The following is a 72,089-nucleotide window of genomic DNA, read 5'->3' on the forward strand; positions in this document are numbered from 1 at the left end:
ATCTTTTTGTGTCAATTGATCACTTACAATTTTCCAAAAAAAAGGGTCATATAATGGTCCCCTCGCTTCGCTCGGTCGGCCCAAAAATGATATATTGGTTTTTTTTTTTTTGATAAGTCAAAAATTGAATTAAAGGGAAAAATATTTACAAGATAGAATTGTGAGAAAATAGGTCACAGCAACCCCAAAAACTCATAAGACTATTTAAATCTGAAATAAGATACATTGGGATATTCAATCGAACTAAGAAAAAAAGGACGACCTAAAAAGTTCACCCTCTCTCCGTTTTCCAGCAAACAACCACGTTTTGCCATTCCATCCGCAGCAAAATTATCTTCACGATAAGTGTGAACAAATCTAATAGAATCATATAAATTGTTCACATCCGACCATCTCTGAATAGCACACCAAGGAACTGAATCTTGCTCCAAATATTTAATCACACTAGACGAATCAGAAAAAATCACAATTTTTCTATAACCCCATTGAGTCTCCCATTCAAGTCCAACCAAAATACCATACAGCTTCGTCATATAATTTGTAGTTATGCCAAGACCAAAGCACATAACACCCACTACATCACAGCTTGCATTCCTTGTCACAACTCCATCCCCTGCCACTCCCGGGTTTCCACTAGAGGCACCATCTAAACAAAACATCAGCTCATTCTGATTTGGAGGAGTCCAAAAACATTCCTTAGGATCCATAAACTTCACCCTTCTATACTTTCACACGAAAGAAATCAAGTAACCTCAAATCTTTCATAGAGTTTTGGATATAGTTCTTCAATCTCACTGAATATTCATGAATTAAATGAAACACACGCTTCTGAAAAAGGACCAGCAGGGAACCTTCTTTTCATAAACCTTCTTATTTCTGGTGAACCAAAGCTCAGAACGCAGCACCAAATTTGATAACAGCCACAAATCTTTCACAATGCCACTGCGCCGAGAAGCATTATTGTTAGAAACAAGCAGATTATAATGAGGTTTTATACTGAAAATACCTTCCATCCAATTCCAAGCTGTTTTCGCAAATCTACAGCTCCAAAGAACATGCTCTAATGATTCTTCCGCGTTTTGGCATACACAACACTTCGACGCCAACTCTATCTTTACCTGCTACGGACTTTGTCTAAGGTTTCACAAGCTCCCCTGACAAATTTCCAATTCTGCGCTGCTAAAGAAGGATGAATAACACTCCTCCATAACAACTTCGCCTCTTCCATAATAGGATACTTAGTCATAATTGTCTCCCTTGTTGATCTGACTGAAAACTCACCCTTCAAGTCCGACATCCAAATCCTCCTATCCTGACCATTATGCAATCTTGGCAGCCCTTCCAGCTCCACTCCTGCACCTATAAGGTTATGAAAATGATCCCCTTGAAGCTGCCAAATACCCTGCACAATAATATCACAAACACGAGCGCTCCTATCCAAGGATGTGCTATTTAAAACCACATCCAAGGCTTCATTACCGAACCATATATCCTAATAAAGAGATGTTGCTCTCCCGTCACCTATTAAAGATTTTGTATTGCGCTCCATATCCTGCTGAACCCAACGAATTCCAGGCAAGATAGTTGATTTAACACCAGCCAACTTAATACGCCCATCTCTACAGGTGAACTTTGATTCCAAGAACCTATCCCACTTCTTATTAGAAGATTTTATACTCCTCCACAACTTCATGAGGAGAGCCTTGTTCATAGTCCTCAAACTAGTGAGACCAAGACCCCCTTCCTTAACCGGACTGCAAATCTTATCATAACTCACCACAAAAGCTCTCGAAAGATTAGAATCTCCCGACCAAAGGAAATTACGAGTCACACGATCACATTGTTGAATAAACTTAACCGACTACTTATAAACAGCCATATTGTGAATTGAATAGCTAGAAAGAACAGTTTTAATAAGAACCAATCTATCTTGAAAGGAAAACATCTTACCTTTCAAAACTGATAACTGATCTTTAAGTTTATCAACAACATTGCTGATATGCCCATACTTCACCACCTCCTGCATCACCTTAACACCCAAGTAACGATCTGGAAATGAGGAAATCCTCATTCCCAAGAAATTCACAATGGTTTGATGCCTATTTAAAGACCCTCCACCATAATAAATCTTGCTCTTCTCTCTACAAACACATTGACCAGAAGCACTTTGATAATCTTCAAGGAGTTTCACCAGATTAATCAAACTCTTCATATTTCCTTTACAAAATATCATAATACCATCAACAAAGAATAAATGAGTTGGATCAATACCATTACGCCTTACCATATGGGTCATGTTCTTAGTTTGAAAGAGCTTAGTGATGTTTCTACTAAGAACATCTTCAATCAAAACAAAAATAAGAGGCGAAAGAGGATCACCTTGCCGCAGACCCCTATTAATCTTGAAAAAACCTTCCGGACTGCCATTAAAAAGAACGAAAATCCTAGATGATTTTAGAATATTGTGTATCCAAATACACCAATCCTCCGAAAACCATATCTTCGAAACACCTCCAAAATAAAAGGCCAACTCACAGTATCAAAGGCTTGAGAAATATCAAGCTTCAAACCCAAATTACCATAAAGAATGATATATTGGACCTAAATATAAGACCATGATGACATTAAAAAGAACTGTTTTTTGGGGACTTCTCAAAAAATGGGGGGACTACTCTCAATTTTTTGGGGTGGATATTAGAAGTAGTTTTCAGTCACCCCTTAACTGATTTTTTTAATACCTACTTTACCCTTGATGATTAACTTAGTTAATATGATGATTAATTAGTGTTAGTGTAATGATTAATAACTGATTAGTTAGTGATTAGTGAGTTATTAATAGGATTGTTTTGTTATAAACATTATTTTGAGAGAGAAGAAGATGAAGAAGAAGAAGGGAAGAGGAAGAAGAAGATGGGTGAACCCAAAAAATATTTTTTTGAGTTTAGTAATTGTGATATGAGTGATTCATGTGATGATACCTCACAATCAGAATCAGAACCCCCTTCACCTCCTAGTATATTTGTCAATACTTCTAATGATCCAAATATGAGTTATTTGTTAGATGATGAAAACTTTTTACCCCAAACTCAAGCAAACGTACCAAATGATGGATTTTATCAGCCACAACTTGAATATGAAGCTATAGGTACTCAGGTATGTCTCATATTTAGTTAATGTAGCTTGAATTGTGCAAATATTTGGCGAAACTGGAAATTCAGGGAAAAAATTCGGTTAGGTAAACATAGTTCGGTTAACTAGTCTGCAGATTAGGTAAACCGAACTTTATGAATGTGTGGTTCGGTTACTAAATCTAGCAGACGCAGGTAACCAAACTACACGTTAATGGAGGTTTTTGAAAGTTCGATTATGCAGCGTCAAGAAGTTGTAACTGAACTTTAAGTTCGGTAACGTCGTAAAATAATGGTATAAAGTGTATCAAACCGAACTCCTCAGTTCGGTTAAATCGATTTTTTCAACTTCATTGCCGAACTTTACCATATAAAATATTAAGATTTAGTTCGGTAAGGCCCTAAAATCAATTCTTGACTCTACATAACCGAACACATTGTTCGGTAGGGTCGATAAAATTTTCACATTACCGAACTTTGCGTCCCCAAAAGCATTTCTTTCTTGTGTTATTGACGTTGTGCTATTACTTGTAGGTTCAACGTGATTCAATAGAACCAATGGGAAATAAACCTTCCCCAGTTGAAATTTTTACGATGACACATCCCATCACTATATGAATGACTTGGAATTTAAAGATCCGGAAGAGGCAAAGTGTTGGGCTAGACGACATGCGCAAAAAGACATGTGCGTATTAGTATTGAATGTGAGAGAAATAAAAACTCGCTTTGAAATGGTTTGTGAGAGAAGCAGTGATCCCGATAAAAGCCACAAGAGGAAGGGTTATGTTTATAAAGGAAAGACAAAAAAGAAGAACAAAACTTTCTCAAAGAAGATTAAATGCCCATTCAAGATTGCATTTAATTACAACGAAGATTTGGGTGGATGGGTTCTTTATAGGGTTATGCAAGGTTGTCATAATCATCCTCGTCCGGAGCATCTTGAAGGACATTTCATGGCGACAAAGCTAACTTCTAAAGAGATGGACAAGGTAGCTAAAATGAGGACAATGGGTATTTCACCGGTTCAAATGCTCCAAATACTAAAGGAGGATAACAAGGATAACCACTCATCTTTGTCCACAATTTACAATGCAATTGAGACAATTAGAAGGAAGGAATGGATGGATAGACAAGTAATGCAACAATTATTTTTTTGGCCCAAAAGAAAAACTACGCGGTTCAAAAGGATGTGGATTTGGAAGAAGAGATAAGACAACTATTTATTGCGCATCAGACGACTGTTCAATTGGCTCAATGCTTTCATGAAGTTCTAATAATGGATTGCACTTATAAGACGAACAAGTACGAGATGCCATTATTTAATATTCTTGGGCGTACTTCGAAGAAGTCACCCTTTACCGTGGCGTTTTGTTTCTTAAGAGATGAACAAGAACCTAGTTATATTTGGGCACTACAACAAGTTAAGGCAATCTTCCGAGGTGATGAAATTCCCGGGGTTATAGTGACCGATAATGAAGTTGCATTGATGAATGCAACAGAGGTAGTGTTCCCATTAGCACATAAAATGATTTGCACGTTCCATATATGGTGTAATTTGATTCATAGGTGCAAGCCAATAATTTGTCCACCTAAGAAAAAAGGATATCGAGAGATTAAGAATCTACCGCAATATGTAAGAGCGGATGCAAAAGAGAAAGTTGATAAACAATACAAACTCAATTTCGCTAAATGGGTTGCTTTCAACGGTGAATGAGAGGCATTGTGTTGGTCTCTTACGAGGAAGAGTATTATTTAAATCTTGCACAGTTTATCTCCCATTGGGATACTCCTGATTACCCCGATGTTGTGTCGTATGTTCTTCGCCAATGGTTAGTACCGCACAAAGAGAGGTTTGTTTATGCCTATACCAACCAATATACACACTTGGGAAATCAAGCTACAAGTTTGGTAGAGTCGACTCATCACCGGTTGAAGAAGAATCTCTTTGGATGTGTTGATAATTTCGTAACCGTGTAGAATGCTATGGAAATTAATTCAAGCGAGACATTGATAGAATTAAGGAGAAGTTCCAAAAAATCAGTATATTCAGAATGAGCGGAAAATATGCTAATCACCCATTGTTCAAGGGAATTCATTACAACGTGTCTCGGAATGTATGAAGTTTTTGATTATAGAAGTGAGTTAATTGATAAGTGGGAAACCAAGCGGGATGAGGTATATATTTGTAAAATGAAGAAGGCTATGGGACTCCCTTATCGCCATATGATCATCAACTACGAGCATGGCGTAATCCCTTAAAGCGAGATTGGTCCATTTTGGAAGCATCTAAGTTTCATCCCTCTTCCAAAAGGAGAAGAAGCCGGAGAAGAATTTGGTGACAATGTAGAGATGTATCCAGGCATGAACAAACTCCAGAAAAAAATATTTTGGGATGACATGAGGAAGATAATATATCCACAAACTTCGGAGAATGTTTATGAACCGTCAAAAGGCAAAAGCAAAGGTACGCCAAGCAAAAAAGAAACTAAAAAACAACTAAGAGAATATGCAAAGGTGTTAGGTAAGAAGAAAAGTGAGAAAAACGCAAATGTTAGATATCCTTGTTCCCATGAGTACACCGCGGAAAGTTACTTGGAGAACGAAAAGAAACGGGGTAGGAGTATTGAGAGGAAAGGCGAAACAAATGAGCGAGATTTGAAGAAAAAAGGTCTGATGTGTCCATCACAACCAAGCCAACCATCTTCCGGCAACGTGAAGCTTAAGTCTCCAATTTTCCCAACCCAACCATCTTCCGGCGACGTCAAGTTTAAGGCTCCAAATCTAGACTATTTGAATGAGCTACCTATATACATTAGAGAATACGTTATATCCACCGGCGACGTTCCTCCGGATGGTAATTGTGGTTTTCATGTTGTCAATCAACAACTCGGGCCTTTCATCGAAGGTGCGAAACAACATAATGGGTGTGCAATCACTCATATAAGGCAAAAGTTGTTGTCCAAACTAAAGGAGAATCCGTCCTTTTACAAGACAATGTTGTGCGATGGGGAGGGTAGTCTCAATGAGCAATATGTTAGGTATCAACTTCGTCTTCATGGGGGCCATCCGATGACATCGGATTATTGGATGAGCATGCCTATATGTGGACACTTAATCGCCGAGGCATTTAATTGTGTGGTTCATTATTTCTCAAAATATGTTAGTTTCACCTACACCCCGAAAACAACCGTATGTGTTGAGAAACTCAAACGAAGGAGATGTGTGATGGCTAATTAACAACAACCACTTTATAGGCCTCCGGTTAAAACCCGATTGTCCATTGACTCCAATATGTGTAACCTCTTATTGGCATGCATTTAATCCGGATAGAATGTTGGGTTGGTGTATCATGTATGAGCCTAACATGGAGATGTGGAATGCTTTGAAGAAGTCGGAAGAAATTGTACATGAAGGTCTAATTTCACTTGGGGATGATTAAATGACACATGTAATGGAACTAATTCGTCTTATCAATGGAATACTATGTTTTTTGAAGAGTGGTATTAATTATGAAGTAAATATTAGTATTTTATATAGTTGCCAGATAATATTTCGGTTAGGACATATTAGTATCGAGTTTGCCGAAGCCTTGTTCGGTTACCAGCTCAACTATTTCAGGTAGCCGAACAACGGTTCGGTATCAAGAAAAATATTTTCCAGGTAACCGAACAAAATGTTTGGTGTTGTTGGTGTACAATACCAGGTTACCGAACATTACTAACATATGAAATTCTGAGTTTGACATTGAAGTTCGGTTAGGATATGAAATTACAGGACATTGCCGAACTTTTACAGGACTTTCCAAAATAAAATTACATAAAATCTAATATACGAAACGCGTTATGAAGAAGTCTTTAAGGATGCAGAAATGATATTCATATTTGAAATCCTTTGTCTTCCATCTTCTCCATTCGTTTTTTGATGTTAAAATGATTTCGTCGAATCCTTCACCCCTAAGTCGATACCGCCTTACAATACGAAATAAATCCATAAATTCCACAACCATCTCTTTAATCTTTCCAAACCGAATGAACAAAGCTACATGATCACGATTATGAGGGTTTGTTGTGTCGGAGCAGAATTTCTCATGAATTTCCCCCCAATAACTTTGACTCATAATACCATTCATTATTCGTTCTTCACCCCTCCTTGGATAGTATAATGTGTAGTTTCTGCAAAGAGAAAGATCTTCATATAAAGTTAATTTAGGACTAGTAGCTGCCATTTTTATAAGATTTTGAAACAAAATGTTAAGTATGACACATATATATACACCACTTGGGTGTATAACGGCCATAAAATTAGCCATTACTTCATATTACATTCTAATTTCAAAATTATGTACTATAATTGTGTCAGATAAAGAACATTTTAATTTCAAAATTAGAGGTTCGGTTAGGACATGAAAACTTGCGAGCACATCGAACCCTGAGTTTGGTTTTTCAAAAACTACACCTTCCAACCGAACTTTTTTGTGAAGGCTCACAAGCAAATTGAACATATATATGATTTCAAAAACACTTCAAAACAAATCTAAGAGTTGGTTCATGTGATTTCTGCATCAACAGAATTACTTTCCCAACATGTTTAATTGCAAAATTTTGAGTATCCAGAGAAGATTTCGGTTACCTCAGAAAATTTGATCTGCTAACCGAACAAAAAGTTCGGTTAGTCAGTTAAAACTTGCGAGCACACCGAACTTGGAGTTCGGTTTTTTGAAAAATACACCTTCTAACCGAACTTTTTTGTGAAGGCTCACAGGCCAACTAAACATATATATCATTCCAAAAACACTTTAAAACAAACCTAAGAGTTGGTTCAAGTGGTTTCCGCATCAAGAGAATGAATTTTCCAACATGTTCAACAACATAATTTTGAGTATGCAGAGAAGATTTCGGTTATCTCAATATTTTTGACCTGCTAACCGAACCCATAGTTCGGTGGCACTAAAGTTGCAGTATGGAACCGAACTTTTTTGTGAATATTTTGCTTCATCCTACAGATAAGTTCGGTGGCCCGTGAAAATACTGCGAGATGACCGAACCACAACTTCGGCAACCTGGTACGATTTTGCAGGTTACCGAACACTTTGTTCGGTGACCCTGATTTTCTGACAGATTACCGAACACCTTGTTCGGTGACAGTGGTTTTATGACAGATTACCGAACTTTCAGTTCGGTGACCCTGGATTTGTAACAGGTTACCGAACAACCTACTAAAACATCGTACTTGTAGGCTTATTAGATTGAAAGACACACCCAATTAAAATTGAAAACACAAACAAGGTTCTAAAACAAATATAAAAGTGTTATACATACCAAACTACGAAATCCTTAAGTAATTGTTTAAAACACACAAACACACGAAATTAAACCATCACTTGAATCCATAACTAATATGTTTTTTGAAACTAAAAGCATAAGAAGTCACTGACGACCACTTTTACGACCCCTCTTACCACCTTCTTGTTTACCACGAGTTTTAGGTCGAACTTCCTCATTACTTGGGGTTTCATCTCCTCCACATCGCGACTTGAACATTCTCCTTGTTATCGACCCTTCTTCAATTGCTTAGACTTACTTGGATCCACCATTCTTTTAGTTATAAGACCCTCCCACTGCTTATAATAATCGGTTTGTTCATTGGTCAACATCGTGTCTCCACTTTTGATTTTATCCATCCATTTCTTCAACAATTTCGAACCCTTCGACACCTAATTCCAATTATAAGCACAAGTAAATACATTTTCAATACTTTGAAACAACCGAAAAGTATAAGATAAAGAAATTTTCTTACCACATTATCCCATAACTTTTTATCTTCTTCTCCACAAATAGGAATCTCCTTCTTAGCTCTCTTAGCCTCCCTCTCCTTTGCCTTAGCCTTCGCCGCATCAGTCTTAACTTGTTGTTCTTTATTTATCACAATACGATGACTAATTTCTTCATAAAACGACATATAAGCATCATCACATGCATTCACATCTCCATGACAAGGTACACAATCACCTAAAGGTATGTGGTAGTTCTGAAGTGCATTCCAATGTGCTACCGCAGGAGTAGGTTCATGTTTGGACTCAAAGTATTTCTCAGTGTTCTTTGTTCCTTCAACCAACAAAGTGAAATTTTCATTCTCCACGTCGGGATCCATTTGGACGCAAAAAAGTTGTCTTAGTATTCTCCTTGGATTATATATTGCGTAGCCGTTAGGATTCCAAATTGGTCCATAGTAAGGAGAGACGATAGAAAAACCATTCAAGTCGTCTTCATCTACATAGACATCATCGGGTACAACGTATGGATGAAATACCACATCGTTCACCGTAACTTTATCCAATTCCTCCCTCGGAGAAGCCAACTTCTCTTCTTTAGACTTCTTTTGTGCGTCCAAAAACAACCATTTCATGTTGTAGGTTGGTCATGGGGATAAGGTGTCTTTTCCTTAGCCAAGACCCATGAAGGAAAGTGGTCGTAAATCCAAACCTATGCGAAAATACAAAAATATTAACCACGTATATGAAAATTGAATTGGAAGCGGAACAATTTAGCGAAAAATTTGCTAATTAAAAATGTAGAAGGTCACATGAACAAGAGTTAATTAACCTCCAATTTGATTACACTTAATCCTCGAACCTTTGCTCGTCTCTTGTAGAACAAAAGCAAGCACCCCAGTGGCCCAAGAGTATTTGTTCATCTCATCAAGATGCTCCAAAAGTTGTAGATAATGTACATCCACCCTATTTCCAAAAGTGTCGGGGAAAATGACAGTTCCTAGCATATATAACCAATAAGCGGTGACATGATGCCTAAGGGTCTCTGGTTCCATCAACAACAATCCTTTTCTCACCTTCTTTTTGGTCCCAGAAAATGCTGCCTTCAACATTACCAACTTGAACTTCTTGAGCTTCTTCTTCATTGTTCCCTTAGCATCTGTTGGATTATACTCATCGCCACGAACAAGGGACTTCACATAACGTCTAAACTCACATTGACACTTTCTTGCATCCCATCCTAGACATTTTAGAGCCAATTCTTCAAGAGCTTCATAACTCATGGAGGAGTTGTAGCCTTCTCGAAGACATTTACCTTCCACTGGTAAGCCGGTGATTTTATGACAATCATCGGGAGTAATTCCCATCTCGCCAAATGGAAGATGCATAGTATATGTCTCGGGATAATGCCTCTCGAGAAATGCGGATACGGCAACAGAGTCAAATTCCACATGTGCGTACTCAATAACTCTCCATAACACACATTCTTTAACCTTGGATACAAACTCGTCACACTCCAAAGAAATATCCCTTGTGGACGCCTTTTGACGTTTAATGACACGAAATGCATCATTATGATCCTACGAAAAGAACATAACACTATTAATACTTGACGAAACATGTCCCAAAAAAAAACGTTTTCTTAGTTAATAATGAACTTAAAATAATACCTTTGTCGCATAGATCTTCGCAGCCCATGATTTTTGTATCCAAACAATGTTGTCCCTTCATCAATTGTAGTACCATAAGTTGGGTTCACTGGTGACAAACACAAATCATTAGCGGGAATGTGTGAGTATCTAGGATAAGGCAGCTTCAGCTTCCTTTTCTATTTAGCATGGACAATTTATTGCTCTTCCTCCTCTCCCTCCTCTTCCTCCTCTTGTCCTTCTCCTTCGTTGACGGGTCCTATTTCTTCCTCCTATACATTTTGTTCTCTTTCTTGTTCATTTCATTCCTATTTATTTCCTTGGTCTCCATTTCCTTCCTCTTCATTTTCTTGGTCTTCATTTCCTTCCTCTTCTTCATCATCATTCTCTCCATCATTGTCAATTATATTCTCCATCACCTCTTCATTCACATCTTGTCTTGCATCACGAACATTCTCTTGGTTCACTTCCGGTAACGAGCCCCCTCCATGTTTAGCATTTGTGGCACCACGGTTTCGGAAATCTAAATGTTTTGCCACACGAGGGGTGGGAGTTTTCAAATCCTCATCTACTTGTAGTTTCAACATTTTTCCTTTGTTTCTAATGAACAAAAACCAAAGAATTAGCTAAATAATAATGTAAACAAATAGAACTAAATAATAAAGTAAACACAACAGTTGGAGCTAACATGATCAGTAGTTCGGTTAGAAAAATTTTTTATCGACCAAATCGAACTCATATTTTCAAAGGACAAACCTAGTTCGGTGATGGCATATTTTTTTTCGAGCATACCGAACTGTGCAGTTCAGTTACCCATATAAATTGATCGACAAAACCGAACTCTAATTTCCCATAAAAAGAAGGAGTTAGGTTAAGCAAGTTTTTTTGCGAGCACACCGAACTATATAATTCAGTCACCAGACTATATCACACAAGAGTTCGGTTACCCATATAAATTTATCGACTACACTGAACTCTAATTTCGCATATAAAGAAGGAGTTCGGTTACGCAAGTTTTTGAATCGAGATTACCGAACAACAGAGTTCGGTTAACTAAAAAATTTAAAAAAAACGCGACATTGTCGAACTATTCTTCATGTTAAAGTTCGGTTACAGAAAATCTAGGGTTTTCAAAATTTCTCCTAACCGAAATATACACTGTAACTACCATTTTCAATGAGTTTTCATGATTTCTAATCGATTTCTTCAACAAATAACGAATTAAAAAGAATGGGTATAAAGGAAATTACCCGCGGATTTGCATTTCACTTGAATCAGAGGTGTTGGTTGCTGTTAGATGATTTAATTTGCCTCTGAAGGGTGCTTCAACTGGTTTTTGAAGCATCAATTCTTTTGGGAGATTCACTATATATGGGAGTCCTTGACTCAATCCTGAAAGTCTGGGTGTTTTCTTTGAACACATTGTTTATGATGATTGATTAATCGACGATGAAATTTTTTAGAATCGACGATTAACGTCGATGTTATGAAGAAGAGGAAAAGAGGAGGAGAAAAAGAAGAAGAAGGAGATGAAAAATTTGAAACTGATTTTTGGGTTTTGTTTAAGTTTAGGTTTTAATTAGTGGGTAACGTGTTAGATTAGTAGGGTATTAAGATTACTTATACCCTAAATTAGGATAAGAGCAGATTAGTCTTTCCTAATCTTTTAGGACACCCCTTATAATGAAGAGTGGACATTTTTATCACAAAATAGTCCCCCATTTTTCCGAGTAGTCCCCAATAAACGGTTCATTAAAAAGGCCCATGACATTAAATACCAAATTCACTGGTATGTATTTAGGGTCAGGCGTGAAGGTAGAGCCGTAAAGGTGTCGAAGTCCCGTGAGAGAGAGAGAGAGAGAGAGGGTAAAACAATGACGGATCTGCGTAGTTCGAAGAGGTTGATGTGAATGATGGCTATTTCTTCATCTGTGAAAGAGAGAGAGGGAGGGGATAAAACGACGTCGGGTATGCGAAGTTCGAAGAAATTGAGCGCTAGTTCTTCATCTTTGAAAGAGGGAAAGGGTAAAACGATGGGGGACCTGCGGAGTTCGAAGGGATTGAGGATTAGTTCTTCATCCAACTCTGAAAAATCGTAATTTCACTATCTATTTATTTTTTTCAACGACTGTTTAATTGATCTGGGATGGGGTTTTGAAATCCCTAATTGATTTATAAATTGCGGATTTTTTTGGGGGATTTTGGAGCCCCTGTTTTCTATTTATTTGTTGATTCATCCTTTTAGTAGATATTGCCCCTTTAACTGTTATAATCATCTCTCTTTTGTTTGATTATTGGGTCTGTGACAAATATTGAAATTGATGTTTACCAAATGCTCGATTTAACTTCTATTATTACTGTACAATGTTTGTTGTTGTTGCCATGTTTGCTGCTTATCTTGTGGTACCCCACGTGCTATCCATTTTAAACACTTCCAATCACATCGCTATTTTGGCTGCGAGCCTAATTGACACATAACATGACAGTTTCATCCTGGCCAGGATTGCTATCCTGGATTCCTATATATTTGTTCTTGGTGCTCCTATGATGTCCTTGTAATTCTTACAATAATAACTCCTCCTAATCCTAGAAGGAAGACTTAGGAATTCTATGTTTAGAAGATTACAGACATAGGGCAGGTTCCATTCCTTGGACGACTAGAATAATGGAAGTAGTGCTACATATAAATAGGGTGCAAGAGAGTATCTGTAGGAAGGCAGAAAAAATTAGCAAGAGAATAGAAGAAGAAGAAGGGGAAACTTTGTAGAACTCTTTCAAACAAAGCAATAAAGTCATTCTTTTTCTGTAACTATTCTCTATCTAACAAATTGGGGTCTGAAATTGATCATGATTTTATTAAACATAGACATGGTTAACTGGTTATTGACACATCTTGTTATCGCAAACTCAATTGAACACTTTTGATTTGCTCAAACTTTTGAATGATTTTGGTTTTTATCCTTGCTGTTTCAGGCGTATGGATAAACCCAATGAGTTACGTCTGTACACACTTAAAGAATGTCAGGATATCGTAAGGCCATATGCAACTGAGGCCATTAGTTTTTATAACGATAGAAACGCAGTGAGTTTTCTTCTGAATCTTTATTATCGCTTTTCTTGAAATCAAATCACCCCTTTTGTTTGATTCCCTTAATCTTTGTTTTTCGTTTTGTTGCCTTGGCCTCAAATTCCTAGGGTGCAAAATATGAGCTGGTGGAGCCTGGTAACCATACACCTGTGCTTCTTGCGACATGCTTTCTTCACCATGTCGACTTCACGGCTAAGAAGACTGATGTTCCTGATGCTCCAGAGGAGATGTTTTTTGCTGAACTGACGACTACCGACAATGTTCGTCATGTCACGTTTTGCAAATGTATGGGGCCAAAGAACTTAATTACAGGTGTGTATCTGACAAGTAGATGTGGTTTTGTTCGTCTCTTACTGCTACAGTTAGGTGCATTGTTTTGCCTGCTAAATGATTTGTTTGTCAACCGGGGAACATTATATTATGATTCATGACTCTTGTATTGGCTAATCTACAAATTCTTCTTGCAGGAGATAAAAACAATGGCTGTTGTTTTTGCAAGTCTTACAATGTCCAGCATCCTACGGGTGGAGGATTCAAGGCTGGCCGTCACGGATTATTCCCGGATGAGAAAAACTACAGTCTTATTGATCGTGTGTATTGAAATTTAATTTAGAGTGGGTATTATGTTTGACGTGGTTGCCTTTTGACATTTGTGCCTCCAAATGAAAATCTTGCTTCTGTGTTAGTACTTGTTGTGTAGTGGGACATATGTAAAAGTTTCTGAGCAACTTAAGGATGGCATAATATTATGGTTCAATATGGAGGTTTCGACTTTGTAGTTTGTCAAAACCCTTGTGTTCTTACATCTGCAAGATCAAATGCTGCATTGTTTTGCAAAGACTAAGGGGATTTGCAGGAAGTGCTGGATGACAAATGTGTCTCTTCTCTATAAGAGACACGACCACGCAGTTTTGTTGTTGCAGAAACAACAAGTAAAAAAGCAACTAGCTAGTGTTGTGGGAAAACCGAGAAACTCCGGCTTTTCCATCATTCATTGTTAATACTGTATCTTAAAATTTGTTACAATTTTAGAATCCGAGGATTCCTCCTTGGGTAATAGAACTCTAAAAACAGCATAGTGATGATTCAAGCTTTTCTCTCCTAGTAGTCTGTAACTGCCTAGTGCACCGCAATTAGGATTGGGAAAAGCATAAAATATGCGCCGAATTCTCTGATGAACAAGTGCCATTGCACACATTGTACAAGGCTCCCAAGCGACAAAAATGTCATAACCAGTGCACAAATAAGGCCGTTCACCCCTTTCAGAAGAACCACCATTAGAGCAAGCTGCTTTCAAAACCTTCTCATCTTTCACAGAATCAACTTTCTGTCTTTTCGGCATTGTACCATCCACTTGATCAATAGACTGATCTTCAAAACCCTCCAATCCAGCAGGATATAGCTTCTTATCCCTGGAGGATGCCTGTTCAATGGCAACAAGAGCTGCGTGTCGCAACGGATGCCAAGAGCAATCTATGTTTCCTGCAGCAGCAGTGTCTTGCTCAGTCCAATTCCATGGATACAAACAAGAAACTCCAGCATCCACTGTGGATGCACTAATTGCCCGACATGTTTGATCATTTGCAGTAGCAATCACCTGCTTAATTGAAGGATCTACTATAACCGCTGCATTGACAACTCCCGCACCACCCACTTCCGTCATCTCCAGAGCCATCTTCATAAACTGGAATACTGATTTTGAATCCTTTTCACTGAACCCTGTAATGCCCTCAATATTGTAAGTTGGTGGATGATAAGATGTTGGCCAAAGTTTGCACTGTTCAATCCATTCTTCTCTTGATATTGCGGCGTACTTGTGAACTTTTGCAATAAAAGGACTCAACTGGTGTGCATTTACCAACTCGGCAACATCATCTGGCAGCAACTCATTCCCACCATTCTCAGCAGCAATGCATAAAATCAGTATCAACGGAAAATTATCCCCTCCTCCTCCTCCTTCTCCCACATATTTCTTCTTCCAAACTCTCTTAATGTGTCTGTAATTCTCCATGGGTGCAATTTTACTCAACTTCTTTACAAGGGTATTGGTAAGTTTTGGCTCTATAACTGAAGCAAATACATCAATGGTTGGTTGCTCATTGGGTTTCAATGGAATTTTGTCTGGGATGTGAAGAATTTCTCCCTTCTTCTTCAAACCCATTCGGAATTTCAGATTCTGTAGTGAAACTCACAAAAAGGTTGAAGCTTTATGTAGGACTAAGTTAAAGGTTTTGGATTGGAATGTGTTTTGCAAAACCTAGATCTAACGGTTGAAAATAAGTGAGCCCAAGCCCTTAAATTTGTGTACATTCAAAAAAAAAAATCTTTATTTGCAGACTGGGAGAACATGGAAGGGTTTAGTGATTTTTCATTAGTGCTAACACTAACCAATGATGATGCCTTTTTTGAGAAGAAAAAGGTGAGAATTTTATGGTTTTGATCGATTTTTTGTGAATATGATTGGGTGGATTGCTTCTAGTACTTCTTAGTACCTAGAATGAATTGGCAAAGCTTGATTATCTCTGCTTTGACAGAAATTGTTGCAGCTCAAGGGCTATGGACCTGAGATACAAATTCTTTTTTCATCATCAGAAGACCCACTGGTCGCATTGCAAGTAATGGTGGAAGTTGCAAGAATTATACACCTGGATGAGGTAATTTCAATTGCTAATTTATTTGTAATTGGGGTTGAAGCAATTTGTACTCGATGTGACACTATTGTGTTTTTCAGCCGGAACTGTATTTTGGTGGGGTTGAAGCAATTCTGCCATACTATAGTACGAATAGTCGCACGTTTAACAACCGGACTAAACGTCTCAAAGCAATCGACTCCAACCTGTTGAGATCTGCCATTAGCCACTAGTCGTGCCTTGTAACGCTGTAGAGTGCCATCGGAATTAAATTTGTGACAAAATAACCACATCGATCGAATAATATGAGCGTCACGAGGACGAGGGACGAGATCCCAGGTATGTATGTCAATTATAGCAGTGTGTTCGTCTTTCATGGAAGGATTCCAGTTTGGATCGCGAAGGGCATGAAGGTAAGATTGTGGAAGGGGAGAAATGGAAGAGGTATGTTGGACATTGAGGTTGAGTCGCTGGATGGGACGGAAAATACCATGAGAAGCACGAGTAGATAGTCATGTGGACGGGAGAACAGTCGGAGGAGTGGCAGCAGCTATCGTTGGTGAAGACTGGATGGACACATGAGACGATGAAACTGGAGACAGAGTCGAGGAAGACGGAGTGGGCGCTGAAGAGCCTGAGGAAGAGCTGACACGCCGATGAGGAGGTGTGTACAGTGTAGGAGGAGAAAGGGAGTTGTTGGCTGGTGAACTAGTATTAGAGGGGTAGGTGGAAATGTTTGTCAGTGAGCGCAAAACGGGATGGATGGGAGATGATAGGTGGTCGGAAGAGGCGGACAGTTCTGGGGATGATGATTCGGAAAAAGGGAAGACATTTTCATCAAAAGTGACATGTCTGGAAATAATAAATTTTTGTGTGGCAATATCAAGACAACGGTAACCACGACGATTAGGTGGAAAACCAAGAAATACACATCTAGTTGAGCGAGGAGCTAGCTTGTGCGGTGTTGTGGAAGAGAGATTGGGATAACAAAGACAACCAAAAGTGCGAAGATGATGATATGTAGGTTGACGTTTGTAGAGAATTGATGCGGGTGAGCGAAATTGGAGAATTTTAGTTGGGAGAATGTTGTGAAGATAGACTGCCATAAGTAGTGAATGAGCCCAATATTTTGGGGGAACGGAAGCATGATACATCAGAGTACGAGTAATGTCATTGATACGACGAATCATAGGTTCGGCCTTACCATTTTGAGAAGAGGTGCGAGGACAAGAGAAACGGAAAACCAAACCATTTTGGTTGGCAAAGGTGTGAAAAGATGAATTATCAAATTCGCGACCCATGTCGCATTGGAAGGATTTAATGGGACGTACAAATTGTGTTTGAACAAAGGATCGAAATTCTAGAAATTTGATGTAAACCTGGGATTTTAGTTTTAAAGGAAATACCCATAAATAATTTGTGAAATCATCCAAGAAAAGAAGATAATAACGAAATCCTGTATTAATGTTCAACGGTGACGTCCATAAATCACTATGAATAATATCAAAAGGGGCAACACTATTTGACTGAGAGTCATAAAAAGGGAGACGAACATGTTTGCTAACTTGACAAGAATGACATAGATCAGGAGAATGATCTTTATTACATTGAATGAAAGACTGAGATCGTAAGTTATCTAAAACAGCCTTGCCAGGATGACCAATGAGACGATGCCAAATGTCAGGTGAACAGGCGGCAAGAGAGAGGTGGTGCTGAGATGGCGAAGATGAGGCAGACACGGCAGAAGTGGTTATAGGATAGAGCTCCCCAGAACTATCACATCGAAGGATAGTTTTCCTCGAACTCAAATCCTTCACAGAAAAACCATAAGGGTCAAACTCAACAGACACATGATTATCATTAGTAAACTTACGAACAGAGACTAAGTTTTTGATGATGGAAGGAACAACAAGAGTATCTTTGAGGACAAGAGGATGGGATGGAAGATTTAGAAACTTAGAACCGCTAGCGGAGACTGGAATGCTATTGTCGTTTCCTACCACGATAGAACGAATACTGCTAGAGTGAAAGACATTTTGTAAAGTACCTGGATCGGACGTTAGATGTGATGTCGCACCCGTGTCCATGTAAAAAGCATTATCCGGAGTGTGTAGGTTCATGGAACTATAGGCCTCAGCAATGTCAGTTGGTTGGAGGTATTCAGTTGTGGGAAGCTTGTGGTGAACGGGCTGGCAGGGTACCGCGGCCACGACCACGGCCACGTCCACGTCCACGCTGCTGGCGACCACGGCCACGTCCAGAAAATGTATGTTGTGAGGCCCAATAAGGTGCAGTGGCTATTGGGCTTGGTGCAGTGGGTATGGGCTCGGTGGAGAGGCCCAGTTTACAGGCCAGTTGCTGTGACCAGACGTGTAATTGAAACTTGGGCCTGCTGGGTAGTGAAACTTGGGCCTGCTGGAGTGGGGAGAAGAGGTGCCTGACGACCCATAGGCAAGCTGGGCTGGGCATCAGGAGAGAACGGACGCTGCTGTGTGATGAAGCTGGGCTGTGCAGCAGGCGTACCTCGTTGCCGACTATGATCAGGAGAGGAAGTGTTGGTGGCAGCAAGGGCTGTATGTGAGCTGGAGTGAGATTGTTGCTGACGTCGAATTTCTTCAGTGCGTAATTGAGACCGAGCGGCGTCAAACAATGGCATGGATTGTTGAATAAACGAAGCAACGGTATTATACTCCTCCGGAAGGCCGTTGACAAGTTCTATTACCAATCGTTGATCATTCATGGGAAAATCAAGGTCACTTAATCTATTTGCAAGTGCCTTTAGCTTATCATAGTAGTCATCAATATCATTGCAATCAATAAATTTGAGATTTACAAACTTACTTTCGAGGGTTGCGGCACGACTACCTTTGTTGTCTTGAAAAAGACGTTGAAGATGATCCCAAATCTCTTTTGCTGTGGTTCCGGTTTTGAGAACAGTGAGCATCAAATCTTTGGCCATGGTGGAAAACATCCATTGGCGGCAGAGAGCATCCAGTTGAAGAATAGTAGAGGCGTCTATATCCGACGGCGGGGTTGATGCATCAATAAGAAACATTAGGTTGTGTGCTTGAAGATGGAGTTTAAACAAGAAAACCCATGACGAATATTCATCTTGTTTGATGTCTAACAATATGGGTATGAGGTTTTTGATATTGGTGACGGTAAAGGCCGGATGTAGGGTTTTTTTATCACCCGCCATTGACGTTGTTTAGAGAAGAAGGAGAAGAAGAGGATGGATGGATCAAGTTTTGGCTGATACCATATTGGACGATAATAATTTTAGGGTTTTGGCCACCCTTTCCTTATTTCATAAAATAGTTTATACATGTTTTACAAGATTTCCCAAAATACCGTGACCCAATCAATGGTCAATATTCTACGGTCTATCAGGGCCTTTTCTAAGTCAGTAAAGGTATACAAACAATTTGTTCCCCCTCACTCTATGTACCTTTATCTTCTTTACTTTTTGTTTTATTGGCTGTATATCATCTATTTTACGTGCACTCGTTCTCTAAGGCCAAGATGACGAGTTCCTAGCTAACAACAAAAACGTAGATCATTCTAATTAAACCTGTGAGATTTTGATCCCTATAGTAAGGTATTGCATGTCAGAAGTGAAAGGAACTTAGCAGTTATCCAGTTTGAGTGCACCCAGACGAGGTAAGTTGGTTCCCTACATTTGCTTCTTGATAGTTGATTTGGTATTGTTAAATGTTTTTCATTTATAATTTGTTCCTCTTTGATTTGCAGCAAGATTTGTGGCAGGGTTGTATTTGTTAGCTTGACACTCTATAGAAAAATAATATCTCTGAATTTGATCTTGTTAAAAGAGTTATTGCAACATGGTGTATTTGGTCCGAAAGGTGTGAGAAGGTGTTTGAAATTTGTGATTGCTCCCCAGATTTGATCTCTTTTGGGTGCACAAAGTTTATTTAAGAACATAGTAATAGAAATGTTAAAGTTCAGAGAAGATAATAAGACAAAATCACAGTAACAAGCCAAAACCCGCAGGTTAACCCGTGCCCGGCCCGTGAAAACCCGAACCCGGATCGGATTGTTTCAAAACAAGCCGGGTTCGGGTTGGAGAAATGTCGGCTTGTGAGTAAACGGGTTAACCCGTCCCGTCCCGTGAACCCGCGGGTACAACCCGTAAACCCGTGAAGACTATTCTCTTTCTCTATCTCCGTGCACTATCTCATATCACTGTCAAAGTTTAGTAAAACCATTCTTCAACTCCATTAATCTCTACTATCAATACTATGATACACCATGAGTATGCACCCCAGAGACATCATTTAAAAGCCATAAAAAATGAATCAACTTAAATGAAAATCATTTTCTTAATCAATTTCTACAACCCAGAAAATCAATCAATTTGTTGTTGGTCCAATTCCATATTTTATCATAAAATCTCGATCAAACTCGATCGGAGCTAACAAAATCAATATCTTATTGAATATTTCTATTGATAACAATCAAATACATCCGTGAACAGTTCTGATTCTCCAAAAAAGAATTCATTGAAATTGAAAAGAATAAATAGTCTAATTTCCACATTTTTTTTTATAAATCCATCACAGAACTAAATTAAGAAACAACAAGGAATTAATTTTATATCAACTTACTGATTTTGTAGCATGAGCAGACTCCTCCAATTTACAGTAAGAAGTAATCACCTTCCTAAAACATCAATTTCATCTTTAAATCCTTCCTTGAGATTTTACATGAATTCCTAATTCTCAATTTCATCACAGAAACCCTAACTTCTCCATACCTTCCACGAATCTGAAAATCAACTATCAATTCCACTTCTTAATTCCCAGTAATGAAAACCCCTCATCTACTACTCGACTTTATCCCCAGCTTTACACAAATCCTAAATGAATTTCATCTTTCCGGAACCATAACCCAAATTCCCCAATTCACTACCAGATCATCTTCAAAACTTCAAAACGTTAATTAAGTAAAAGACCCATAATTCTTCGTCCATCAACAGTTATATACTCAATCTCATAATCAATTCTGTAACCCTAATTAACTGATTTCTTTCTTCTTCTTCCAGAGTTCAAATATATTCAACAACACCACCTACCTCATCGTACACATCAACACGACTACACGAGTTCTTTGATTATACAAATTCCTCAATCGATACTCTCAAATCAAACCTCACAGTCGTCTCTCAAATCAGCAGAAGAAAAGAAGGAAGAAACGAGAAGAAAGAGGAAAAGAAGAATAGAGAAGTAATAGAAAAGAAAATAAGAGTTATCCTCATTACTCTTGCCTTTGTTTTCTCCGAACTCCACCACGTGCGGTCACTGCGGTGTCTTAACTTATTTCTGAAACGGGCGGGCTAACCCGTGAACCCGCGGGTTAAGCCCGTTACGGGCACGGGTTGAAGAAATAACAACCCGTGAAGAATTTCAACCCGCGGGTTTCAACCCGTGGAACCCGCAACAGGCAAGCCCCGGCCCGCCCGTTTGCCAGCTCTACCTCCTTCAATGGGTGTTTTTGCTATAAATGCATATGGCTTTTATCATGATATTACAAAAGCTGGTGACATTGGATTTATTATGAAAAATTTTGAAGGGTCGCAGCAGGGAACAAAATGCATCTATTTGAATCAATTATAGAGTGGTGAGAAAGCGTAGTGCAGAGATCTATGGGAGGGAGTATACTTGAAAAATGAACTAAAACTGGAGACAATCCCGCTTCCATATTGATTTAAAACTAGTAGTTGATGCTGTCAATAGTGGAAATCTATGTCTAAATTGGAGACTCCATAATTTACTGAAGGACATTATCCTAGTCTTTAGAGAATTTAGGTAAGAATCTTGTCACTATATACCTGTTAGATCACTGGTCGGTCGAACTCACAAGCGTTGCTATCTCAAGCTTGTTTGTCAAGTTTAGTTGATCAAAATTATATACTTGATTTCTAGTCTACTTATAGCTATGTCTCGGATTAGGATAGAAATGTGTAGTTGAGCTTTAGACACACGTTCACCAATTGAAGAAGAAGATATACTTAAGAGCTTGGAGGAACTTCGTCAACAAAAGGTATGTGGAGACTAAAAATTATCTATCACTCGGAAGTTTATTCTATTATATGTTCTAAAAAGACTAAGTCGCATAGCTATATAGACTTTTACATTATACACATTTGAAATTTCGAACCAAGTTGATCTTGTTTATATAGTTCTCGAAATACGCGTTGGAAGCTTTTACCTTTAACATAAACTTCATCATATACTTGACGAGTTTAGTTGTAGACAATTTATTTGTTGGAAACTAAATATTAAGTCAAGATGATCATGTGAAAATTACCTTGAACATCTTACATGATTTGTGTGAGACAATCATTTGATGCTAACTTGGGATGTTTCGTATTGATCGATTAATCACTTGAAAATTAATTGAAGCAAGTGGTATGTGTAAGATTACCATTGTTATCTTCTAAGGATGTTTCAATGATTAAATGAGATTTTAGAACTACTACCAATGTCTGGATATAACACAGGTTGTGTTAGAGCACTGCTCGGTCGAACTCGCATGCGTTGTTATCTCAAGCATGTTTGTCAATGCTAGTGATCAAAACTATAAGTCTTGATTTCTAGTATATTATAGCTAAGTCTCGGACTAGGGTAGTAAGTGTAGTTGAGCTCAAGGACTTCATGGCTATTCATCATACAAGCAGAAGAACTAATCAAGGAACCGGTGGAACTTCTCGACAAAAATGTATGTGAAAACTTGAACTTATCTGTCACTCAAAAGTCTATCTATTCTATCTCGTACTTCTTGAGAAAAAAGTCGTATGATATGTATATATATACTTAGATTATACACATTTGGTATTTCGAGCCGAGTATACCTCGCCTATCTATATCTCGAAATATGTGTTGGTAAGCGCTTCGCTTCGACCGTGTTCATCTTTACATAGTGATGAAAGTCATAATATGTATCAATCGCTTTGAAATTGCTTTGACGAGAAATGGTGTAGCAACTATATAACGTCCTCTAAGAATGTTTCAATGATTGGAATGAGAGTTTAGATTACATAACCAATGTGGACATAAGTATTGTTGCGGAAACACATATGTGCATAAGTCCTATACTGAAAGAATGGCTTGTAGCCAAGTCCGCGAATTGCCTAAGTTATCAAACCCGAGAATTTATGCTGGAGTTGACAAACTACTTGCGTGAGCTAAGTCCGCGAACCGGCGAAGTTGTCATCCTGAGAATTTCTGCTGGAGTTTGTAAACTCTGTCCAGTATCATAAGTCCGCGAACCTAGTGTGCGAACTTAAGAAGGTTATATATCTAAAGATGATTTTTGAACTTAAACTTATAAAGACTAAGGAATTCAATTGCAAACCGTGGCTATAAATTTCATGAACCGATTCATGTGAACCAAATCATCTTTGCTTAAATTGTGTCTTGTATAGTACATGAGATTTCCTTGCTATTGAACAACTCTCTAACTAGTTTATTTGAGTCAATTGAAATAGTTATGGTGAAGACGAAAATGGTTGGTATGAAATGCTCATATGGCTAACCTTTTGGTTGACAATTGTTGAACCAAAAATGTACACGTTTGGGTACGGTTAACAAACCTAGAAGCGTGCATATTCGTTTGTGTATAACAAGCTAAGGTTTTCGATCTAACGGTTCAGAAATATTAGATTGAATCTAAATCATGTCTTCATCTAACGGTGGATAGTGTTTGCTTTGTGGCCAAGGCGAAACCCTGATTTGAAAGATTATATAAGGGGACATCTAGCAACTCTGCAAAACTAATCTCCACACCTTACGTGTGATACTAGTTTGCGTGCTAGAGCCGGTTCTCCTTTAACCTTTGGTTTTCTTCTTCTAAAACCAGGTAAACGACTTAAATACTTAGGATTGTGAAGCCAGATCGATACTAATTTTATCGTAGTCGTGTGATCTGATATTGCATCTTCTATCGTACGAGTACAATCATATTGATTGGCATTTAATATCTCCGATAGGCATGATAAAAAAATTAATCACAAACATCTTCGTCTCATCGATGTGTGATTCCGCATCATCTTGTTTCGCTACCATACGATTAAGATTGTTGTGAGGTGATTGATTTATCTAGGATGTTCTTCGGGAATATAAGACCGTATTATCAATTGGTTCCTATTCACCTTGATTATTATCAAAAGACGAAACAAAAACTTTAGGGTTTTTCTGTGGGAGACAGATTGATCCTTTGATAGACTTGTATGTGTGAGACAGATTTGTTTATTGTCAAAGCCTGCGATTTTGGGTCGTGGCAACTCTTAGTTGTGGGTGAGATCAGCTAAGGGAATCAAGTGCGCGGTTTTTTGCTGGTATCAGAGGCGTAGGGAGTGCAACTGTACCTTGAATTAGTGGGAGACTGATTGGGGTTCAACTACAGTCCAGTCCGAAGTTAGCTTGGAGTAGGCTATTGTTTGTAGCGGCTTAATACAGTGTGTATTCAATCTGGACTAGGTCCTGGGGTTTTTCTGCATTTGCGGTTTCCTCGTTAATAAAATTCTGGTGTCTGTGTTTTTTCTATTTCTGTATTATATTTGTTTATATAATTGAAATAATACAGGTTGTGCGTTTAGATCATCAATTGGATTAATCCAACCTTTGGTTGTTGATTATCATTGATCGATCCTTGGACATTGGTCTTTGGTACCTTCCAAGTTATTCCTTGTGTTTGATTAAAGACTCGTTGATTTCTATTAGCTTGAGTAAATCAAAACAAGAGAGAGATATTAACTCCTTGAGATACTTTTACCTAGATTGAGTCTGACTATCTAGTTGATTCTCTAGAAAGTGTTTCGAAGTTAGTCCATACAGATTTCTAAGAGAAATATTGGGTGGTGTTGTTAGACCCCCGCTTTTTCAGGTTGTATACTATGTATGCGAACATTAAAGCTCTAGTTCAGGTCCGGAACTGTGGTTTGTGAACAATGTTTGCAAATGACTAGACAAGTCTAAGTCAAGAACTGTGGTTTACGTACTCTGTTTGCGAACGGCAAGGTTAGGCCAAAGTCCGGAACTGTGCTCCGCATATTCAGTTTTCAAACACAGTGGTTAGGTTCTTAAAATCGGTAATTATGAAATTTATACTCATGAACTCAGGTTCATTTGAGAACTAAAGTCCCTGGAACTTTTAAGAAATAAAGTATGCGAAACTGTTTTGAAAATCGTGGCATTATGTTCATGAATTGGTTCTTGTATATTACTTTGTACAATTACAAACCAAACCAATTATGTTTCAAATGGTTCATATATATTTCTATGATATAGTAAACATTTGAAAAACTCATTTGAAACACATTTAGATTCATTTTATTAATCATGATTGATTGATCATCATATTTGATCTAGAAGTGTTTGATGAATGTGGCTAAGCTATAAGTGTTCATATGGCTAACTTCGGTTAACTATTATTGAGCCAATGGTTATACACGTTTAGGTACGGTTCATCCATATCTAAGCATAGGTATATTTCATTTGTGTGTATCAAGCTAACACCATATAACGGTGGAGATTGATTGCTTAGTTACTTAGCATACTTAGCTTGAATCTTAAATCAGGAGTTCATCTAACGATGTATATCAATTGCTTTTTTACTAAGCTATCTTAGCTTTGATTGTAAGCAACCCTGATTTGAAAGACTATATATGGGAGAACTCTATCATCTTGGAAACCTAATCCCGACACTCTCGTGTGTCCTAGTTGCAAACTAGAGTCGATTCTTCATTAACCTAGGGTTTTCCAAAACCATTATTAGGTTAACGACTTGAAGACTTCATTCGGAATTCGTGAAGCCAGATCCAACTATTTTCTCTGTAGTTGCGTATTCTGATATTACTTTTTCTATCGTATTGAGTTTAATCTTCTCTAAGGTTTTCTCAAGATTTATCTCCGATAGGTAAGATATAAGAAGTAATAAAAAAAAGTTCTTCGTCTCAGACTCTTGTGATTGCTCAATGACTTCTTCTCTTAATCAGTCAGGTTATTGTGAGGTGACTAATATTTCTAGGCTTCTCTTCGGGAGTATAAGACCGGATTATTAGTTGAGTTTCCTGTTCACCTTGATTTATCTAAAGATGGAAACAACAACCAGAATAGATTTATCTGTGGGAGAAAGATTTGTTTATAAGTTTTCGACTTTGGGTCGTAACAACTCTTAGTTGTGGGTGAGATCAGCTAAGGGAATTACGTGCGCAGAGTCCTGCTGGGATTCAAGAGGCGTAAGGAACACTATTGTACCTTAATCGGTGTGAGACTTGGTTAGGGCTCAACTACATTCCAGTATGAAGTTAACTTGTAGTAGGTTAGAGTCTGTAATGGCTTAATATAGTGTGGTGTTCAAATCTGGATTAGGTCCCAGGATTTTTCTGCATTTGCGGTTTCCTCATTAACAAAAATTTTGGTGTTTGTGTTATTTCTTTTCCGTGTTATATTTGTTTATATAATTGAAATATCACAGGTTGTGCGTAGTTCAACCATAGTTAATAATTCCAACCTTGTTTGTTGGATAGGACTTGATTGACACTCGGACATTGGTCTTTGGTACCATCCGAGTTATTCTCATATCAACCAGTCTCATGGATTTCTATCTAGTTGATTTACTGATTGTATTGAGAAAGAGATAAAGCACTTTGATATCTTTCTTGATTGAGTCTAACTTTTACGTTGATGTTCTCGGAATTATAGTGGGTTTTAGTCCTTACAAATTGTTGAACAAAATATTGGGTGTGGTTGTTATACCCGCACATTTTCAATACCAAAAGAGATGAATAAGACATTAGGTATTTTTTTCTAAACGTACAAAAGTCGAAAGTTTAAACAATGTACGGTTAACCCTCCTCCTGGTTGCATTACAACTTCCGGAGGATATGCATCATATACTTCAATGGCAGAAAAACATACGACCTAGCTTGACTTTTATTAGGTGTTCCCCCTTAATGGTTAAGGGGTAGCTATACTGATGGGCCAAAAGGAAGGGATAGCCCAAACAGGTTTTACTGTATTTTGTTGTCCATCTATGTAACTTAACTAACTTAAGTACCACACATCCACCAAACCAGTATTATTCCGACACACAAAGTAACAAAATCAGCGGAAAGGCGTGAGTAACCTTTAATTGGTTCAGATTCTTAAATTCTTACAAATGTCTTCTAAAAACAGTTTCAAAAGATTTAATCTTGTCAATAACTCTTTAATTAACATTTGGATTATGTATCTATACAAATTTAATAGCCTAAACAACTATCCCAGAAGAGCTTGTTCTTCTCCATTTCATTCATTACCTTCATATTCTCATCCTCAATATCTTCATCGTCATCCTTTACAGCACTAGTACTACTACCGTTCTTGTATACCATTTTTGACTCTTGATGATTATCACCATCCAAGTATACAGACGAAGATGATAAACTCGATAAACTTGTTGTGTTCTTGTAAACGAACCCATTTTCATCTGTAACATCAACATCTCCATGCCTATCTTGAAAATAATTATTAACGTTTCTAGAATCATCATCAACAAAAATGACATCACATGTCTCGGAACTACACGACCCGGCATCATCATCGCGGTGATATTCGTTGCCTACCGTTGCAAGATCGGCGTCAATATCTTCGGAGTCGCCAATGGCTTCAAAAAGCAGGAAAGGAGAGATATCATTAACACCATTGTGACACCTCCAATCCATTTCTATACAGACTTGATATTAGTTTGAGGACTAGGAGGAATCCAGGTACTCAAATACTACTAGCTTTATACAACTTGAAATTCCCTCTTGCCGTCTTGCGTCTTTCTTTATTTAGATTGCATTAGACTAGAGTAGAATTTAACAAGTCAAGTAGGAATATGTCACTGGTTGTCCTGCGGCCTTTGCTATTACCTACCCATCTTCTTTTCTTTAGTTTAAAAAAAATGCACATTGGTTGGTGTGGTCTCATTTGGATGACTACTTCTAGAATGTGAGGCTGTGAGCCTATAATATACTCATTCTAATTGTGGAGCTATGAAAACCAACTAGCTGAATTCAGCATATAAATTCTATCTAAAAACAAAAGAGAAAAAAGAAAAACATATAAACAATTTTCACCAATAAATTCGAAGCAGAAAAAACCGAATAAAAAGGAAGTGCAAAGACATGGTCTCTCATTTTGTTTTTCTATTCTTTTGGCTCTTCACTGGGGATCTAAAATCTCCATCCAGTGGACAAATGGTTTCAGTCCCCTGTCATCTTCTTCTTGTGTTGGTTTGTATACGAAGCTGGACAATCATGTGTCAGCATTTGATTATTCTATTGCTGAAGTAGGTGGACTAAACAGATAAACCCATTTAAAATGTGCCAATGCTAAGTACTTATAATATTCACAAGATGATTGTCATTTTTTTTTAAATGTAGAGCAGCAACCCTGTTTACCATAACTATCACTAGTAGCTACTGGTAAAGAAAGTCCTAGGAAAATTCTAGTAATTCATATATTCTGGCTAACTAGTATTTCGATCAATCTGGTTAGAAGTAATTGATGGGTTTTCATTCACACGTGTTACATTTGAGATGGAAGATACGGAACTTGAGGCCCATCGACACTAATGCCAGAAGTTTGGGGCTCATTGATGTAAAGTGGCTTAATATCCCTGCTACGCATATATGTCAGGAATTGCCCAGGAAGTTCTTCTAAAAGAGATTGAACAACAGAGAGCTGGTTACCTGTTCATGACACAATTGAAGTGTTAATCCGCGAATAACGAAGATAAATGAAATTTCTTAACCTTCAGATTAATCAAATATATGATGGGGACTCTTTTCTTCTGTTGAAAATACGGTCATGAGAAATTATGCTCAAGGCTTAACACTCACCCTGCACTTGGCGCATAGGCACAAATTGCACAATGTCCCTTGTAGCCACTCGTCCAGTGCTACTCTGTAGACGTTTGCCATTGTCAGCATCCAGTATCTGCCAAACCAAATAAGTATAAGAAGCCTGAAAATCTACTGTCATCCATTTCAAAATTTGAAGAAACTAAAAAAGTGAGAACAATTCTAAGGAACGAAATCAATCCAATTACTCTGTAGAAGAATCTGGCTGTAACAGTGATATGAGAACTTGTTGATTGGAGTGTTCAGTAAGAAAGTTATAATTACCTCCATGGCTTTGAAGTCAGCATTACCGACACCAACGATTAGGATTGATAAGGGTAAATCAGAAGCTCTAACCAAACAGTCTATTGTCTCTTGAAGATCAGTAACAACACCGTCCTAAAAAGTAAAGCAGTTTATGATTAGCTGAGATAGGAACTATAAAAGGGGAACAAAATACTTTCAACAAAAATATCCTTCTACTTACTGTGATGATGAGTAGGACAAAGTACTTTGTCGGGCTATGCAATGACTCCGCAGCAATTTGTGTAGCTTTTTCTATGACTTTCCCAAACAAAGTAGGACCGTTAAGAGAAACACTATGCAGGGCACTTGAATAGGCAGACATGATACCATTTACTCCTTCAACCTATAACAAAAATGTAGGTCCAAATTCAGCAACCAAAAGAAAAGAGCAGAAAAGCATGAAAAGGCTCAAATGTGTGGCGTCTGAGAACACATACATTTTTCATTCACTAATGGGTTTTTTCACAAGGATAATAGTGTATGATCTTAAACGATACAAAGAGAATCTACTGAAAAGCGGTAGCTGAAGTTACCTCAGATTCATAACGGCTTCCATTCAGGTTAAAGCAATGAGACACAACACCTTCAGTTGTCTTTCCGCCAAATCCCCATGCAGGAAAACGCTTATCAGAATCATAGAACTGTATGACCTCTCCAACTTCATATATAGCCTGCATTCATTTGCAATTACAAAAACCGATTGCAATAAGCAACTAAAACAGAGGCAAGTCTAACAAACATGGTAGAAGAACTTAGTAAGGGTTCGAATAGGATAGAGTATGTGATGTATATTTAACCTGCTGGTAGGAATTCAATCGACCTGTCGGATCGATATAGTGCAAAGACGTGTGGGAATGAGGGTCTCCATTTGAAGCTGCAAAAAAGGATCGGGTCTGCTTGGTCAACTACAATAAAAAGGCTACAAGAATCAAATTAGTATCTTCCACGCCACTGACAAGGGCTTACCTGTAAAATCAACAGCGACCATAAAGTTAAGCTCGAATCCGCTTGAGATGTAATCCAAAAAACTATACTGTGTTTTCTGGATGAATCTATCTACATGTAGCTGTCCCTTCAGCTTCTGAAAAAAAAAAAAAAAAAAAAGTTGAATCCCAGCAGAGTTTAGACATTAAAAGCCGTCCCAAAGCCGTCCCAAAAGTGGTTGTAGGATTTGTATTGAACATGTTAATACAACTACCTTCATATAGTCCTTCCGGGAAGTTGATGGTATAACAAAATGTTCTCCAACTTGCCCAATATATAGTTTTTCAAGGTCTCCAACTGATTTCTGAATTTTTCTAGTAGAATAGAAGAATGTTTAAGTTAGAGTTTGTCTCCCAGATCAAGCTGAAAACAGGCATACAGTTAACAGAAGAAGAGGTTCAATTTTGGTACCCTATAAGTTCATGATTTCCGCTGCTATCGAAATCAAAACACTCGATGACTAAAGGGGTATCCTGCATCAAGTAGCAGAATGATGAATGTTAACACTATGTCCTTCGCTTATTAAAATACGGAAAAAAAGAACTGCACAAAGCTTGCCTTGCTGCCAAATTGCTGTGAAGTCAGACATAATGGTTTCCAAGTTGGATTCAAGTTATTTTCCACCACTTCAGTTTTTGAAATTGGGATAGTCACACCTTCCGCTGTTCTAGATAGTCGTAAGAAAGGATCCTATGAGTGAAATATGAGAAAATTAGATTGGGAGAAATTAAATACATATGAATTCATGAATGATTAGTAGAGCACAAGCATCAAACAGATACTTTTAAGAATACATACACTTTTAGAAAATAGATCCTTGTTATCCAACTTGGAACAGCGAAATGTTATCTCAACAGCTTGCTTTGAAGCAACTGTTTCTTCTGCATGGACAGTAACTGTCCCTTGACTTCTCATGATTCCGTGCCCATCTCTAACTGAAAGATTGAGTGTTAAACTCTTGCTGTTTTTGGTTACAATCTGTCAACAATAAAGAGACAAATTAAGTATAGAGATAGTCATGCAAATGACTTGCAACATAAAAATAAGATATACATATCCTTCTTCTTTTACTGGCTGAGCCCTTAATAAGAAACACTAGACATGGAACTTCACTATGTGGGACTGAACATGAATGTCTGTATGGATACCCTAAAGCTACTGGATTTTCATAATGATTTTACTACAAATTTGTATGCTGGTTAAGTTCAGCCAGATTACCTCCGACAAAACACAAGTAGCTTCTCCTAGGAAGTCTTGCTCATCCAATTTCAGAATCTGCAATGATTTATTGTTAATGAACTAAACCATCTTGAAGGGAACTAGTACATGAATCAGGAGAAGAAAGACATGTAATCTAAATACCTTCGGAGGCATGTTATGGTATTTGGTGTCAACGTCATACACTCGAAACCTGAAACAAGTAGAACAGTAAAGAGTAGACAAGTGAACTATATGACTGTATCCATAAAATGTCTGCTTAAAGTTCATCAAAAGGAAAGATAGTCACTTACACCAACGGTTGAACAATCTCAAACTGATAAGCAATGGAAATCTTTGTTATCCAAGCAGGATCTAGCGAATTCATTATTACTTCTGTACGGCCAATTTCCTCAAGATTCCCATCACTTTTCTTTGCATAAACTACTGTCATTGGGTCGCTCTACAATATAAGTGTAATAACGAATTAAACTATGTACAACCGTGAAAACAGAACTATTGCTACAGTCCAGTTAAAAACCCAGCATAACTGAACATAAACTCTCAGCATAAATTATAAATAGAAGTTGACAGGAATGCATACCTTCGAAAACACATCCATATTACGTAACTGCTTGGCAGACAATGATAACTGCGATAAAAGTTTGTATAAGATTAATGTTGGTACTTGAAAAATAACGAAGCAAATTTTAAAGCAGCCGCAAAGTTGCAAGCAACAACCAGGGCAAGTAGACCTGGTGACATATTTTATACAGTATGCTATTTCATCTTGGTAACATAATCCCAGTGATTTGAATAAAACTTTCTGTTGACTTGGTAAAAAGTTGCCGTACGTACATCCGAAGAAAAAGAAATTGGGAACAAAAATATCGGAAGTAGATATGGAGGGTCCACCTAGCAACCTCAAAAAGGAACCAAAAGCAGGACCACAGACAAGAAAACTAGTAGTCCTCAAAGGTATGCAACTTGACAAGACAATATACGAAGACGTTTTTCTTCCGCATAAAGGTGCCACCATTGTGTATGTGTATGTTCCTAACCAAGACTATGTAGATTTTTATGATAATTTCTTCCTAAAACGTACCATGCTTAACCTGCTGTTGCACAATTGTTCATTGTATGAATTGATTGGGTTAACCCCTGCACCCCAAATTTTCAAAAAATGGGTATAGATCCACATGAAGATAAGGTAGTATAGTATTATGCCAACTTGTAGCTACACTGTTGTATTCCTAAAGTGACAAACGCAATCCCATTCACTATCTTACCTCCTCTACAGATGCCTGTTGATCCTAAACAATCCCATCAGTACAAAGAAATCAAAACACTAAATGGCTAAGTTTCCATTGACAACCAAATAGGCCGTTTATAAATAATATAACTCCCACTGTGGAATCATATTCACTCAAACTCTCACCACACCAAATCAACACAACAACAAGAAAACTGACTATAGAATATTCCCATGTTTCTTTCGAATCATCATGAATTTCCCCTTTTTTGTATCATCTTCTCAGAACCCAGAGACAAACCCTTAAAATCAAATATGAAGAATAATTTCAGAATCTTATCCAAAACAGTAAGTCAAGGGAAGACTAAGAATATATATAAATAAATATACTCAAAACACACAAAAGAAAGAGAAATTGAATAAACAAACAAAATTAGGGCATCTTTTTTTTTTTGTCTCTCCACACCAGAGTGACCTTACCTCAAGTAGAGTAAAAAGACCTTGGCAGCCATGAGATCTGTAGAAGTGGTCAATCGCATCATTAGTTGTTGTCGTTGTGGTAGCAGAAGAAGTAGGACCTGCTGATTTTGTACCTCCAATTGCTTGTTGCCCTCCTCGAACATCCGATAAACACCCACCCATTATCAACCTGAAAACTTCGATGAATATGGGGAAAACTGAATGAAAACAATTTGCAAGAATTTCACTGTTCGATACAATCTAGGTAGGGTTTGTGTGTGAAAAATCGAAGGGTATTTATATTTATTTGATTTATTTACTAACCAGGTTTCTGAATTTTTGGTTAAAAATTAGGAGGAAGTTCGTAAGAAATGCTTTATTTTTTCCAAAGCTATAATTCCCAAGGTAAAAAATCTTACTAACTTGCCTAATATGTTTAGTGGCTACTCTCCGGGTTTACTTCAGTAAAAATGTACATAATAGTCACTCTAAAGTCTCGTTGAAATCCTTAATAGTGGGTGTGAATGTAGAATTCACAATTTCCAGGAGTTTATGATCCCAATTCATTCGGGCCTCTTGTATATTTGGTAACTCAATTAAAATAGCTAGGATTTATAGAGTTTCAATGTTTTAAAGTCCATGTATCGTTTAATATTATCCTCAGAATATTAAAATTGGACATAATATGGAATTTCAAAATTAAAAATGTGGTTCAACAAATTCCTTGATAAGTTTCTTAGTAAATCTTAGGGAAGGGGTCGGACTCCATATGGAGGATTTGCTGGAAAAGTGATTCTCATAAAAAACGTGATTTTCGGAGACTCGGACAACCATACGTGCCAAGGGAAATACAATTCCACCAAATTCCCTGTACCCATATATCTCACCTTTAAAGTTATGTACCAAAGGGAATGTAATGGTTCTACACAAACGCCCGAAAAAAATAGTATACAAACCGACCTCTCACATTATGGTGGGGCAGCCTCATGGATTAGTAGGGAGCTCCATTTTTTGGTGGAGGGTACCCCTTAACATGCGTGGTCTGTGTTGACAAATTTTGATTTTATTTTAATTTATTTTATTTTTTGCGGTTCAGGGTTCAAAAATTGAAAAATGTTTAGGTTTTCCTAAAAATCCAAAACACTGGATTTTGAACCCTTATTAGAAAAGGCTTATACTTCTTTGAAAGGATGGCAATCAAAGGTCCTATCACAAGCTTCTAGGACTCCAACTTATTGGCCTACCCTTAGTAACCCGGTGATGTGTTGTTCATTCCCAGGAAAAAAAAAGTGCCAAATAAATTTGAGAAAACACCAAAAAATTTCCGTTGGAATAAAGTAAACCCTAATATTTTTCCCAAAGGAGTCCTACATGTACTCCTAAGTCTCAAGGTGGTTTTGGAATTAAGAATTTAATTATTCTTTGTTAGTTAGGTCAGTTTAGAGACTTATTAAAAATCATAATTAATTGTGGGTTCAAATTTTAAAGAATTTTTTTTTACGATGTCTCATGTCTTTCCGCGAACATAAAATAGAATATATTTCTTAAGTTTAGTATTTGTGAAGCAATTGAAATAATCAGAAAGTTCTGTATGTGGTCTGTTTGTGTAAATCCTTCTGTTAGAATTTTTGAGGATAACTGGATACCAGGTGGTGTTAACTTAATTTTTATCCAACTCAATCCTCCAAGGTTGGTTAAAGATTTGATCAATGAATCTAGTTGTTGTGTTATCCTTAATCTATTATATGGTTTTCATTTTGCAAAAAATATTCAGTCGGTGTACATCACTAAGAATGGGGAAGATATTTTACATCGGACTGGTACCAAGTATGATAAGCTTACTAAAAAACATGCATATTCTTTTATTTCTGGCGATCATTACATTACCTTAGATTTTAGTTATAGGAAAAATTTGCGGATATTGTAAGTTATAAATGCTTGTTTGGAAAATGCTTATTGTACAATTGTGTTAGGGTACTGCTCGGTCGAACTCGCAAGCGTTGCTATCTCAAGCTTATTTGTGAAGTTTAGTTGTCAAAACTATAAGTCTTGATTTCTAGTCTACTTATAGCAATGTCTCGGATTAGAATAGAATGTGTAGTTGAGTTTTAGACTTCACAACGTTCATCGATTGAAGACGAAGATCTACTAAGGGGGGATTGGATGAACTTCATCAACAAAAGGTATGTGGAGACTTGAACTCATTTATCACTCAGAAGTATATTTTATTCTATGTCCTATTGAGACCAAGTCGTATAACTCTATAGACTTTTACATTATACACGTTTGATATTTCAAGCTGAGTTTACCTCGCTTATATCTTTCTCGAAATATGTATCGGAAAGCTTTTTTCTTTAACTACATTCATTATTATTCTTGACGGAAGTCAAAAGATGATCATGTGAAAATCGCCTGGTAACATCTTACATGATTTGTGTGAGATGGCCAATTGATGTAGACTCGGAAAGTTTCATATTGATCATTCGATCACTTGAAAATTTCTTATAAGCTAATAGTTTGTGTGAGACAATTATTGTCGTCATCTAAGAATGTTTCAATGATTGAAATAGGAGTTTAGAACAATTAATCTTTGTCTAGATATAACACAGTATGCATACCCATATGCAAACTTTTGTAAGAATAATTCAGGTCCGCGAACCAAGTATGCATACCCGTATGCGAACAGTTTTATCTGTCAAAGTCCGTGAACTAAGTTTGCATACCCGTTTGCAAACTGTTTCACCTGAGTTCAGTCCAGAATGACAGTATGTGTACCCGTTTGAAAACAGTTGGAAAAGATCAAAGTCCGGAAATTAAGTTTGCGTACCCATTTGCAAACTTATGTGGTTAAGATCTAAAATCGGTTAAGTGTGATTTCATACTCATGAAAAAATACATTTATAAATTGAGGAATGCAACCTTTGCAAACTGTGGCTAAAATGTTCATGAACTGAATTTTTTGAATCAATCCGATTTTGCTTCAATTGTGTCTTGTATACTTCTATGAGAATATAAACAATTAAACAACTCTATGAGAAACACAATTAGATTCATTTGATTATCATTTCATCAAGAAGTGTTAAGATGAATGTGCTTAACACAAAAACGTTCATGTGGCTAACTTCGGTTAACTGTTATTGAGTCCACTCAATATACACGTTTAGGTACGGTTACCCATATCTAAATGAAAGTATATTTCATTTGTGAATAACAAGATAAGACCATCTAATGGCGGAAAGATATTAGCTTAAATCTTAAATCAGGTTTCATCCAACAGTGAATATTGATTGCTTTGTCTCAAAGTTATCAAACCCTGATTTGTAGGATATATAAGGGAGAACTCTAGCAACTGGGAAACCTAATCCCCACACCTCATGTGTGATACTAGTTGCGACTAGAGTCGATTCTCCTTTAAGCTAGATTTTTCCTAAAACCATTAGTGGTTAACGACTTAAAGACTTCATTGGGATTCTAAATCCAGACCCAACTATTTTTTCTATAGTTGCATGTTCTGATCTTACTTGTTTTATCGTATTGAGTATTATCTTCTCTAAGATTTGCTCGAGATTTATCTCCGACAGGTAGGATATAAAAAGTAATCACAAAGCTCTTCGTTTAATTCTTTGTGATTCCACAATAACTTGTTCTACTACCATATAGTTAAGTTATTGTGAGGTGATTGATATTTCTAGGATGTTCTTCGGGATTTAAGACCGAATTATCAAATGGTTCCTAAAAAAAATTCACCTTGATTTATCAAAAGACAAAATAAAAACTTTGTAGGTATTTCTGTGGGATACAGATTCATCTATCATAATAGACTTCTCTGTAGGAGATAAATTTGTTTATCAAGTCTTCGACTTAGGGTCGTAACAACTCTTAGTTGTGGGTGAGATCGGCTAAGGGAATCAAGTGCGTAAAGTCCTGCTGGGATTCAGATACGTAAGGAAAGTGAATGTACCTTAATCAGTGTGAGATTGGTTAGGGCTCAACTACATTTCAGTCAGAAGTTAACTTGTAGTAAGCTAGAGTCTTTAGCGGCTTAATAAAGTGTGGTGTTCAAATTTGGACTAGGTCCTGGGGTTTTTCTGCATTTGCGGTTTCCTCGTTAACAAAATTTCTTGTGTCTGTGTTATTTTTCCGCATTATATTTTCTATATAATTGAAATATCACGGGTTGTGCGTAGTTTAATCAATTGGTAAATCCAACCTTTGGTTGTAGATTGAAATTGATTGACACTTGAACATTGGTCTTTGGTACCGTTCAAGTCGTTTCTCATATTAATCATGCTCGCGGATTCCTATCTGTTTGATTTGCTGATTACATTGAGAAACATAGATGTAACTCTTGGATATATTTTCCTTGATTGAGTCTGATTGTCTAGTTGATTCTCTTGGAATTGTATTGGAGTTAGTCCATCCAAATTGCCTAATGAAATTTTGGGTATGGTTGTTAGACCCTCGCTTTATCAAATTGTTTGTTTGGAAAATGCTTGTTAATGTTTTTCCTTTAAATGCTAAAAATAGTTGGTATATTTCAAAAAAATGTGATATGCACTTTTTCTTATGTACTTGTGCCAGAAACCACTAGTTAGTATGCTTAAAAAAAACTAACTGTCACTTGTTTATAGAATGCCATATAAAATTATTTTAAAATATGTAAGCCGACCTAGTCTACAAAACTATTCCAACTCTTAACGAATTCCTTCTCTTTGGCAAGAGTTTTTTGGTTCACTTTAGAAGCATTACCTCCTTCATGAATGGAGAAAACAACAACAACAACAACAACACGTGGAAATCTATTATTATTTTTAGGATGTGTTTGATAACAGAGAAAGGAAACAATTCCATGAAAAGTTTATTTCGTGGAATGATTATCCTGGTGGAGGCAAGAAATACTTTCTGTGGAACTCAGTTTAAAACATACTTTGGACCATACTTTTTGTAAATGGATCCATAATTCCATAGAAATAAATTTGTAATCAAACGCCTGAAAACGTGTTATTTCCATGAAAATATAGTTACTTCTATGGAATTAACTCATATCAAACACAATCTAAGGATGTTAAGAAGAAATTTTGGCTTATGATTTTGTCAAAATAATTTATGTAAATGACCAGGTTTCTTTTACGGACAAACTTGCTACTTTTGCTAAGAAAACTAAATCTAAATTATTTGCTTCTCCATCCTTCATTTCTTCCAAATTTGAATTTATGGTGGTCTAGCCAGAGTTTCACTGGAAAGCCTAGCTTTATTTTTGCTAAAAAAACTACAGTCACTAATTTTTTTTATTAAAGCTTGAAAGAAATCAATGGGTGATTTGCAATTACAAGTGGTTCAACTTGAGAAATTTACCGAGTCTTGGGATATAATGGAAGAACATCCTCAGTTGACTACTAATCTCAGGGAAGAGGCCTGAGAAAAACATGCTTCCTTATCTTTAAATATTGCAAGGTAATTGGGTCAAAGGGCCAAAGAGAGATGGGTGAAGGATGCAGAGCATAGTTCAAGGTATTTACATCAAATGGCCTCCTATAAATATTGTTGTAGCAATATTAATTGTTTAAACATTGGTGTAGATCTTTGCTATGATAAAGTGAAAATTACAAAGGAAGTAACAGACTTTTATACTAATCTTTTCACTGAAGATCATTTTATAAGACCGGGTTTTGATGATATTGAACTACCTTCTATTTCTGTTTCCGAGAGTATACTCTGGAAAATCCTTTCTCTGAAGATGAATTGAAGCATGTTATTTGGCACTTTGGCACCAATAAGGCTCCGGGACCGGACGGTTTCACTATGGAGTTTTTCAAAGTTGTTTGGGAGGTAATTAAACCGGATTTGATGCAGTTAATTAAAGAATTTGAATCTAGGGGTTCGCTTGATTGGAGAGAATCAATTTTCCCAACTTAAGTTGCTTCCTAAATGCACTTGTGTTGTTTCCCTTCATAATTTTAGACCCATTAGTTTGATTGGAGGGGTGTATAAATTTTTTTCAAAGTTACTGACAGATATAATGAAGTTAGCTTTACCTTCCTAAGTATCTCTCTTTCTAATCACTAAAATCAGTGATGGTACATTGATTGCACATAATTGATAGATTCAAGAAAAGGGAAGAATAAGTCTGGCTTAGTTTGTAAGGTGGATTTTGCAAAAGCTTTTGAAAACATTAACTAGAGTTGTGTTGACATCGTTCTTCAAATATTTGGCTTTGGAAATATATGGAGAGGATGGATAAAGTGGTGCATCTATCAAGCAAGATTTTCCATTCTTATTAATGATGAAACTACTCCTTGTTCCAAGAGTCAAAAAGGAATTAGACAAGGCGATCACATACCTTTTTTATTCATTATGGTAGCTGAAATTCTCTCGAAGATGATCCAAAAAACTGCTTCAGTTGGTCTTCTGTCAGGTTTTAAAGTTTCTACAAATGGCTCTATTATCAATCATCTCTAGTTTGCAGACGATTTAATCGTTTTCATTGATGACAAGAAAGATCAGATTTTAGCTTTGAAGGATATTTTGTTTGTTTTTCAACTGGTTTCGGGTTTAAAAGTTAATTTCAGTAAAAGTGTCGTGGTTGGTATGGGGGACAACCATGATGGTCTTGCTTGCGCTGATTTCTTTGATTATTAGTTACTGGAGTTTCCTATCAATTATCTTGGAATCCCTTTTGGCAGTAAATCAAAATCCAAATCTGTTTGGACGTGTTGATTCATAGATGCGGACAAAAGTTAAGTACTTTTGGAGAATAAGATACCTTTTTAAAGGTCGGCGCCTTATCTTGATAAATAGTGTTCTAGCATCAATGCCAATCTATTATTTGTCTCTGTTTGAAATTCCAATGACAGTGGACAAGGAAATAGAGAAAATAATGCACAATTTCCTTTGGGGTTCTTCAAACTCTAAAACGAAAAGAAGCTGCAAGGTGTCTTGGTCTAAAGCTAATGATCCAAAATCAAGTGGTGGCATTGGAATTAATAAGTTAAAGTTGGTCAACAAGTCACTTCACTGCAAATGGATCTGGAGATATGGAGGAGAGAAGAAGGCTCTTTGGGGGCAGTTAATTCATGAAAAAATTGGAGGTCATCATGATTCGTTTCTCCCTAATGTTTTCAAAAAGTCTGTGGGTCATAGCCTTTGGGATGGAATTCTTAAATCAAGGGATTATGTGAAGACAAACACTTCTCTAATAGGACACAATGGTAGGAGCATTGCTCTATGAAGGTGTAAGTCTTCCACTGTCAGAGACATGCTCACTAATCAAGGGTCTTGGAATTTTAACTTTAAGAGGAACTTGAATGAAGCAGAAATTGGTGAAGTTGGGAATCTTTCAAGTATTAGAAGGTTTTTCTACTAAAATCCATAAATGTTTAGAAAATGATAGTAGAAGGTGGAGTTTTGGTCAAGATTTTTCTGTAGCTAACTTTTACATTTCTACGAATGCGGATGGTTTCATTACATTTCCACATAAACACATCTGGAACCCAAAAATTCCTTTGAAGTGTCTTTTCTTGTTTGGACCTTCTATCACAGGGGAGATCCTACCTTGGATAAGCTACATAGAGTTGGTTTAGTAAACTCAAATAATTGTATTTTGTGTGATGATGTTCAAGAAACGCAGAGCCATTTTTTCTTCACTGTGATGAGACAAGGAAAGTTTGGAAATACTTCTGAGATAGTTTTGGAGTTAACTGGATTTTTTCGGAAAGTATTAAAGCTAACATTTGTGAATGGCCAAATAAGAAGAGTAACAATATGATGAAGAAAATTTGGGATCTCTTCCCTTTCGCAATCTGATGGGCGATATTGAATGAATGCAACGGCATGCTATTTAAAAACCGAAAGCAAAGCATTAATCAATTAATTGTTTCTGCCAAGTATGTGTTGTTTAATCGGAGCATCCACTCTGAGCTCTTTGGGAGAGTCACTCTGGCTACTTTAATATGTAATTGGGAAGCTATTATGCACGGCTAACTTCTGTATTCTTTTTCCGGTTTTTCTTTATTTCTTTTAGCATTCATCGCTTTGATGATTATTATTTTTGAATCCAATTTGCCTTTTCTCTTTCTAAAAAAAACAAAAATCTAATAAATTTACAGGTCTATCTTCACATTTATGTATTTGTGTGGGATGATTTTTTATGTATTTGTATGGGATGATTTTGAACTTCCTCACAAGAGAACTGTATTATTTTTTCATTAGTTTTAATATATTATCCGTGAATGAAAAAAAGATTGTTCCAAGGTTAACGAAATTGACTATATTCATATTAAGCATGTTTACAAAGAGACAAATTGAATTGATTACCTTGCCGACTGAAATCCGAGTTTCTGGAGATTGTAGTATTGTACCAAGTATATTTGCCGGAGCCAAATGGAGTGGTTTTTCAGGTTCCTTTGTAACCGTCGCAAAAACCTCCCAGAAAAAGATTAGATTGTCTCAAATTTTGTGGCGCTACTTATCCCAATCTTTTATAGAGCGATAGGGTCACTTTTATAGGTGCAATGCGGGTTTCAGTTTCAGACGTTGGGAAAGACTTGACTTGACTTCCATTTCATTTTTAAATTTACATTGATTTAAACTTCCCCAAATTATATACTTTCGCTTGGACGAACATAGGTCCACTGAGAATTTGTCTTCTGCAAGGTAGTAATTGACTTCATGTCCATTAAGCATTTACTCAACATTTTCTGCTTACACGTTTAGATGATCTAACTAAGACCAGTATTGATCCTTTGGTTATACATGAGCCGTACGAGGTACGACCAGGTCCTCGTCAACTGTAAAACACAGACAGTGGTAGTACGTCTTGGTAAAATATGCTACTGAAGCATCTGCTGACATTCTCAATACTGACATCAGCTGGTTACGTAATTGAAGTGGGAAAAGGGAAAATTGCTTCTATTCGTATCTGTCTTTTCACAAAAGACCTTACATATTTTGTGCTTTGAAGCAGTTATTTCATTCAATACGTATTGAACCACTACTAGGCTTCAACTTCAAGAGCTGGATTACGTTTGAGAGTGCCGTGTTGATTCTTACAAGAGGGTAGGAATAAGTATGGTAGGGGAATCCGCTCCGAAATACATGGTGTTTATCTCGTGGGATATAAGCATTTCCTGTTTGCATATATTTCTAGGATTTTTACCAAACCCATGTTCATAATCACAAGGAACCAAAAACTACAGTCGTCTGGCCAGAGTTCTCTCTGTGCTTAAGATGTGGCCGGGCCACCTACATTTATGTTTTTAATATGGAGTATATAATTAAAGAATTTGTCTCCTCCAAATCCCTTTAAATGCTTAAGACGTAGGAACTTAACAATAAAATAAAGGAAAACCGTTAAGTATTAAAATTGTTTTTGGAAAATAATTTAATTTTATAAAACGTGTCAACGTATAAAGTTGTTTTTGGAAAATAATTCTACTTATTGTCAACATATAAATATGGCCGTATACTTCAAGTACGTGGCCGACCACATCAGAGCCACGCTGCTTTAAGCCTTGGGAGATTAGGAGACCACTAGCCTATCTTTGGGGAGTTTATATACTATTCCAAATCAAGGAAATAATTTCTAACTTCTTTATTGAGGAGTTCCTTTGGATATCTTCAAATGGACTCTGAACCGTTAGGAAATGTCTTAACCGTAACAAATCCTTGTGATCTCGTTAAGTAAATCTCTTTTTAAATACTAAACATGAGAACTGGAGTACAAGTATGTTGGAGTTAATAGCTAGCAGGCTGGGAAGTGTAGTGCGAGTTTATGCAGGAAGTGCCGCTTTTAACTCTGAATTTTTCATTTCTGAAAAGAAAAAAAACACTCTGCAAATGTAACATCCAAGTGAAGTTTACAAACACTGAAGATAGTTGTCCAAATAACTCTATCCAGGATCAACATACTTTTAATAACTTTTGAGCTTCATTTAAAAGACCAAACCTCCCGGGAAGATCTATAAAACAAGCATAAGGCTCAACAATTGGGGTAATTCAAAACTCCTCCATAGTGTAATTGAAATGATTCATATATTCGTCTATAAATTCTCTATGGGTACTAGCTAAAAGAACTCCAACAAATAGGTCTTATCAGGTCTAGAACTCCCCACCGGTTCTCATTTCCTTTTAAATATCCATAAAACCTCTAAAGCCAGTTCAACAACCCGCAAACTTTGTACATCTCAATCAACGAAGAATCAAGAAACGGATTCATCTGAAACAAATTTTTCTTAATATAGTATAACTAGTGAATCCATATTTTCCAGTATCTAAGGCACCTAACCAGCGCAAGTCAGAATTACATACGCAAATAAACACCAACTTTGATTGAAAATGCTGCAATATGCTGAACTTGAGAATGTAGTGTACAAGAAGTAATATTAAATCCATTAAAATTGTTATAGGGTATATCTTAGATTCTTTTAGAAGTGCGCAGTGCCTACAATTTTAATAGCTCAAAGTCAATAAAATGTTATTTTAATATCTCTAGTCAATAAAAATCCGTATCAAACACACAAGTAAGAAAATAGATGGAAACACATAAGTCATCTTTGATTGGTTCAGATTCTTATAATGTCTTCATAAACTGTCTCAAGAGATTTAATGTTGTCATCAACTCTTTAATTAAAATTTGGAATATCTATGCAAAATCATAAATCGTTATGGGTTAATAGGCTAAGAAATATGTTTTAAATTTACAAATTGTTCCTACTAGTTAAAATCATATCTCACGCGATTGTTTGACAGAATCATTGTACATGGTCTCGCGTACTAATTAATCTATTATTACTTATCTCGTAACATTTTACTAGCATTAAATTAATTAGCAAACTGACTTAGTTGACCATCTAAACAATCAATCAATCATGAATATATTTTATAGTAAATGAAACAAGATATAATCATATGAAGAAATGGGAATGGATTCATATAACAAATCTAAGTCGTGCTAAGAACTTAAATATCATCCTCGGTCACTTATATGTTTAGATACTCATGGATTTAGTAAAACCAATGATACACATAAGACAAAATATCGTTAAAATGGTGAAACCACTTCGAAACCTTAGCTTTAGCTCCTTGTGTTTTCATTCACTTCTAAAACTTGCAAAGCATGGTCTTCTTAATGTTTTGAGAGTATTATTATATATTATTGACAAAGTTAAGTATTTTGAGTCCTTTCGTGAATGTGATTTCTCAATTTAGAACTCAGTTTCGCGTCCACAAAAGTATAAGAATTGTATAGGTCCATGCCTAACTTTCCTAACCATGTTGGCTAAGTAAAAATTGTCCTAAACGGTCATGAAATCCGCTAGTTTTTCCTACACGACCTAGCCATTTTTTTCCTGAATGTTTGCGTTTTTTTACCATTTGGCTCCTAATTTTTTTTGTTTTGTATCAGAATGACCTCATTCTTTCTCCAGTAAAATGACATTTTCATCCTCTACAATATAAAAGTAGGTTTTGGGCTCATCAACTTAGCCTATTTCCTAGGATATAATCAATCTTTACTTTGTAATCCCCAAGTTATTGACATCTCAACCTAGCAAATTTTTTTCATGTGCGTTAAATCTTCAAAATCCGTTCATCTCATCTACCTTTTCCATTTGAAGCCTAACTATTTGCCTATCTTAGCTTTTTTCAACACCCTTTCTATTGATTTCTGATTATTCACCTAAAGAAAATAAATACAATATAAAATAAAATAAAATAAGAATAATACAAAATAAAATATAAGAAATTTGAATAAAACAAATATAGAGTTGACTAAAATTGACACAAATAGAATTAAATTGAGTATTTACCGGATGTTTCAGACTTGGTTTGATGGTCCTTTGGAGTGTGTTGGCAGAGGATCAACTTCATATAATATATACTACGGTTTTTTTTTACTCATATTGATTAAAGATTTTTCGTGGTTGTAGTAATGAGGTTCAAACTCTCGGACTTGTGAAGATTAAATTTAAAGATTTGATAAAATTATATATACAAAAATATTAACAATGGGTGCGAGAGGTAACCAAGACACTAGATTCCACTATTATGCAAAATTGAATGATAAATATTTCAAAACTCTATTCAATTCTTAAGTCCTCTTTTATCTTTAATTCACTATCAATCATACAGATTCTCAAACATTATTTGTAAACCTTAAGCATAGATTATCAAGAGATTAAACCAAGCATAACCTATCAAACTGAATAACAAATAATTAAGACAATCATTCAAATAATTTAAAACTCCGCAAAAGCAGCGATTAGGTGAATTATATAATTAAATGAAATAGTTACCCATTTATGTTCCGTGAATAGCTTCCTCCATTGCCTTGGTTACGAGGGAATTAGTCGCTCATCATATTGGAAAACCTCTCAAAGAATTTCATTGATGCTCAAAAGTGTTTTACAATGAAGAGAAAGATAAGTAAATAGTATAAAACAGGATTCTGCGACCCACAAAAGGCGTCCAGAATCAACGACACAGAGATAGTGTTGTTGGTACAACGACTCAGTCGCGGAAAGGAGTGGAAAAGTGTCGCAATAAAGTGACAGTTTTTAACGACTTTCCTGCCTCGTCCAATGTTCTTCGTGTTCTTAAGTTCCAGCAGCAGCAGGAACTTCTTCATAACGTCTGGTTCTTTGATTTTTACGTCTCTAACTCTCTCCCAACTCTCGACCCCCTTCTACTCTACCCCAGAAGTCTTTTTATACTCAACAGGTAGACGAAATCCTTTGCAATAACTCCCAAAAATCTTCCATTACTCGGAAAGTTCATAATATATATTTTTTTTCCTTTTTTATTTCGATTACGTATCTGCAGCTGTTAATTTCATGGAAACTCACCTTAATTGTCTTCTACACGGTCCAAAAGTGTGTTAGAGTCCTCCATGCATCATCAGAACACGTTCGAATTCCTCCAAAAATTCTCTCAAACCCGTGACAGACATGAACTGCCCTGTTCCCAAGTCGTGAATTTCCTAGACGATTCTAGCCAATTTAGATCGAACCAAAAGCCCCCAACATGTTTGATAGGCCATATCACAACTTCCTACCAAAAATCAGCCATTAAATCTCATGAAATCACGTCCAATTCGTGAATCTAAGCGCTGCCAGTTTAGTGTTCCATTTTCCCGCCAAAAAACAGAATTCAAAGGAAGAAGATGGTGTCCCCCTATCCAGAATGGGGGTGCAAATAGCAAATGCCCAACTGAGGTACCCCTTAGTAATTTGGTTGCCCCTTAACCAAAATGAGAGTCTGATAACAAATGTCCTCAAAGGGTGCCCCGGACAACTTTTCCAGCCGATTTTTCCAAAAATGTTTATTTCCATAAAAATACCTACAAATACACAAAACACCATAATAAGGACGAAAACGAGTACTAACAATACGAAACATTGAGGACAAATTAGACACATAAATGCGTCTATCAAATACCCCCAAACTTATTGTTTGCTAGTCCTCGAGCAAAAATTATTCTTGAAAAGTGACCGAGTTAATCTCGGGTGGGTTTATCAGAGGTGTACCCACAAAAACCAATTGGGGTGCGAATAGCAATTGGGGTGGAAATAGTAATTTTGGGGTGGAAATAGTAATTTTCTGGATTACTCCGGCACATTTCTGGGACGCTTCCGGTGCATTTCTGGGGTGCTTTAGTAATTTTCTCCGGGGTGTAAAACACTGCTTTTTGAGCCCATTTCGCCGCAAGGGCTTATTTCTCTAAAACCTCCTACAAAGACATAAAATAACACAATAAGTACACAAACGGGCACTAACAGTATATACAAATGAGATATATTAGACACATAAATGCGTCTATCAAATACCCCCAAACTTATTATTTGCTAGTCCCGAGAAAATCAAAACTACAAAATAAAATCCTAACTCACTTTCGCAGGCATCTTCGATTGCATTTAGCATATGCAATAATCCTTTAAACCCCTAGGTGGCCCTAGTGGCCGAGTTATAGTCTCAGGAGGGCTTACCAGAGATATACCCACTCCAGACCCTAACTATCTACGAAAAATCTTGGAAAACACTAAAGAACCTCCTTGGTTGGCATACTTATTAATTACAGGAGGAAGTACCCTGACGCGAAATTCCAATTGCTGTATACGAGTTTGCACTCAAGCATACTAAAATTCATATAAGTGACAGAGCTCTACTAAGATAGTTTCACGATGGACATCATACTCGGAGTCAGACTAATCAGATGAAAAGATTAAGAAGATGGAAAAAGAAAAATGTAGATGGTTGAAAAGTGAACGATGTTTCCCATATCTGTCTGAAGGCCTCTTCCAAGGTGAACCTAACCTAAATGACTGAGATACCGGTCTGACTAATATTAACACACTGGCATATACAAGGGAACCAGTGGTTAATAATCCTAACTCTAGGTCAACATAACTGGCATATACAAGGGTACCAGTGGTCGACTTTATTAAACACACATTTATTTAAGAACTAACAACATGGTTGGACCTTGTGGACCGAAGCGCATGTTTCTTGTCAGCAGATTACATGGTGATTCCCGTGGATCCTGCATTCCACGCTTGTTTAGGAGACGGAGACAGGGAGAACACACACATATTGTTATCCAAGTGTTAGTATTTATTCCGATTGGTCTACTGGTCTGGTCTGGTCTAAATTTTTTTTTTCTTTTTTTGAAAAGGTAACTCAGTCACTCTATTTCACCCTAGCAAAGGTAACAACTTGAATCGTGTGCCCCACCAAATCACTTGAAATAAAAGAAAACTAAAAATAGAAAGTGAAAAGGACTCGACGAGATATGGCGAAACTATCATGTTAATTCTAACACCTGAGCTCTGTGCTTTTATGAATAGACTCTATAGATGTTTCCATCTAGTCAGATTGGTTCCTCAGCTCCTAAAACAAAAATGTTTCCATCCACTTAGATTGGTTAGTGCAATCCTTAATAGGCATAAATTTCTAGGCTCTGGAGTTTACTAATTGCAACTAAAAAGTTTCTCCCATACCCCCAAACTTAAATCTAACATTGTCCTCAATGTTCTAAAGATGAAACTAAAAGCATGAATAAGGGAAAACTGTTACCATTTGAAGCAAAAGAGTTAAGGAAGGATATTACCGTGTTGCATGAGATTGGGTTACCTCCCAAGAAGTGCTAAGTTTAAAGTCTTCAGCCAGACTTAGAAAAGGATTGGTCAACTTGAACCATAAAGTAACAGTCGAAATAATTGTGGGTCTTCAAAACCAAATAGAGTTGACCATAGGAAACTGCAGTGAACCAAGAAAATGGACAAGAAAAGCATGCCCTTACCTATTTTCCTGAAAACTATCGCTAATTGCAGTTCAGGTTCAGGTTCTATGAAAGGGTCTAAATAGAATATTTTCATTGGCTGCATTTCTTCATAGACGGGATCCGAATCACTAGGTCTTAGAGTCTGTAAAAACTCAAATACGAACTTAGAATCACGAAGTAATAACCTAAATAATTGCGGATCCTCTAAGTCAATCAGATATGACTTACAAAGTTGACCACAATGAGAGCAGTGGTCATTCTTAAGCAAATGTGTCGATTCTAATTTCCTAAAGCATTTAGGTTTAGTCTCACAACTTAATGTTCGACACATTTGGAATATAAACGTTCCTACAGTTGGAAGAAAACTATTTGGTGGGAAAAGAAAGTCAATCTGGGTATCATAGCCTGGGTTAACCACATCAACCAGAGGATGGGTTTCTAACAACTGAGCTTCTCTCTGGACTCATTAGGTTCAGGTAAAAGTGTACGAAGATAATCTTGTAAGATGGTTGAGGCACAAATGTCAAGTCCTACACGAGGGAACTTTCTAAGAGTTAAAGAACCCGGAGACTGATAATCACCCCCAAACTTAGAGTTTTCTGTGTCTCTAGAAAGACTAGTCACAACTTCCCTAATTTCTAGGTCATCGGGTTCCTGAAAATGGTCCATTGATTCTTCTAAGTCGGGTTCATCCTCACTCATTTCTACGAGTTCATTTTTTTTTCTAAGTCTAATGTTTCTAAACTTCTAGACTCTAAAACAATATTCTCCGAATAAACTCGTTCCTCAAAACTATCATCGGCTTCGTAGACAAGAAATACTACATCGTCTAAAACGAGGGTATCTCTAGTCAAATACTCGTCATTTTGAATAGGTGAATAATTATTAAAATTATTTGGATTTGAAATAGAAATAATATTATCATTGTAAAGCTCAGTTGGAATAACAAATTCCTGATCACTATGCCTACATATTTCAAATTCTTCATCAACACTATCTACATCATAATCATCATATAATAGCATGAAAATGGTTGAACCTAATCTAAAGTAGTGTTACCAATCCAATCCTCGTCATCTTGATTATGCAAATAACTATCCTCATTTTCAAGGGTATTATTGGAAACACTGTATTGGAAATTAAGATTATTTTGAGCAATTCTTTCGTTCGTCTCAGCTATCACCTTGAAGGATTCCTTTATAGAAAGTTCTCTTTCATCATAAACTAAGTTATTCATCTCAGCTAACTTACGTGTCGACTCTTGTAATTTCCTGAGGGACTCTTCTAAAGGAGGAATAGGAACAGAGGGATCATAAAAAGGACTACTTTTCAATAGTTTGATTGTATCCTCTAGGGACGAAGAACTAGTACTATAATCTTCTTGCTCGTAAGACTGATGCATGTGTGGATAGTAATTGGGCTCACCAGGGTATGACCCATATCCTTCCAAAGGATGGTGTTCCCAACCACTATTCCCAACATGGTCATAAAAAGGATGATGTTCATAATCAAATTCAGGTCGATACTCATTGTATTGGCTTCTATCATACCAGTTCGACATTCTTAATTGCAAGGGAATTCTACATAATCACAAACAAGGCTGACTCGACTCCACCAAAACAAACCTAAAGATTTCTAGCAAACAAAAAGCATGAAGGCTCCACTTAGATTGTTTCTAGACCAGCTTCTATCTTTCGAAAGGGAATTCGTTGCAATTTGAGTAAACCCCTCTGGAATCAATCCGAGTCAAAGTAAGTTGAATAGAGGCGAGGGAAGCTTAGTGGATCTTTGATACCCAAGGCCTCACAACTATCACAAGGCGGCGCAGTCACGCATTCAACTCACGGAAACCATCATGAACTTTGGAGTGTGCTTAAAGAGCAACCAATATTTTTCGAACGAGTTTCCTATTAAGCTCGTTACCCTATCGGTCTCGTTCTATTCCAAATTTTAAGCTTGGGTTCGCGTTAGGTTTCGTTTTCCTAAGGCGGGCAAGAAGGGAGCGGTGATGAAATCCAAACCCTTATCTTGTATTGGCCAGGCCTTGCCCTTTACTAGGAATTTAAAAACAGTCCAAATTCGTCCTCAATCAATGAATCACCTTAAGGAATACAGTAACTCGCTTACAGGAGATTCACGAGTGTTTCGATGGACTTACCTCCCGTACCAGACGGGGGATGAACCGTTGAAGTCGACTCGGGCCACGACTCCTATGTCATGTACGAACCCGAGGGGCCGAGACGATATAGTAATCGTCGTCCTTCCCTGCACACAGTTTATATAATTTTTTTTATTTTTTTTAATAATAATACCCTTCCGTAGGGTTAAAAGAAAGAATAAAGTCCAATTGTCCAGAATAAAGTCCAAATAAAAAGTCCAAAAATTACAAAAATTATGAAAAATAAAGCCTATTTACAAATTCTAAAAAAATAAATAGATAAAAGCTATATAAAAAAAATTAATAATAATAATAATAATAATTAAATCCTAAAAAAATTATGTCTTTTTTTTTCTTCTCTTTTAGCTTTTAGCTTTAAGCTTTTTGTTCCCAAGTCCTTAGTATTCCACTTCGAACCTGTAAATCAAAGACACAAAAAGAAACGTAAAAAGGAACAAATAATAGTAAAAAAATAAACCTAAAAATTCTACCTAAGCACAAATCCCCGGCAGCGGCGCCAAAATGATTAAATATTTTCTGTGGTTGTAGTAATGAGGTTCAAACTCTCGGATTTGTGAAGGATAATTTTTTAGACTTAATAAAAAAGATAAAATATATACAATAAAATATTAACAATGGTGAGAGGTACTGGGACTAATGATTCGGCCAATTTTCATAACATAGGGCTCAATGATTTATTCTCAACAATAATCGCTCAAAACATAAATTATATGGACTCTTATTTTGCCAAAGTAGATTCTCAAAACATTGATTGTAAATGTTAAGCATGGAACATCAAATCACCTAAGCTAAGCATGACACATCTAATCAAATAACAACCAATTTAATTAAATCATATTTCAATTAATTTTTAATGCAAAAGTCTTAAAAAGAATTAACAAAATTACCCATGTATGAAGCTCGGCCTCCTCCGTCGTCCCAGTGATGGGTTCTAACTCCGCATATTGGAAACACGCTCAAAGGAATTTTTCATTGCTCAAAAGAGGTGTACAAATGATGAAATGGAGATAATAATGAAAATCGGGTGTTTGCAACGTTTATAATTGTTGCAAACACCGTTACAAAGAACGATAAATGAAAAGTGTTGTAGTATACAGAATACTACGACCCTCAAGTGACAGTCGTTGTTACTGTAGTATGAACGACTATCTCTGGTTGTCTAATGTTCTTCACGTTCTTGAGTTGCAGCAGCAGAAATGGTGGCTCTGCAACTCGATTTTTCTTCACTCTGTAGCCTCCAAAGCTTCCCCAAACTCTCGACAACCCCTCTACTCGACCCAAAGAACCTTTATATACTCACATGCATCATCAATTCCCCGCAATAACTCGTGAAAATCCTTCTTTACTCGGAATATTTTTTTTCTTATTTCGGAGAATAATTTCCAAAAATAACTTCTTCACGCTCCAAATCTCTTCCAACACGCTCCAAATCATGTTGTAATCACCCAGAGTGTTGCTGGAGCCATCAAACTCGATCGAAACACGTCCATAACTCTCCAAAATTCGTGTTTTTCTCCTCCCTGTACGTGTGTCTCTGTTTTGAGTTCGTGGCTTCCCTAGCCAATTCTAGCCAAATTCGATCGGACCCGACACCCAAAATATCTTCCTTAGGCTTAATCACATCTTCCTGCCAAGTATCAGCCATTTAATCTCCCTATAACACGTTAAAAAATTTGATCAAACTTCTGCCAGTTCTCATGCATGTTTTCCCGCCACAATTCAGTTTTTGAAATGAAGAAGATGGTGTCCTCCTATCCAAACTGGGGGTGCGAATAGCAATTGGGGTGGAAATAGTAATTTTGAGGTGGAAATAGTAATTTTTCTGGATTCCTCCGGCACATTTCTGGGACGCTTCCGGTGCATTTCTTGGGTGCTTTAGTAATTTTTCTGGGGTGTAAAACACTGCTTTTTGAGCCCATTTCGCCGCAAGGGCTTATTTCTCTAAAACTTCCTACAAAGACATAAAATAACACAATAAGTACAAAAACGGGCACTAACAGTATATACAAATGAGATATATTAGACACATAAATACGTCTATCACATATCTTTTCTGATTAACATCGTTTAGGTGTAAAACTGAAATGCACAGGATCATGGCTAACAGATAGATTTTGGATGTCCTATACTTTTTGTAGTCTTAACAACGAATTCGAGTCTATGGACAACTTTTTTAATCGAAATCTGGGAAATTTACTTTATCTAGTATAATTTGTATTGATTTGTATTATGAAATAATTCATATCTTTAAATTTACCTCAAACAAAAAATGATATTCCTAAGTTTTTATATGCAAACTATTTATTTAATTTTATTTCCCTTTTACGAGAAGAAGATCACCAAATGCATACACAAAAGTATTTGATTAAATATTGATTCTCATGATTATGGTTAGACAGCGCCTTTCAAACCCATTTAAATTTTCACACATTCTTTTTGGTGCCATGACATTTCCAATTTTCACCACTAGTATTCTAATTTATATAATAAATAAAAATGAAAATGTAAAAGAAAAAATGTGTTGTGTATATTTATTTTGATGTACGTTTCTTTTTATCCTATATACTACGGGGCAAGATCCATTAAAAAACAAAATATAAAAAAGAGATGGTTAAAACCAAAAAATGATTATGATTCACTCACTCATTCATTATCTTATTCTTTTTTTTCCAAACGATTCAGTAGTCAACATCCATTGATTCAAAAGAAAATATCTAAAATAACCCTGTCGTACGGTTAAAAGAAAAAAATTGTTCATCACTGTGTGCATATGCTCTCTTCATCATGAGAACCCACTTCTTAGCTTTCTTCATACAATCAAATCAGAGAAACTTATCAGAAGCTTCATATTATCAAAAAGTTTCCTGAAAACCCACTTCTTAGCTTTCTTCATACAAAAAAAATGAAGAAAAAAACTCATAAGAGCATCATATCATTAAACCATGTTCCTGAACTTACTTCCTGGCTTTGTTTGTACATTTAATGCACAAAAAGCTCATTATAAGCATCATATCATCAAACCCTCTTACTGTAAACCCACTTCTTAGCTTTGTTCAAACAATGAAATCACAAAAACTTATTAATTAAGCTTCGTATCATCAAACCCTCTTCCTGAAAATACAATTTCTTACTTTTTTCAACATTGAAATTGTAAAAAACTTATCAAAAACATCATATCACCAAACCCTCTTCATTACTCTCTAGCACCACCATCAAACCCTCTTTCGCTGCTCATACATTCACTCTTTATTATCATTTTCCCATATTCTGAATACCCTTTAGTATATGTCAAAAACCGTATTAGATCTTGGTTGAAATTAGTGAAACACCATCAAATTCATCATGCAATATTAAATGGTTCAATTCATGTAGTCCATGGTGATCATGGCGGAATGGTGGATTTATTAGATGGAATTTGTTGGGAATATATGTTTTAAAAACATTAATTGATTTATGACAATTATTCTCTCTATTAAAGAGTAAATTTATTTTATGTTAATCTTGAAACGTTTTTTGTTGAATGGGTTAACAATGCTAATAAACCTCTTAATAATATCTTTCATTTAATCCCATGTTCACTTATTCGGCATAATTCAGTAATTGTTCCAACCGAATTCGTTGTTTTAATTCAAAGTTGGCATTTACCGACTACTGGTTGACTCCTCCAATTATCAATGAAATAAATCGAGATTATGTATGTCGGTTATTCCCACATCCGAAAGGTTATATCAGCAAGGTTACCTTTGATGCTGCTGTGGTCACATGAAAAAGGGCTGGATTGGGTATTTCTGTAAGAAACATTTATTTACTTCCTACAATGACTATTTCAGGTAGGTTAGATGGTGACTAAAATTCGAGAAATGACGATGAGCAATCTGTTTTTTTTTCCCATGAATTACTAGCATTATATATTGCAACTCTAAAATTACCAATGAGTTGTTATCCTGCTGAGTTTTACTCCGATTTAAAAGATGTTATTGAAATGATTAGGTATAAAAATTTGTTTTCTATATGGAATAATGAACATAAAATTTGGAAACGAGGCTATAAAATTTTCAACGCTCAACTGTATAAATGAATTGTTCATCAAATGTTTAAGGTTATGAAGATTAAATGACTTCCTGATTTACACGATTGCACGAAGTGGACACATATCCCCGCGAAATTACCCATTATTGGTCAAAAATGAAAAATGAGGTTGGACCAAACATATGGAATAAAACAAAATGATGAAATTCTCCTTCCAGGAGATTTTCTAAATACATAAGGAATAACGAATTTGATAATATTATACTTTATTCCTGGTTGAATTTGTTTTCTTGATTTTTGTATAGGTATTTTGAAATAGTGTATAACATAAAACTTGTATATCAGGAACTTATCTTTGAAACCCATTTTCAAATTTTCTATTTGGATTTTTGGTTTGAGAGATGTGGTGATTTCAAAACCGTTGTGTATATACATCCAAAAGTATGAGACATGATACTTGAGCTTAAAGATTAGAGATGTTAGAAATTATATCAAAAATCGTGTTTTGATTCTAGTACTTCATATTATTTTTTTAGTAATGAAAAATAATATCATTGTTGGAAATCAAACTAAGTACACCACATATGTTTGATAGTATGCTTAATAGAAAGTTATAAATATATGATGTTATAACTATAAAACTTTATATATTTGTTTTTTGCTTGGAGTACGAATTTTTAATCGATTTTAAAGTGGTTATGTAAGTGTATACCTTACTTATTTTTTTTTTGCAAATGCTCACATGTAAATGATTATGACAGGTGAGAATTCACTTAACTAAGCAAGTTTTTATTTTCCAATCCAGTGAAATAAAAATTGCGAGAAAATACGTAGATTGATCGATGTGTGGACCAGTGGTTTTGCTGATTTCTTTGTTGGTGTGAAAAGAGTGGTCAATGGCATATGATTAATTGAGCTTTCAAAGCAAATGAGATATGTTTGAGAAAATATTTGTAGTTATTGTAGTGATCATTAAATAATTGGATTATATATTATAAATAAATTGATCGTTCAATCTTAGAATGAATTGCATGGAAAAAAGATATTAGGAATAGATATTTACTATTTTATGACAATAAAAATGTGACTCTACAAAGTTTCAAACTTATGAGATATAATTTGAAACCAAACCAAGACCAAAAGTTAGAAACCTAGTAAACCAAATGTAAATACCAACTTTCACCAAGAAATTGACATCATCTTGATTATGAAGTTACTTGTTATGCTTGTATTAAACCAAGTCTTATGAATCATCATTTTAGTTATATCAAATGTTACTAACAATGCTTTTCTAGCTATATTAATGTAAACTGTGGATAGGGTGAGATGTTGATATATATTGGCGTTTTACACCATGTTTGTTTTGATAGGTTATGGTTCAAAAGTTGAACTGAATCTTTTGAAGAAAGTGGCGCTGAGATACACTCACATCTCTAGGATTCTTGTTATTTGTTGTCTCAATAGTTTACTTCAGGTTAAACTATCTTGTTATAATTGTTCATACTTCCGAAATGAGAAAGAATCTAGTTTCCGCTAATGATAAGTTGAGATTAGAAATTTATTAAATTTAATCATTGGACTACTGCAACTGATATGTTATGGATGAAATTTAATCGTTGAATCTAAAATTATAATGTTATCATATATAACATGATACGAACTTTAAATGTTTGGAACATGAATGAGTTAGTGATGAGTATAAGCATGTTATGTTTTTCTTAAAATTTGGCGAATTTTTTGAGTAACATATATATAATCGTACCCAACTTATAAAAAAAATGTTCACCTTCAGATCTTACTAGTGTTTGTGGGTGAAAACTGTTTCTGCTGGTTTTGGTAATTTTGGGTGTGTGGATAAGAAACGAATCTAAACCCTAAATAATGCACTGCACGGGAGTACTTTTGATTCAAGAGATAAATCTGTATAATCCTGGCCTAAACCAAGAAATGGTCGTTCCAGGCTTGCTTCGGTCACAAAGTGAAGGAGAAGGGTTGGTCTTAGGGAGGGAAGCGAAAAGAATGTTGAGACTAGAATGGTTTATTCTGAAGATGTGGCTTGTTTTATGACTTGTATCAGAAAGTGGAACTGACTTGCAGAGTGAAAAGCTATCAGTTCTTGGTGATTTATAAATGCTATGTTGTTGTCGACCAAAAACTTGTTGTTTGGTGAAAATAGGTGAAGCCTATTTATAAAAGTCATATTGAAACGTACCCTGGTCTCATAGGAAGCGGAAACGATTGAGTGGTGGAAGAATAGAGTAATGTGTAACCGTCAGACATTATGCTTCCATGATGAAGGAAGTGAATTCGTATAACCGTCAGACATTATGCTTCCATGATGAAGGAAATGAATTTGTTTACACCGTTACTTTTCACCACCACTAATTGTCCCGCTTCATGAAACTTTCTTGTAACGGGCGCATTGCACGTCGCACGATGTAAAACGCCAGACCAATACCCTGATGAGTATCCCCCAGTTTGTGACATGTTTTGATGTCTCGAGTGTTTTCGTGGAAAACATGTAGCACTTTGCTACGTGTGGCAAGTCAAGGTCAAGGGACTTACCGCAGGAAAATAGCATGTGATGCTATTAGGATTGTTTTGGCTGGTCGCCTAAAACTTGCTACAGGCCTGTTAGTTCGGTAGAGAACTCGAATGACCGAGATTACATCTTATGAGGAAGGGTAGCTGTCGATTATGGCTACCTTCTATTGGCGCATGATGATGGCGCAGTGGTATTTTGATGTACGCCAGTGGCAATGTGGCATGGATGGCGTTGCTTGTGCATTCCAGTGGTGCAAGTGGCGCCCGGAGTAGCCATGGATGGCCACTAGATTTAGGTAGCTGGTCGCCTGAAATTTGCCACAAGCCTGTCAGTTCGGTGGTGAACTTGGATGGCTGAGATTCCATCTCATGAGGAAGGATGGACATTGATTATGGCCATATCTCGTTCTATAGCCATGGCATAGCGGCATGCCAGTGGCGTAGCCGTGGCGTAGCCGTGGCGTAGCCGTGGCGTGGCCACGCCGGTGGCGTTGTAGCATGGCCAAACCTAGGATTTGGCTTCGTGACCAAAGTTAGGGCTTGGCGGCATGGCCAAGGCTAGGGCTTGGCGCCATGGCCAAAGTTAGGGCTTGGCGGCATGGACAAGGCTAGGATTTGGCGTCGTGGCCAAAGTTAGGGCTTGGCGGCGTGGCCAAGGCTAGGATTTGGTGTCGTCGCCAAAGTTATGGCTTGGCGGCATGGCCAAGGCTAGGATTTGGCGTCGTGGCCAAAGTTAGGGATTGGCGACGCGGCCAAGGCTAGGATTTGGCGTCGTGGCCAAAGTTAGGGCTTGGCGGCGTGGCCAAGGCTAGGTTTTGGCGTTGTGGCCAAAGTTAGGGCTTGACGGCGTGGCCAAAATTAGGGCTTGGCGGCATGTCCAAGTCTAAATTGGCTCGTGGCATGTTACTCCGGCATAGTGGCATGTTATTGTGGCATGGCGCGTTTGGCTTTCCAGTTAGTATGGTGGCGCGGCAGGGTGCGTTTGGCCTTTAATGTATGGCGGCAAGTTTATAGCGACTTGATTGGTCGAGAAAAGGGGTCGGTCAAATATAAGGTGCGGCCACACTTCTAGTGCTTGTGGCGCATTTAAAGTGACCCGATTGGTCGGTAGGAAGGAGAGGGGTCGTCCAAGCATGGATGTGGCTACACTTCTGGTGTGAGTGTAACGGCTTTAGAGCAACCTGATTGGTCGATGGGAAATAGGGACGAGAAGTATGGGCCCAGCCACAACTTATGTGCGTGTTGCGAGTTTAAAGCGACCTGATTGGTCGAGGGAAATAGGGCCGGTTTAGGATGGGACGTGGCCAATGGAAAGCGGCACCAGCTGGCCTAAGGCATGGCCACGCCTCCCTTTGTTGTTGCGGCTCCTTGTTTTTCTGATTCTGGGCAAGGTTTTGCACCTATTAATTCATTACGGATTAATTTCTCGTTTGCCTAGGCTTACTTTCGACAAGCAAGGTCTGGTATATTGCGCAAGGCGCAAAAGTAATTGATTGAATCCTATGAGTTGACAAAGAGTTCTTTAAGTTCATTGCCAGAGAGAAGCATGCTTTCTTATTGAATACCTAATGCAAAGACCTTATCCTTGATATTTGGAAATTCGTGCTACTCTGTTGCGAGTGAACTCAAATTGTCATGCCATATAAATATTAAGCATTCAGCCGGGGAACATAGCATAGAAAGCATTCAAAGAAACTTATATCAAGCGAATATAGGCAAGGCACCAAAACTTACAGAACATCTGGGATGGTTGCTACATGCGCCAGTCCGGATAAATTTCATATAAATATATTGAATGAATCAATAAATATGCCAGTGGAGAGGTTGACACTCATGGCTCCGTTTCCTTACAGAGTGACGTCACATCAGATGCAAGGTTTTACAATTTTAACTCTAAGATAAAAACCACCATCAACAACTAGCTTGAAGTGCTATTGATGAAATAAAGTGTTTGAGAATTTTATAAGACATGTTTGATGCTTCGAGTAGCTTGTCGTGATATCAATATGATTGCTTGAGTAATGACTAAGACGATATCGGCTTTACGATTTTATTTTTATTTTTAAATTTCCATCCTCTATATTGTGTAAAGCGTTTTTGATTTAGATCATTTGGTTCGTTAGTTTTTCCAAAAAAAATGGATATTTGCATATTATTAATATACTACTTCTACTTACCAAAGAAGATGCAAATCATCAGCTAGTACAAAACATGGTTGTTACAAGGATGGAGTTCAAGCAAACAATCTATAAACTAAAGCGCAAGCTACAAGAGAAATAAGTTGAACTTGAAGACATGGATACTTTTACCACAGCATTGATCGTTCAGGAGCGTTCTGTCAACCGATTAACTATAAGCTCGCAAAGAACTGATTCGTATATGTTATTGGGCAAATATTTTCTTAATATTCAAGTTTGATATCTAATTACTTGCTTGAATAGAATAATTATTCATAATGTGATGTGATAATGTCTGTAGGGATTGGGTGATGATTGTAATAGGTCAGTCTTAATTAGCTTAAAGAGAATGTCATAACTTGGTCCCAAACCATTTTAATGGTGTGTTTTATAAAAATGATGGTGGTAAAGGATGTAGTGGTGCTAAGGACTCTGCTGATGGTGGTAAAGGTGGTACTAAGGAGTCATTTGATGATGGTAAAGGATTCAGTCTCGTCGATAGTCGCACTAAGGACTGCACTGATTTCATTGAATTCGTTCAACTTTGTTCTTTTGGGAGATTAAACTTAGAGATCATAGTTGGTACCCTTTTGAGGTGGATAGCAAACGAGAGGCACGCATAGAAAAATTTATTGCGCATGTTGGTATTTTGATTTTAAGAGAAATATTGATTGATAAAACGACTGTGACAGTGCTTGCAGGAAGTTATAGATGTGGATGATGAGTTGTTGAAATGTGCAAGAGATGAGTTCGGATAAGAGCTTACTTAATGAATACAATCCAAGTGATAGAGAACCATTCAGAGAAATATGGAATGTCAGAGAAAACCAAAGAGCAACTACTAAGGAAGCAATAAGTCTTGTGTTAAAGCAATTAAAGACAAGTCGGCAACTGAAGGAATGTAGGAAAGGGGCAAAATGATGTACTTCTCTTGGTTGGATATGAAATAAAACTTTATATTTTGGTTTCGAAAGTAATTGCAAAATCAAAAGGTGTACAAGTTTGAAGAATGAAGGGCATATATGTTTTTTTTTGTTTATGAGGTTTAAGCACTTTAGTTAATTAAAGTGCTAATTATAAGGTAGGGAAATGAATATTGGCTAGTTGGATGCATTTGCACTAAGCCCCATTTCTACATTTCACTTTCAATTGTTTGTGGATTAATGTGTGATAGATCTATTCATTGATTTATATATGTATATTAGGGATTGTGTGACAGATCTATTCATTGATGTATATATGTCCGTTGATTTATTTGCTTCATTTGTTGTGTTCGGGTTCAAATCAACGCTGTTTTAAAATTTAGATACATACATTGTAAATTTCTGCACTACTTGTGTTCGTTTTTATTAGAATCAACCAAAATAAGTTACTTTGGCTTCGGAAATAGTGAGGCATGTTAATCAAGAGAAATGGAAGATGGTTCCTAAGTCTTAAATTTAAACTGCTTAAAAAATATTGTACACGATAACAGAGAGAACCGAATTAATCACATTGAAGTTACTACACAAAAGACTCTATCAGATATATACTCCCTCTGTCCCTATTATAAAAGAGGAGTTGTAAAAATTTGTAGTCCCATTAGATAGGCAAACTTTCAATTCCAAGATGAGTTTTTCCATATATTTCCCTTATTTATTATAAGTAGTTATCACCACAATTAAGTTAATGTTTCTAATGTTGGAAATTGTACAAAGAATAAAACAGGAAAGAGGATGGGAACGTAGGAAATAAAAAAAAAATCTTATTCTAAGAGAAACTCACTTCTCCGCCTATATAATGGGGACGGAGGGAGTAGTTATTTATATGGTTTCAACCAACACTTGATTGTTAATCATTATGGTCCAATCGACAATGTTTAGTTCAATAAAGAGTCATATGTTTCAATGGGCATTGATTAATTCAATAAATTATCTTCCCTATTTCATGTACCAGTTGCAATCTATTCCATGATTGAGTATGTCACAGGCTTGCCTCATCGCATAACAATGTCTAAAAGTATAACATGAAAACTGGCATTTGTTTTAGCTTGACATTTTAAATCAGAATTGGATAAGATGATAGAAACACTGAATTTCCCTTATATTTATTTTTCTCAATTTCCTCTAGAGTATCAAATAATTTCAATTACGCAAAAAAATGTATTTCAATTTATTTTGATAAAAATAAATTAAAATACCGCATAAACTAAGCGCTAACGCGTAAGCAACGGAGGTTACAACACGTAAAAGCAGAAATTCTCCATAAACTAAGCGTTAAGGACTAAGTAGCAGAGGTTACAGCACGTAAAAGCCTCAAGAATATAAATAAGTAGATACAAATAATTGGAGAAATCTCCATTGTAATCACATATATTCATTATAACAGGATTTCGCATGAAGTTGGGATGATTCATACAGTCTGGGAGTCCTGAACATACTGATTAGTGTGAAATGGTAAATACCGGTAATTACTTTAAAAAAAATAACAAACCGCTAAATATGGAACTTTCTCTCCCCACCCTAAGAGAAAGGGTTATAGAATAAGATCACTCATCCAAGTAAACTATCCCTAGTTGCCTAGTTTGCTCAGCATTTCCGCGCCTTATGCACATGATTCCTAAGATAGAGTCCGCTATCTTAAGTTTCTTCACAAGTATTGAAGACTTCTTGCACTCAACTCCTTTGGATCGAATTCCAAAATATTATAAGACTAATTTGTTTTCGGTAAATGCTATATCAATCTCAAGAAGAAAATCATAAATTTAGTTGAGCCAAACAAAGGCTCTTTCATTTAATCTAAAAACTTCTTTGTTCAGTTTAGATCTACCAAGATATAGATTATCAAGATAATTAGATATAAGTATACAAATTATCAAATTCAGATACTAAAGAATACCATTAAATGATAGCTTGACGATCTATACAACTAGAAATAAGATATCTATCAAAAGATAAACAAAGCTGAGTCTGATCCCAGACGATCAAGTATGTGCACGAAGTAAATCATAAATCTAGGAAACTAATAAGAAATCTTATTGTCTTCAAATTTTCAAAGTCTTTTATGTACCTGCACAAATAAACTTGATTCCATTTATGATCAATCACGCACAAAACAAAATCTATTAACAATGGATGATCACATGTCTACCGTCAGATCTAAACACATATCTCCAATACCGTTAAAACTTGATCTAGTTTGAGTGACCTTATGTCATAAGAAAAGGCTCCTAAGAATAATCAAAGTAGGTCCAATCAATATCTACCTACCGTTAGTCAATCAAATCAATACTCAAAAACTAAAAACAGTGCAAATTCTAGTTTCCTATGGGAAATACTATCTAAACACTTCTTGATCCCGCATAAATATTTAAACTACCGGATGTAAGAGATTTCACTCAATTAGGTTATTCTTCACTCCAAGATAGTATTACAAGTAATACTATTAGTTGGCTACTGCAATGACTACAAAATAAAGTGTTTGCGTCAGGATGAGTTTGTAAGAAGAACAAATTTTGTAGAAGGTAGATTGAGCACTAAGGAATTTCTATAACCAAAAATATTCTCAAGATATGAAATAAACACCAATTTTCGGTTTTGTCTAATTCTAACTAATATACCGGAATCCTTCATGGATGACAATAAGGAATTTCCATAACCAAAGACATTCAAAAGATATGCAATAAAACACCTAAATTTGGTTTTGTGAATTCTAACCAATATCCGACTGTATAACCGAAATCTCAATGCACAACTCAATATTAGCTAGCAATTAACTAATATATTTTTCCATAGATATGTTTTGATTTTTGGTAAAACAAAACATATTAATTTCGAAAATCTCAAAAGATTCTCTACTATTTTGGTATAGGATCTCAGCACATGTATAGGATCTCAACACATGTTGAAATTACTCATTATGTCAACATCATGAACTTTCCTATTTTGCAAACCCAATTTCCAAATCGCACAAATCCTTAAGTGTGCATGACTTATAATAATCGATTTTTCCTATTGGGACTGGTTCTACCATGATACCTAAAGCAAGTTAGGATTGGTTCTACCTTGACTTCCAATATAGAGAGGGATCGATTATACCTTGATTCCTAATATAAGCTAGGAGTCAAACTTCCTGCCATACCATTCTTGGAGACAGTCACATACGAAATCTTGCCTATAAAGTGGAATTTCCTACAGTATGACTCTAACACCGGCATGGATCAAATAGAATCCTCTAATAACCTCTAGATATACTTGGTTATGCTGCTGATTGTTATGAAACTCATCCAATTCCAAGATTATCTCCTCTAAAACTTCAGCACTCACAGAGGCAAGCATGGGTAAATCATTTTTTGACTATATTTTTATTCATATTTTTTTATACTAATAATCTATTAGTGTAGTTGAAAAATGGATGAAGGTTCAATATGCAAAATTGTGAGCTGGTTGTTGGAGGAAACATCGATTTTGGATTTTAGTTGCATTATTAACTTCTAAAAAAAGTAATGATTTTTTTTCTATTTCTGTGGAACATTAGAGAATCATAAAGACATACTTGTTTTTAATTTAATACCTCTTAATAAGAGTTCGTTATTTTCGTAATGTCTAATATAAACAAGTAGGGAGCACGTGCGTTTCACATCAGCAAACACAACACGTGTAGATTTTCCATGTCGAGTGCAACCTACATCCACCGAAAGTTAGACAAAAAATATATTGTGTACCTTGCATGTCGAGCTGAGTATAACACATGAACATGTATTTCATCGATACTTATTGCAGTATTGCTCTAAAGTTAACTAATATATGTAATGGAAAAAAACTCATAAATTGTTTTCATGTCATATTGACCAATATTAGTGGGTACATCAATAAACATATAATTCTCTAAAGAATTAACTTTTCATGCTAAAATTTGAACACATCCAAAAAATTCCAAATTCTCTTAGGGGAGGAAGCTAATGTCTTCAAGGCATGAAGCAAATTCCAAATAAAAACGGTATGAAGCAATCAAAATAGATATTGTACCATCAAATCAATAATACTACGTACATAAAAATATTGACATCCTATTTGTGTGTTTTTTATTTGAAATTACTGTAAAAAGTTTTGTTTCACCATATTTGTAAGAGGCTTGCTTCTTCTTAGATACGTAAGGAACTGTAAATGGGATAACTATAGATACACCTTTTTGTGCAAAACATGTAGTAAAGATCGAAAGGAACTTAATGTTTGATGATGAATTGAGATCAGAACCAACTCATATATCTGACCACTTATTTAAGATATCCCATTATAACCAAGAATGATAGATGATATCTGCATAAGTGGATTCCTGAAGTGAATTTTTGTTAATCGTCAAGATCAACATGCCAACAATCAAAGGGAAAAAATTATTTACAAAAGCATAAACACCACATGTATGGTTTTTCAAAAATATCAGCTCCACATTATGTTGAGAAAACATGAAATTTGATAGCTTATTCAAAAAAGTAGCTTGAAGAGAAACCAAATTTGATCATTGATAGTCCTTCTGAGATGTAACCGTCTTTCTTTCTAGATTTAGAAGGAAAAAAAAAATCAAAACCAAAACCAAAATTTTTTAACTTTAGAGGGAATTTTGATTTTGAATTGCAGATTATGGTTGTCGTTCCACCTCCACCGGCTAGTTTATCAGGACCTCCTCTGAATTCGGCGAATCGCCTACAACCTGTTAATTACAAAACGGTAAGAAAAAATTTTCTTATACACAGAAAAACATAATTGAATTTTTTAATTTCTAGAAACCATTTCTACACAGCATCTCCATTGACATCTGATCAGCTAGAAAAAAAATTCTTATACACAGACAAGCATAATTGCAAGGATCTAGTCAATGAAAGCTCTATTTGCCTTCAAAATATTGATTGAGTGACTCTCATTCGCAGTTAATCCCACACCCTGCAACAATTTTTTTTAAATAGTTGATATTGGTTATAAAATGCGAATAATAAAACTTCCAAAATATAGATAAAAACGTTATGCAAGCCATAAAACTAAAATCATTGATATACAAATGAAAAACAACATGATATTAACTTGTACCCACCAAAAATCCTACACACAAAATTACACTGCTTTTCTTTATCTTGCTCTCTATATGCTTCTCTGGCATGTTCAGTTTATAGTTTAAACACATTTCATGTTTAATGAGCACTTTTTTAAGTGTTAATTTATTGGGATACTACTTCATAGATTCCTAAAACTAATCAAATCCAAGAACCTATACAAACAAATAATTTATCAAAAAACAAAAGTCCTATTTTTTGCCGTAATTCCAAATAACTGCAGTAAAAATTAGTAATTAGGATTTCAGGATTACATACCTTATCGAAAAAGATGAAAACCCAACCAATTTTGGATTAACTCCAAACCACCATCTTTATCACCATCGTTAAAGTTTTTGGGAAATCCACATCCAATTCTATAATTCAACTTTTGTTCTCAGTTCAATCTTTACTGGTTGAAGTTACTCAATTGAAATCATAATTTCAAAAGAAAAACCTTGGGAAATGAATAAAGTTTACTAATTGAGTAAATTTGGTGAACAAAGATCGAATTGAAGTTGAAGAAGAAAACTTCGACCGAAGATTGGGTTTAATCAAATGAATATGAATGTATGTTCATCGTCTTCAGCTGTGTTAAATTTTTTCCTCCTCTAAACCTTTCTCGAAGGATCGAAAGAGAGAAATGAAAGTTTTTGCTTAAGATTTCTCTTATATATGTTTTACTTTTAGGTCCTTATGAATTTAGCATCATAATATCATACATATTGTACCGAACTCCTTATCATGTAGACGGCCTCAAACAAACTCCGAGTTTAACAGTCATATGATCCAACGAACAATATCAAAAGTTCAAACATAATTATTTTCGAAAAAGTTTCAAATTTGATGGATAACCACTAAATTATGGATATCTAACAGATATGACGAGTGGAGCTTTAATATTTGTTGCTCTCATTAATGGAGAGAGATAGTTGTTATACGATTCTTTTATATTTTGTACACTCTTAAGTTTTTAGTTTAAATATTCTAATTTAACATATATAAGTATTATAAAAAAATTTTAACAAAACTCGACAAGATATCCTTAATAACACATTTAACATAGAAATAAGATAATTTTTGGAAAACATGTCAAAAAGTGATATATACACATTATTTATTCTCGGTAATTTATTAAATAAAATTTTCGAAGTAGTATTTATAAGCGTCGTACCATTGTCTGAATATCAGAAGAAAAAAAATGTAAACAACATTGTTTCATTAGCTAATCTAACTTGTTATTTTTGGTGCCCGTTTGCTCATAAAATAAGATATCATTTCGACCTTACCACTAAAGAGTTACCGCTTTGTTATTCACCCAGAGGGTACATGTTTTTGGTCTTCTCGCTCTATTTCCTTAAAAGTTTGGTCTGATCAATCCACGACACAAAGAAGGTTAATATTTTATAAACTAGTTATCAGTGTTATTTTTAGGGTGATTTGTGTAATCTAGTTGAATCTACATAAAAATAAGAGAATTACAAAAATGTCAATTCTCAAAATGATAAATTATCCAAAAGAACGTCTACTTGTTAGTTAATCTTCTTATGTATTTTTTATAATAAATAAAATTTCATTGGAACACCAGTAAAATAAAACTAAGTGATATGTTCTTCCTGAATAAAAATACAAAAAAATATGGTGGCGTACCTATCCAAGTTATTGTTATACCTTATTTATACCATATTTGGCAATTGACTAAGCACCCAAGTTGTAGGTCCTATTAACATAATTATTACAAGAAGGGATTACTACTCACACTCTTCTTCAACACATACCTTCCGCGGACGTAATTCTAAATCCTATTTTATTGCAAACAAAAAAACTTTAGCTTCTTTTTGATTAGTAGCTAATGATGAATGTGAGATACACCGTGTTCCCCTGAAACATTTATTGACTTTTTTTTAATCCATGGGCTTCATTCTAACTCATTTTCTAACTCATAAAATACTCCATCAACATCTTATTTGCACATGGTTACAACATGAATCTCACCATTTTGGTTTTTAGATTCATCGACAATCACAATGTCGTTAAGCACTATCGAGAAAATCTTCCCAAACCAATTACATTTTGAACTCATAAACTATTCCATCAACATATTTTTCTCTCATGGTTATAACATAAATCTCACCATTTTGGTTTTTAGATTCATCCACAATCACAGTGTCCTTGAGCACTATTGTGAAAACCTTATCAAATCAATTACATGTCACAGTCTCTAACCAAACTTGCATCTATCAATAACGTCTTAAACTGCATCTTACACGTGAAAATTTGTTCCCATCGATCATTTTTTGTAGGTTCTTTTATGCCTCCTTTTATTAAAGAGGGCATTTTGCTAGGTTATATTACTTCCTAGACTTCATCTGGAGCTTTTGCGATGAATGATGCCTTTTTGAGGGTTTTTTTTTTCGCTGCAAACCTTATGATATTATATTTGAATACTTTATCCAACACTTGTCAACAACTTGTCATGTTTTTCTGCAATATGTTCAAACCAAATCATGATCCCTTGGTTGGTCCCTCATTCCATCATGATTAGGTTTTATCACTTAAGGCTCAGACGAGCATTATTTCAATAAATGGTTTAATCATCCTTTCACCAACTGGTATTCAAGAGACTTTGGTGTTGACTAACTCAGCAGCTGGGCGCTGCATGGTCGACTCATCATCCCATGTAGCCGGTCTCTCCTTCACTTCGTGGTTGATTTTCAATAAATCATCAATTGATCGGAAATTGATCGAAATTAGGGTTCAGATCCAAGGTTCATAATTCCAGATTCAAACACTAATAATTTTATATTGATCCCATAATCAACACTTTAATTATTATACTCGGTTCAGTTGTCAGTATCTTAAATTAATATTTTATTTGGTTTTACTACCAATAATTCATCAAACGAGCAACATTGCTCAGATGAGCAATATTTTCTCAGAATAAGGAATATTGGTTTAACTATCAATATTCAACAATTCATCAAATGAGCAATATTTGCTCACCTTAACTATCAACGTTTATTCGACAATTATACATCTGTCTCAACAGACATGTTCAATTCATGAGTCCTAAAACATTTGTAAATCATGTTCGACTCAGCAATACAAAGACTTTTTGTCTCATCAAGTCAACAACTGACTAACTAAAATCACGAGACATCAAACGTGTCACATGGGGGATATCAACTAGGGTTTTGGTTTGGCGGTTTACAACACATGTGTTCACCCACGATGAGAATGTGAGCAAGTCGTGCAAACAGTTAAAGGAGTTAGCAAAGTAGTGGGTGGACAATCAACCAAGTCTCCGCACGATGAGCAACTGGTTTTAACACGATTTCCCACTTCCCCACTCTTTGATTCCAGCAACTGTCACACTTCATGGGATTAATGTGCCTACTACTTTCGGCAATATAAATAAGTCTCTCAATCCATGATTGAACAAGAAGATAACATTTCGTCTGACAGAAGAATTTCACACGAGCATTCACTCTCAGGAATTCGATCAATCAATCAGAACTTATTCAAACTCAACAGTTCTTCAAACTTGCAGAAACCTTAAACACATTCACAATCCTTGATCACCATTGATCTCACACATTTCTCATCTTCCCTCCTACAGATCGACCCATCCTATTTTGTGAATGAATTGACTCTGGAACGACCATTGTCTTGGTTTAAGACGGAGTCCTAAAGATTGATCTCTCAAATTCAAAGCACTCCCTTTTTGCAGTGTATCCGTGTGAGGTTAGACAGTTCGCTCGGTTCAAGGAGTTTCCTCATGCACGATCGTCTCCTCAATTCCTTAAAAACCCAGCAACTCGTTTTGCCCCATCAATACGCTCAACCTAAGGGTTTTAAAAACCCTGATTTCCCAGATCATGTCCTTAAGATTAATAAGGAGTTCTATAGGTTGAAACAAGTGCCTTGTACATGGTTCGAAAAACTAACCACATCTCTTCTTAAGAAAGGTTTTTCGAGAGGCGGAGCTAATAAAACCTTGTTTACCAAATGGAGTGGGAAAGATGTCGTCATCGCTCAAGTCTATATAGATGACATCATCTATGGCTCAACTTCTGAAAAACTTGCAAAATATTTTCAAGTATCTCTTCGGAAGGAATTTGAAATGAGCAATGTTGGTGAATTAAAGTTCTTTTTAGGATTACAAATTCAACATCATAAGGATGGAATTTACTTATCTGAAGAAAAATATTCTAAGGATCTTGTTTCAAGATTCGGCTTGGATAAGTCAACTCCAAAACTGACACTTATGCCCACCACTGGTAAACTACACAGAGATAAGAAAGGAGTAAGTGTAGATCAAAAATTGTATCGACCTATTATTGGTAGCCTTTTATATCTTACAACTACAAGACCTGACATTGCTTTCACTGGTGGTTGTTGTGCTAAATTTCAGGTTAATCCAAAGGAATCTCATCTTACAGCTGTAAAAGGGATCATACGATATGTGAATCAAACAGCTGGGTATGATTTACCTTATACTTTTGATATCAACACTGACCTTTCTGCGTATTCAGATGCTGACTGGGCAGGATGTGTAGAAGACAGAAAAAGTACAGCAGGGGCTTTCTACTATGTATGTCTGAATCTTGTGGCATGGCATGGCATAGCAAGAAACAAAATTCACAATCCCTGTCCACATGTGAAGCAGAATATATTGTTGTCGGATCATGTTGTACTCAACTTCTATGGATGCAATAAATGTTGGCTGATTACGGAATTGATACTGGAGTAATGAAGATCTTCTGTGATAACTCTAGCGCGATTCGAATCACTGAGAATCCCGTTGAGCACTCAAGAACAAAGCACATTGATATAGGGTACCATTTTATTCGAGATCTCTATGAAAATGGTATCATAAATATGGAATTTGTGCCTCCCGAACAACAATTGGCTGATATTCTCACCAAACCACTAGACACTGCTACATTTCAACACTTACGGCAGTCTATTGGTGTTATTTTGGTTCATTAGTTTCCTACAACTCTTTCCCCTGTTCTTATCTCGATCTTTTGGGAAATTGAGTTTGGAATCCAGTTAGTGTTTATTTCAATTCTGCATTTGTTTTCATAAGTTTATTTACTCTGTTAGATGTTGGTTTTTAATAAATCCTTCTTTTCTTGTGAAAGTAAGGTCGCTCTTGTTGTTCTTTCGGGAATGACTTTTATGGGGAGAGTTCTTAATTGAACTTGTGCTTAATTGTCAAATCTTTGTGGGGAGTGCGGGTGTGGAATATTATAGGAATTATCTCGTGTCTTTATAAACTCCTTGATGAAAGCATTTAGCTTCGGCTATATGATTGCATCTAAAAATTTGATATGTTCTTACTTTTGGTCATGAAATGTCTCTATGGAAATTTCATTAGGATCCCACTAGTTTTCGTACCTTTGCCAATTTTATTGACAAAAAGGGGGAGAATTAATGTGTAGTTCACACTAAAAAAACATATGGTTTTCGGATCATTATGTAAGGGGGAGTGTTTTCCATGTGAGTGGAGTATTGACTAATGGGGAGTGATACATATCCCCATAGTATTGTTGTCGAAGTTATGATACAATTGAACTTTGATGTTGTGTAATAATACTATGACACTGTGTAACAATGATTGAGAACTCTTGTTTTCTCATTGTTATGACTACGGATTTTTAACAACGATGATGCTAAACTTACAACCTTTGGGATCATTGGAGTACTTGGAAGTGACGAAGATTTCGAGTAATGTTGAAGAACCAAGAAGATCAGACATGTGGAAGAGAAGCTACAAATGTTTGTTTATCTATTTTTGTATTCCATATGTATTAATAGTTTTGTCACTAAAATTGAAAAAGGGGGAGATTGTTAGAGCACTGCTTGGTCGAAATCGCATGCATTGCTATCTCAAGCATGTTTGTCAATGTTAGTGATCGAAACTATAAGTCTTGATTTCTAGTCTACTTATAGCTAAGTCTCGTACTAGGATAAAAGGTGTAGTTGAGCTCTAGACTCCATGGCGATCATCATACAAAGACGAAGAACTACTCAAGGAACTGGTGGAACTTCATCGACTAAAAGGTATGTGGAGACTTGAACTTATCTATCACTCAAAATTCCATATACTCTATCTCATATCTTGAGACAAAAGTCGTATTGTTATATAGACTATGATTACACACATTTGCTATTTCGAGCTGAGTTTATCTCACTTATCTGTTTCTCGAAATATGTGTTGGTAAGCTTTCGCTTTGGCCAAGTTCATCTTTACTAGTGACGAAAGTCATATTAAGTTTCAATTACCTGAAAATTGCTTTGAAGAAAAATGGTTTGTGAATAACAACTATATAACGTCCTCTAAGAATGTTTCAATGATTGAAATGAGAGTTTAGAATATATAACCATTGTTGGATATAAACATTGTGTGATAACTCATATGTGTGTAAGTATTTATTCCTTGAAACAAAGTATGTGTACTTTGC

The 72,089-nt window shown here is 36.2% G+C and overlaps 4 protein-coding genes across 4 annotated transcripts; 1 reads left to right on the forward strand and 3 right to left on the reverse strand.

Annotated features, from left to right (window-relative positions):
- The first annotated feature begins 12,344 nt into the window (after positions 1-12,344).
- LOC113345563 lies at positions 12,345-14,424 on the forward strand. Its single transcript, XM_026589328.1, has 4 exons — positions 12,345-12,642; positions 13,521-13,629; positions 13,743-13,947; positions 14,103-14,424. Exons 1-4 carry the CDS (start codon positions 12,458-12,460, stop codon positions 14,234-14,236), a joined length of 633 nt encoding a protein of 210 aa, XP_026445113.1. The 5' UTR covers positions 12,345-12,457; the 3' UTR covers positions 14,237-14,424.
- A 59-nt stretch (positions 14,425-14,483) lies between these two features.
- On the reverse strand, positions 14,484-15,796 carry LOC113345562 (tRNA-specific adenosine deaminase TAD3-like). The gene has a single exon (XM_026589327.1). It carries the CDS (start codon positions 15,794-15,796, stop codon positions 14,633-14,635), a length of 1,164 nt encoding a protein of 387 aa, XP_026445112.1. The 3' UTR covers positions 14,484-14,632.
- Positions 15,797-27,528: 11,732 nt separating this feature from the next.
- On the reverse strand, positions 27,529-27,990 carry LOC113345468. Its single transcript, XM_026589245.1, has one exon. The coding sequence runs from the start codon at positions 27,988-27,990 to the stop codon at positions 27,529-27,531; it is 462 nt and encodes a 153-aa protein (XP_026445030.1).
- A 616-nt stretch (positions 27,991-28,606) lies between these two features.
- LOC113345166 (protein BONZAI 3-like) lies at positions 28,607-41,801 on the reverse strand. Its single transcript, XM_026588983.1, has 17 exons — positions 41,666-41,801; positions 33,374-33,542; positions 32,246-32,293; positions 31,956-32,104; positions 31,807-31,855; positions 31,663-31,719; positions 31,243-31,422; positions 31,003-31,134; positions 30,856-30,917; positions 30,659-30,758; positions 30,427-30,541; positions 30,258-30,334; positions 29,994-30,131; positions 29,642-29,803; positions 29,440-29,553; positions 29,155-29,251; positions 28,607-29,004 (listed from the first exon to the last, which is right to left on the reverse strand). The coding sequence occupies exons 2-17, from the start codon at positions 33,533-33,535 to the stop codon at positions 28,841-28,843; spliced, it is 1,806 nt and encodes a 601-aa protein (XP_026444768.1). The 5' UTR covers positions 33,536-33,542; positions 41,666-41,801; the 3' UTR covers positions 28,607-28,840.
- Between the last annotated feature and the right edge of the window lie 30,288 nt (positions 41,802-72,089).

Source organism: Papaver somniferum, unplaced genomic scaffold (genome assembly GCF_003573695.1).
Source record: "Papaver somniferum cultivar HN1 unplaced genomic scaffold, ASM357369v1 unplaced-scaffold_81, whole genome shotgun sequence".
NCBI lineage: Eukaryota > Viridiplantae > Streptophyta > Magnoliopsida > Ranunculales > Papaveraceae > Papaver > Papaver somniferum.

Coding starts and splice junctions, on each gene's coding strand:
- LOC113345563 (XM_026589328.1), top strand. CDS start 12,458: ATGATGGCTATTTCTTCATCTGTGAAAGAGAGAGAGGGAGGGGATAAA. Junction 13,630..13,742: donor TTTATAACGATAGAAACGCA/GTGAGTTTTCTT, acceptor TCAAATTCCTAG/GGTGCAAAATATGAGCTGGT. Junction 13,948..14,102: donor GCCAAAGAACTTAATTACAG/GTGTGTATCTGA, acceptor TTCTTCTTGCAG/GAGATAAAAACAATGGCTGT.
- LOC113345562 (XM_026589327.1), bottom strand. CDS start 15,796: ATGGGTTTGAAGAAGAAGGGAGAAATTCTTCACATCCCAGACAAAATT.
- LOC113345468 (XM_026589245.1), bottom strand. CDS start 27,990: ATGGATTGGAGGTGTCACAATGGTGTTAATGATATCTCTCCTTTCCTG.
- LOC113345166 (XM_026588983.1), bottom strand. CDS start 33,535: ATGGGTGGGTGTTTATCGGATGTTCGAGGAGGGCAACAAGCAATTGGA. Junction 30,542..30,658: donor CCCGGAAGGACTATATGAAG/GTAGTTGTATTA, acceptor TTTTTTTTTCAG/AAGCTGAAGGGACAGCTACA. Junction 29,005..29,154: donor GCCTATGCGCCAAGTGCAGG/GTGAGTGTTAAG, acceptor TGTCATGAACAG/GTAACCAGCTCTCTGTTGTT.